Source organism: Ascaphus truei, chromosome 2 (genome assembly GCF_040206685.1).
Source record: "Ascaphus truei isolate aAscTru1 chromosome 2, aAscTru1.hap1, whole genome shotgun sequence".
Lineage (NCBI taxonomy): Eukaryota > Metazoa > Chordata > Amphibia > Anura > Ascaphidae > Ascaphus > Ascaphus truei.
In genome coordinates this window covers 222,665,728-222,737,816 of record NC_134484.1, presented here as the reverse complement: position 1 = coordinate 222,737,816, position 72,089 = coordinate 222,665,728, and positions in this window count along the sequence as shown.

Here is a 72,089-nt window from a genome sequence, read left to right as displayed (position 1 = left end):
CCAGAGGAGCCATCTTATTAGCCAGCAGTTCTCTATTGCCCACATCGTAGTTCTTCTCCGCAATGGAATTTTTTTTTGAGAAAAAAATGCAGGGGTGCAACTGGTCTTCCGGGGAAGATCTTTGAGAGAATACGGCTCCTGCACAGCAATCCGATGTATCAACCTCCAGGATAAATGGCAGGCTCGTGTCAGGATGTCGAAGAATGGGGGCGGAAACGAATGTACGTTTTAAAGTTTCGAAGGCTGAGGCTGCCTCAGGAGACCAAGATGATGGGTCGACCCCTTTCTTCGTGAGAGCGGTGATGGGTGCAATTATGGTGGAAAAATTCCGAATAAACCTTCGATAGTAGTTCGAAAAGCCTAAAAAACGTTGAATAGCCTTGAGGGAATTGGGTTGTGGCCAGTTGAGAATGGCTTTAAGTTTCTCGGGGTCCATAGAGAAACCTTTGTCCGAGATGATGTATCCAAGGAAGGGCATAGAGGACAGATGAAAGAGGCATTTTTATCCATTTTGGCGTACAAGTGATTGGAACGGAGGCAGGAATTACGAGCCTGGTGTGTCGAATATGAGCCTGGAGATTGTTGGAAAAGAAGAGAATATCGTCTAGGTATACGATAACAAAGGAATTGAGTACGTCTTGAAAAATTTCATTTATGAAGTCCTGAAAGACCGCTGGGGCGTTACAGAGCCCGAAAGGCATCACCAGGTACTCGTAGTGACCGCTACGTGTATTGAAGGCGGTCTTCCATTCGTCACCCTCCCGAATACGAATAAGGTTGTACGCCCCACGGAGGTCCAATTTTGTGAAGATCTTAGCCCTCTGGAGTCTATCAAACAGTTCGGATATGAGGGGGTACCGGTTTTTGACCGTGATCCAGTTGAGGCCCCGATAGCCGATGCAAGATCGAAGTAAGTTGTCCTTCTTTTTAATGAAAAAAAACCCGGCACCGGCGGGGGAGGATGAATGGCGTATGAAGCCCTTCTCGAGGTTTTCACAGATGTATTCGTCCATGGCCTTGGTCTCTGGAACGGAGAGAGGATAGGACTTGGATCTAGGAAGTGTAGCACCAGGAATCATGTCCATAGGACAGTTGTAAGACCTTTGGGGAGTCAAAACTTCAGCTCTAGTCTTGCAAAAGAAATCCAGGAAATCGGAGTAGGCCTCTGGTAGGTCGATCTTAGGAGTCGAAGGAACCGTAATCCCCACGTGTTGCATGGGAGGAATGGTGCTAGAGTTGAGTAACTCCTTCTGTCTTGACTCCAATTGTATGGGATTGCGCGCCCTCCAGTCAATATGGGGATTGTGCTGCATGAGCCAGGGTAGGCTAAGGGTTACCTGGGTCCCGGGGGAATGAATCACATCCAACATAAGTGTTTCAGTGTGACCATCGGTGGAAGATAAGGTGAGGGGAATCGTGTCAAGGGAAATGAAGGCCGGGTTCAAGGGTCGACCGTCGATCCCTTCTAGTCCGATGGGTACTCTCTTCCTAATGAGTGGAATATTATAAAGCTTTGTGAATTCCTGATCCACAAAGTTCCTACCTGCCCCGGAATCAACAAAGGCGGCTGCAGAGGCGCGGAATGAGGGGCCCGAAAGAGTGACCAGAATCAAAAACTTCCCAAGAAGAGCTCATCTTTGGAAAGGGGGCAAGGAGAAATGGCACCCAGGGAGAGCCCCTTTATACTCACTGGGTGGAGTCATTTCCCGGACGCAGGGGACAATTTCGAATAAGGTGTTCAGGAGATCCGCAATGGAAGCACAGCGCAAGGTCCCTTCGAAGTTGTTGTGTCGGTGGTTGGGTCTGTTGAGTACCCAGTTGCATGGGCTCTGGGGGTTCCAGGGCTGGGAACCGGGACGACTGACGTCTTGGAACCGAAAGAAACCTAGGAAAGGGGGTGACCAAAGGCACAAAACGAGGACGTTGGCATTCGGAGCGTCGCTTCTGGAGGCTCTGATCCATCCGAATAGCCTGAGCAATCAGTTCCTCCAACACTCCTGGCCTGGGATGAGCCTGGTTCCAACGGGTCTCAGCTGCTAGGGTCCGGAATTCCAGAGCATATCTGGCCATGGAACAGTGATCCTGTGACAAAAGAAGAAGGGAAGAAGAGGTCGTATCCCGGCATGCGGGAGTGTCAAACACCTGCTGAAACTCCTGACGAAAGAGAGCATAGTCTTGGGTTATCTCTGGTCGGAATTCCCAAATCAGAGAAGCCAATGCCAGGGCACCACCAGTCTAGAGGGATTATACATACGCCACTTTCTTATGTCCCGTGGTGAACTGAAAAGGCAGCATCTCGATTTGGACCTCACACTGGTTTAGGAATCCACGGCAGGCCTGCGGATCACCAGCGTAGGGTTTCGGCACGGGTATCTTGGTCTCTGATGCGGCTGCGCCAAGAGATCCGGGCTGAGATGGGTAGGAAATGCTAGGTGGTGCACCCTGGAGAAAAAGGTTGGTTAGCCGTTGAGCTAGGTCAGAGATCTGGGTAGACATGGTTTGGTTCTGTACCACCAGGGCCGAGAGAATTTGGTCTAAGGTAGGTTCATCAGAGATCGAGCCGAGATCAAAGAGTGGAGAGAGACTGCATAGTGAGGAGTAAGCCAGGGTCCAGAGCAAGAGGAAGAGTCGAAAGCCAAGCCGGGTCAAATCTGAAGTACACAAAGAACAAGAGCACACACGAATACTAGCCCAACTAGCAGAAGCTATGCAGAGCAATGATTCCCAGGGAGAACAGGGGTAATATACTTGGAAGGACCAATCAGGGAAGGAGGCAGAGCAGGAGCAGGGCTGCAGCTGTACACGGGGGGTGTGGCTAGAAGACTGGAGGAGTGAATTAATTACTGCCGGAGGCGCGCGCTGTGTAAGATCCTCCTGCGCGCGCCCTGACAAGATGGCGGCCGCAAGAGCCAGCGCTGGGGTAGATCGCCAAGTCCTATGCAGAGGACACACCAGCGGGGAGCGAGGGGCGGCAGTAATGACCTCCGAGGCAGGTAAGGAGGTGTTGCGTGAGCCCTGCTTCCTGACAGAAAACATAGAAGCATACTGTGTAAGGTTTTCTATAAAGCTCACAATTATTTTCTCCTAATCAATAAAAATTCACAATGTGCAAGCAACGTTTTAAAAAAGCGATATTAGAGGTCCATCGAAATTCCTCCTTTTGTCTTTTGCTGCTTCTGGGGGGAAAAAAAAGATGCTATGATTTACGGTATTTCGCATGCATCAATTCGCGTCATTGGGAATTAAAACAGCAGTTCAACCAATATCCTACTGTACATGTGTGTCTATACGATGAGAACAAACTTCTGATAGGCTCTGGCTCTTGAGCCCGGTCCTCTCCCTAGCTGTCCACCAATTGTACTGTATCTACTGTAGTAACTGCTAAGTCAATCATATTGCAGGACTACATTTTCAATAATTGTGCAATAATTTAATTAACTTAAAAACCCTGAGGAAAATGATTGAATACAGGAGAACAGACCTGTGGCAGGAGAGGGTTAACCAGACCAATAATAAAGGTATCATGCCTGGCTGGTTAATCCTAAACCATATTGAGAGTGAGGGGATTAAAATGTATTATCCCTATAATAACCTATTTTCCCCTACACTACCATTATTGTCCCTGTTTTGCAGCTCAGAAGATAGCTGCAGTTAAATGAATGAATGAAAATGTGCTGACACAAGGGGGAGCCTCCAGCACTGTGCCAAGCGCTAGATTGGAGAAGTTTGTCTACGAGTAAGTAGCTGTATTAAAGATAGGTATCAGTTTTCAGACCACAGACGGCGAAACCGCAAATTCAATTGAAAAAGTGGTCTCCGGTTTAGCTGAAGTACCTTCTTGCTACAATTTTTCCGGCTGTCTCGTTATCCACGTACTGTAAGCTGAATTGGTGGCACACGTCTTTGGTTACCGATCAAAGCCAGGGCGGGTACATTGTATGCCAAACCCAAACCAATTATAGGTCAAACCGCAACCCACATCACAGAGCCCATTCAATTAGGTGGATAACTTGCGCTAGGAAAGAGCTAGCACTCTAATTTTTGTAGTGCAGTTAGTTACACATGTACCATGAACATACACATGAATTTTATATTTGTTACATATGCAGAACATAAATGTATAAAGAAACTGTATTTCAATGGTGTTTTAAATGTGAAGGCAGCACTCTTTCCTGCCGGGCGGCAATGAAAACATTAACATGCCCATATGTTATGGGTGAATGAGCTGAAGGATTTTTCATCTCTGGACTTCAAAGGGAACCCTGCTAAGGTTGGTGCCCCAGTGTCTAGGAAAGTCCGGAGTTGAAAAGCCTCAGAGACCCTAGGTGTTAGGTGGCCGGGATATTTGTAAGTATCAGAAACCAGTGTGAAGTATGGTCACTTCACACTTGGTAGCCAAACCCCAGACTTATTGGTATCAGGTAAGAGGTTAGGCCTGGTATGTTAAGTAGCTCATGTGTGAGGTTAGCACATGCTCTGTGCAAACCGAAAAGCAACATCTGCCCTCTTTGTAAGGTGCTGGCAAGTCTGGGATAGGTTGGGAAAATTATCCCCATGAGAGGATTGGGTGTATATGTTGGGTATAGGACCCTTAACCCTATAAAAATGCCTGCAGCCCAGTCCCATTCAGATTCACGTGATTCATCTAAGATTCAACAAGAAATGTCCAAGATACAGCGTCAGTGGTTCCGGAGTGTGAGGAGTTAACTACAGCGTAACCAAGGATTGTACCCCTCTTCCAGAATTTGGTTGAGCGAAGGATTCCCGAACGAGTCCTGTAAGGACCTTACGAAATCTTTCCTTTTGGCGGAGATATAGGGCTGGCAAGTTGCGAAGCTGGCCAAGGACTGTTGCACGGCTTACACTGGCGGCCGCCCTGAGTCTAAAGCGTCCGCCACCGCGGGTAATTTAAAACCGCGTGCAGGCGCATTTTTTTCTCGATGCGTGCCGCGCGGCCGCGCATCACTGATGCCTCAATTGGTGAGCCGATCACGCGTATCACGGTTCCGCCGGCATCCCGAAGGCACTTGTGACGCGTTGGGTGCTGGGGATCACACCTGTATGTGTGGGGGATCAGGGGAATCAGAGGCAGAGCAGCCAGAGGGTCGCGACCGGAGGAAGGTAGGAAGGGAAGATGCGGCTGACGCACGGCCAAGTTCCGCACCAGCCGAAAAAAGCCCCGGAAAATTACGGGCATTTGTTAGATTAAAGCTGGCCGCAGCAGTACATCACGCACCCAGTTGCATGCATGCAGGGGTGACCAGAGACTATGTTTCATTCCGTGGATTTTGATTTTGTTTCCCCATCCCAGTAAGTGTTTTATTAACTGTAATTGTGAATATTGTGTATTTGTCTTAAAAGGAAATAAATTACAATTTATTTTGCCCATCTTGGGTGCTCAATCCAGAATCCTGGTATTAATGTGTTGGTAAGACCTGGTCTACCGTGACAGAACCAATCTGCAGCTTTCTGTAGCTAATCACTTGCCTGTGTGTATATTGTATTGATACACATATGGTTTTTTAATATATTTTTTTAAACACAGCAGCTTGAACTGTAGCTTTAAACTTAATACTGTACTGTATAGTGTATAGAATACTGTAGTACATTATATTTACCTTCATTATAAACTTTGCCAAACGGGTGGAGATGAGCCACTGTCACACCCGTAGTCTGCATTATAGTTGACACGTGACAGCTGGCTTGCTACACCTGTAGTTGACAGCTGATGAAGCTGGAAATCTTTTTGCTACATGAAAGCTTGCTGGTACCTGTAAGGGAAATTAGGCTCAGGCTTGAACTTTTGCAGGTATTTCGGCGGGGACAGGTAGCAAGGATTGCCATTCACCAGATTTTCATTGATGGTCGGACCGTTATTGTAAGCCAGAGCTGGTGCTGGTGCTGTTGCTGGCACATTGCTGGATTAGGATTGACAAATCATATACAGCTGCGACTGCCTTTATCCTGAGGCGACCGTAGCCAAGCCGCTTTGATAACCACGGCCAGACGCGGTCTGATTCTTTTTTTCTGGAGCGGTTTTCGATATGTTAGCGCTCGGATTTTTAGCACTGTCTGCACTCTACCAGCTCAGGGATGCCTTGTGGAAAAGCTACAAAGTAACTGGCACTACCAAAGATCTCAATCACTACAGATGCCTGCGGAACATGTGTACAAGGCAAACAAGGCACGCAAAAGCACAATATTACTCTGACAATCTCCACCAAAATACATCAAACCCAGCTAACTTCTGGAAGGTTATCAACAATATATTCCAGCCTCCTAACCATCAACAACCAATTAATATCACTAAGGGGGATATTACTTTGACAAACCCCACTGACATTGCAAAAGCATTCAATGATTACTTTGTGGGGTGTGCCACTAACTTATTAACGAAACGCAGCCCAAACCACAAACCTGAATCTCATCCTGGGAGTACTCACATAGCCCCACCCCCTCCCAACACTGCCCACAATTTTCAATTTGGCCCAGTATCTGAAGAGGAGATTACACAAGCGCTCCTCAAACTAAAACTAAGCAGCCAATGCGGACCTGACTTACTACAATCTAGGTTCCTACGACTTGGTGCCCCAGCCATTGCCAAACCAATTGCTTCCATAGTCAACCCTATCCTGTCTGCAGGCCATATCCCTAAGACGTGGAAAACTGCCAGAGTTGTCCCAATCTTCAAAAGTGGGGACAAAACACTGTCTCAAACTACAGGCCAATCTCACTTCTCTCAATTCTATCCAAAGTCATGGAAAAATGTGTCAACTCACTGGTGCAATATTCCTAGATTTTGCAAAGGCTTTTGATACTGTTGATCATGCTATCCTGCTTAACAAACTCCAGAGCTCTGGAATAGGGAAGCATGCTTTAAACTGGTTTCAGTCCTACCTATCAGGAAGATCCCAACATGTGTCCATCTCAGGCTCTAACTCCAACCCCCTGGATATCACCTGTGGTGTCCGCAAGGCTCTGTTCTGGGGCCCCTACTCTTCTCAGTGTTCATTAATGATCTTCCCACAGCTTGTAAGGAAGCCTCAATACACATGTATGCAGATGACACAATCCTATATGCACACAGCCATAGCCTCTCTGACCTTCAAAACATACTTCAGTCTGACTTTTTGAGACTCGAAAACTAGATCTCCCAAAACAAACTGTTTTTAAACACTGACAAGACTGTAACAATGGTATTTGGGACAAAGACTAAATTTTTAAAGCTTCCAGCGACTGAGCTCCTGATTAAAACCAACGCTAACACCACCCTAACCCCTGTCACTAGTTTTAAATACCTGGGCTTATGGTTTGACTCCCACTTAACATTCAGAATGCACATTGATACCCTGCCAACCAAGACCTATGCCAAACTAGGGGTACTTTACAGGAACAAATCCTCCCTAAGTCTCCTGGTCAGAAAGCGTATCGCACAGCAGATGCTAATGCCAATTATTGACTATGGAGACATAGTATATGGCTCAGCACCTCAAACCCACCTTAGCAAACTTGACACCCTCTACAATTCAATTTGTCGTTTTGTTCTCCAATGCAACTACAACACACATCACTACGAAATGCTCAAAAAACTAGATTGGTCATCACTAGAGTCTAGGTGCAAAATTCACCTTTCCTGTTTTGCCTTTAAATTCTTTATGGGCAAGCTACCCAGCTATCTGAACAAGCTCCTCACCCCTACCACATGCAGCACTCATCACCTGAGATCAGACTACAAAAGACTGTTCATGGTCCCAAGGCTCAACAAAGTATCCGGCCGTTCCTCCTTCTCTTACTGTGCACCCCAAAACTGGAACAACCTACCAGAGACTCTCACATCCAACACCAGTTTAAGTTCTTTCAAATCTAAGGCTGTCTCACATTTAAATCTGGTCTGTAACTGTTTCAAACGCCCAAAATATATATTTTCTTTAACTGTGCGTGCAATGTCTTGTACATAATATATACCCTGTTCTTTTATGTAACTGTATTTTTAACCATGTATTATTTGTCTTAACTCTATGCCCAGGACATACTTGAAAACGAGAGGTAACTCTCAATGTATTACTTCCTGGTAACATATTTTATAAATAAATAAATACTGCAATACCGTCTAAAAACTCAGGTGGGTGTTCGCGAGCTGTTGTCTTAAAAGTCTAATATCAATTCTACCTACAGTACAGCCGTACATTTTCTGCAAGTCTGTGTGTGCGCGTGCAGTAGTTGTAAATTTGAAGATTTATACAGTATTACAAAAATATAACGTCGCGTCTTCTTCGACTATAAAGTTATCACATTTTACAGTATGTATTATTTAGTAAGGAAAAGGTCCCAAAAGGGACAAAACAGGAGCACAACAAAACGGATTGATGGGCATGCAGGATACAAAAATAAGAAAGTTTATTAACTAAAAAACAATAACATGAATAGTCCTGGCAGGTACTCTGACGCGTTTCACGCGCAGGGCGCTTTGTCAAAGAGTAATTTGCCAGGAAAAGGACAATACAGATATAGGGGAAAAACAGCTGTTAAAAATCAATCAATCGAAATTAAATGAATGAATGCAGCACTGTGTAATCCAATGGACTCCTCAGATGGTTCTAACCAATCAATGTGCAGCACATACTGTATGAGAAACCCACATTGGATTAATACATGAGCTGCTATGTTAATTTATGTGAGTAAAAATAACCCTGAAATACAAACAAAAACATATAACATGCAAATTAAACTAAAGCAGAACTACTAAATATAATGAATAAAGTAATATCAAATAATCTATCAAATCATATAATACCTCATAACCGAAAAGCAACACTGTATAAGGAGAAAAAGTAGAGAACAGAATATCCATATCAATGAAATATAAAATCAGAAATGGGAAGGGAAATGAGGGGGGGAGGAGAAGGGGGGGAAGGGAAGGGGGAGAGGGAAAAGGGGGAAAGGGGAGAGGGGAGAGGGGAGGGATGAGGGGAGGGGGGGAAGGAAGGGGAAAGGGCAGGGGGGAAAAGGGGGGGTAATGATGAATGAAAGTTATAACGAATAAATATATAGAAAAGAGATGAATGGTGGTTACCCAATCAAAAAATGCTTGAGCTCCCACTCAACCTTCATCCCCCTCGGGTGAAGGGTATCTAAATTGAATACTCAGAACATCTCTCTTTGATTGAAAGTGTTCTCTCTATCACCTCGTCTTTTTGGCATAGGAATATGTTCTATTCCAAAAAATATATAATTCTCAATTGCCCCTTTGGGACAGGAGGCGTGTTACAGTATCACATTTCTGTGCATTAAACATTATGATGACATTTTGAAAATATTTCTTTGAACTGATAATCCATCATACAGCGCTCTCCCCCTCGCCCCCGCACACACACAAGGTATTTCAACTTCTTATCTACACTACACCTCTCCCAAACCATTCCTTGGAATGGATGGCTTTCTGGTTTAATCTACAGAACCTGTCATCACATTCCTGCACATGCGTGTATAACTTCCCATTCAATTAGAAGTTCAAGTCTGAAAAAAAAGGTTTTTTTTTGTTATTTTTTTTCTGTTTCTAGACATATGCTGTGCCTGCATAACAAATCTTGATATTCTGATCATCAATCAGTACTGTAGCTTTTTAATTCTACACTAGTCATGCACATGCTTTATGATGTGGGTGGCATACTGTGATTTTTATTTTGGCATGTAGGGATCAAAATACTGCACCGACACACTTTATTCGAGCAAATACCCGGTATGTACCTGGCAGATACCTGGAATGCGCCACTCCTAGCCTCTGACAAGCCCCGTTGCATTTGCCTTCCCAGCCTGGGTTCATGCCTGGCTGATGGGCGGCTGATCTGTTAAATGATAATGATTAGGATTTAATAGGCTGCAATGCATCGCGTGTTTACCAGATGGCATAAATTCATGAATTGTAATGCAGTTTATATATATATACTGTGCAGTATTGCAGCCAGCGGGAATAAAATGCTTCAATCCCTGCTTGGAAAATAACTCAATGTACTCGGGCAGAAAACAGTCACAAACCTCAATACACCCGGGTATACCCGAATTCGTGGGACTAGCCAAGCTCGAATAAAGTGTGTCGCCAGTGTATTATGATGACCTGTTGAAAATATTTCTTTGAACTACAGGTAATTCATCATATAGCTTTCCCCCTCTCCCTACCACACACCCAGGCTCAAGGATTTCAACATCTTATCGACAACTCTCACAAACCATGAGAATGACTCATCCATCCACCCCCCAAAAACCAAAGCCATTCTTTAAAATCTTTGAGACTTTGTTTACGGTAACGCATGCGGACGTGTGATAATCCTTTCTCGAATTTAATATGTTAATCTGATTAGTCCTTCTTGGCTTTCAACCCCTCCCCCCCACCACTTCCCACACAAGCCTTACAACGTGAATAGAAATGTTTATCCACACCCAAATTTAATATGTAAATCTGATATGGGGGGGGGGGGGTGTTTCAATGATTATGATTATCGTGAATGTAAAAAAATATTTGATTTATTTTATCAGGAATAAAAAATACAAATAATCATGAATAATACAAATTACAGTCTTTATCTTCTTTGTACACGTACGGTAGTTCTTCTGTCAGTTGAAAATGAAGGGCCGGTGGATAATCATGGAAGAATAAAAAATACAAATAATAATGAATAATGCAAAGTTATAATAATAAAAACAGTAATACAAATTTCCAGTCTTTCTCTTCTTCGTCATGGCCACATTGCATTCTGTAGTTCATTGAGAGAGGTTTTTTTGGGGTAAATCATGACTTTATATGCACTATACACACAGTTCACAAAATTTACACGATACCCCCCTCCCCCCGCCCGTCCTTTTTTAGTGCAGATCTCTCTGAAAAGGAAAGAAAAAATTAGTGCAGTTAAGTGCATATAATGGCATTGTGTACAGTATAACTACTCCATATTGGACTATGCAGTTACTACTATCAAACTACTGTATACTGGAACTCATTATACATTATAATTACTGCATAACTACTGTAAAATACTTTGTAACAATATTGGTAGTGTAGCTCACTCTGAAAATAAATAAATAAATAGTGCAGTTAAGTGCATACTGTATACTGTAAAACAATCTGTGTCATACTTACCTGTATCATACGGTACTTGGTGTCCCTGTACTTACCATACTACAGTACAGTACTGTACCATACTACCTTCTTGATGCATGCCCATTACGCTCTGTCACAATGGGCAACACAGTCGCAATTGGTCAATATATTTATTACATTGTTCGACGGTGAGTACATTGTTCCAAAAACTCAGTATGCCATTCGCCAACTCATCCTTTTTTGAGGGTTTCACCAGTTTTTGGATATGATCCTTCAGCTGATGCCAGACCATTTCAATAGTATTGAAGTCTGGCGATCTGTCATTGGAGGGGGAAAAAAGGAGAATTATTTAAAGAGATACACAGTAAACAGTGGGAAAAAATGAGACACGGTTACCGTACTTACTTCGCTGGTGTCTTCATTCAATTGATACCGCAGGCAAGAATATGCACAGTTGACGCGGTGTATTTGGGATTGTTGTCCTGGTAGAAACGGTGACCATCTGGGAATTCACGTGTGATGTATTCCACAATCTCAGGCACTATTTTCTCTTGAAAAAAATCTTTATTCATGATTCCTGTAATAAGAAAAGAAAAGTGCTCAAAATAATGCACACTACAGTAGTACAGTACAGTGCATAAGGCTACAGCATGTGACTTTGTGCATTATTTTACCATCAAAGATGACAATGCATCCCTGTCCATGCCTAAAGATGGCACCCCACACATGTATCTTCACTGGGTGTTTTGGACGCGGCTTCATAGATATGCATCCTTTTTTGTGGAATGCATATGTGGCAAATCACTCCAGTGATACAGTAGACTCGTCAGTAAAGATGCAATCCTGAAAAGTTTCGCCACTGTCGATCCATGCCTCTGTCGAGTGTGCCTGGACCACTCTCTTGATCTTGTTAAAATCCCTTATCATAGGGTACGCTCTGTTATGACAAGGAATAATTTTATAGGTACAGTACAGTTTCTTAAACCACACTTTTACCTCCTGTACTGTCAAGTACTAACCTCACACGTCCATTTTTCCATCCAATTCTGCTTCTCATCTTCTTGATGCTGGTCTCTGATACAGATATATTGTGAGTTTTCTTTAGAGTTTCTTTGACCCTTGTGGCACTCTTCTCATCATTCTCTTCACTTATTTGGTCAACCAGAATAGTTGTCTCCCTACAGTGTAAAGGAAAAACAACAATACGTTACAGTAGGCCACAAATAAGTACATCATTTATGCGCAGGCCTACAGAATGGCTAAATATATATAATAAATATACAGCTATAAAAATAATTATATATATATATGATATATATATAATATATATATATATATATATATATATATATACACAGTAATATATTTTTATATATTAAAATATATATACAGTATATAGACGGTAATATAGTTATATAAATATACAGTGAAATGAGTTTCTTGTCAGAATATTATGTTACATAAATCCAGGAGTTTGATCATCAGGCTACAGATATGACCACACGTTTTCTGCAAAGGGGATACAGCAAAGGGTCCATCAAAAAAGTCTACTAAAAGGCTAGAAAGGCGCCAAGAGAACAATTGTTAGTGACGGGTCAAAGAACTAATCATGATACTGACAAACACATTATCAGGTACATTGGTACATACAATAACCAATGGAGTAACATCAGGAACATCTTCTCCAAACATTGGCATGTTCTAATGGAGGACGGCGACCTCAAACAGGTACTTAAGGAAAATCCCACAATGACTTGTAGAAGAGCCCGCAATCTCCAAGACACTTTAGTGCATAGTCACTATCGTGGGGATCAACCAAGAACTTGGTTAGGGGACACGAAGCCCATCGGTTCCTTCCCATGTGGTAGATGCAAGGCGTGTACCTATATGCCCAGGACTAAGACCTTTTTGGACCCAAAATCCAAAACATATCACATCAGGGAGTACATAAATTGCCTCACCACGGGGGTGATTTATCTTATCTCATGCAAATGTGGAAAGAGATACGTGGGAAAAACCCACAGATAACTCAAAACACGGATCCTCGAGCATATAGGGTCCATTAGAAACAGTAAAGATCTACCTGTGGCAAAACATGTCAACGTAGCCCACGATGGTGATCTAACTGCCTTAACCTTTTGTGGTATTGAACATGTGAGACAGGGACCAAGGAAAGGTGACTGGGATCGCCATGTAATGCAAAGAGAGTGCAGGTGGATATACACACTGAAAACACTGTACCCAGATGGTCTCAACAAGGGTTTCATCTATACTCCATTTCTATGAACCCCTCTTGTAACTAGTCTGTTATGGGATCCGGGGATCTATTTTTAATCGAGTCATATACTCTTTTGGAACCATATTGACTTTTAGAGGTGGCTCCATGTAAGGGTTTACACTCCTACACTTTTACACCTATAAAATATATGGGGGTTCAATGCACAATTTGTTATGGGGGAGCCAGGGATATATTTTATATGTATGAGTCATATACTCTTTTGGAACCACATTGACTTTTAGAGGTGGTTCCATGTAGGGGCTCACACTCCTACACCTCATACACACATATTTCCTTATGTCCTATACCAGTACTGGGCTCACATCAACACTGACACGATTAGAACAGCCATGGTTTGTTAGCATATTTATTTCATGTAATTATGTGCTGGATAATTGGGGGTCTGTGGTAAATATGGGTCTTTCCCACATCATTCTTTGATAACAGTTCTTGCAGCGACCTGCAAGGTCCTCATAGCGCAGCATAACATTGTAGCTGGTTTAAACCTCTTTGTGATGAACACTTTAGACTAAGCATCCATAATAGGATGCTAATAAGGAGTTAACTATCAGGGGACCACCCACTTCGTGTTACAAAAACGGGAACTTAAGGAATTAGTGAAGTGAATCTCCTTACCACTTTAAGCCCTGACGAAGCATAGGTTCCTATGCGAAACGGCCCGTCGGTTTTAGATGACGTCATTCCTTTGACGTAGGTGGGGGCGACCAGGATGATGCCAGGAGCTTTGGTGTACCGAGTCACCTAACAATCACGCGGCGGAACGGGTAGTATTAGACCTTGTCTCTGACTTATGCATTTATTATGCCGGTTATACCGCCCTGTATGTAGTGATACAGCACTACACACTGCATTTGCGGGAGGCTATTAATACAAGCGGCTCCCTATCAAGGGGACTAACTGTGTACTTGTATGTGCCCTACTAATAGCAGTGTTACGGTTTGAATATAGATGCATGGGCACACACTAGTATTGCTCCCTTATGTCAATTTGGGACATTAGTAGCAATGATATACACCACTAGTGTTAGACTGGCCTCTATGTACTTTAGCTGATTGCAGCTGCCAGAGTATACACCCTGTTTGTTTCTCCTGGTTATTCAAGTCTCAAATAGTAAGTTCCCTAAGTATTATATATACTAGGAATCAACATACACCTTGAATATACCTGATATATGGGACCTTGTTCTGCCCTGGTCACCACCTACTGTATTTTTTAACGCACTTCTCTCCCCCCTTACCCCACACCCCCTGATGTTCCTCTCCTTTTGTATAGAAATAAAAAAAATTGTTTTGCGTTGCGTAGCACAGGGCTATTGGCCCGGGACACATTGTGTAGTCCCACTTACCTATTTCTCGTGAGTGCAGCCCTGGGTTTCTTGCTCCACCGGGGGCTTCACCCCCCCCCCCCTTTGGATTTATGTATTCATATCAGTTTTTACCCTATGCACCATGAGTTAATTAGACTTTATATTGAATAGTTGGAAAAGCGATAAGCATTTGTGTGTTTGTTAGAATATTATGTTTCCTGATAGCATTTCATATTCTGCCATGGCTATCTTTCTTTTTACCAAATTATTCAGTCGCTTGGTGCTGTGTGATATTAATTTCAGTGTTATTTTTATTTACCTGTTTTTGGGGTCTTCTTCTCTTGTGGGTTTGTCCTCTGTCTTTCCTTAACGGCGACCCAGAGTTTATTCTAACACATATAGTTGCAATGAAAACATTTAAACATTTAAACATTAAATAAAAAACAACATATAGAGAATAATCCAGGTGACTAACATAGCCTGGATTTGTTTGTTCACTTTTCATTAACCTTCATCCTTTACGGTCACACAGTAGCGCTAATCTCACAACCATATTTCTGAGTGTGTAAGGACCGTTTGGAAGTCTTAGGCGGCGTGTCACCTAAAAAATTTTTTTTTTAATTTTTAACATTTCTTGCATCTCTTTCTCAATGCAATATGTAAAGCACTGTGATCAACTCTAAATTGAACTAACGCAATTCAACAGACAAAATCCATACATTTAAAGTACATTAACTGAAATTCACCTTTTTTTAACTTTATGTAAGTTGACCTTATCTTCACCTTATTTATTGTTCTTTCTATGCCTGCTTCCATCTAACTTTTTTTTTCTGCTTACAAAACTCAGTTTTCCCTCTCCTTTTAACTACTCTAACGTTGCTCTCAAATATAGTGGTTATTCTAGTCTTCAAATTATTCGCTAGTCTAGGAGAATTCAAGCATAATACTACTTAACTTTATCTGGTTCTGTTATTATACTGTAGATTAGATTTTCCCCTGCTTGTAGCTGTTGCTGTAGCTATAGATTAGATTTTCCCCTGCTAAAGCTGCCCCCAAATATACTTGAAATTCTAACCTTCAGGTTACCAGCTAGTCTATGGGGATTTAGAAGTATAACATTGTTTATTCTTATCTAGTTCTGTGTTGAGCTGATGATCATCACCATTTGGGAAGACCATCTAGGCCTTGGCTTTTTGACATAGGTATTTACATCGAATTGTCTTTGTGTCTGCTGCAACAGGTTTTGCACAGACTTAGGAATTCTGGGTCTCTATTGGCTTTCCTCTATATGGTGTGGGTCGCCTGCCTAATGTCTTCCACATGGGTCTGGCGAGTTGCGGTCTGTTTTCTTCCGGGATCATGAATTCTGGTAGTTTCAATCCCAACTTTTCTAAGAAGTCCGCTCCCTCTTCTGGATCCCTCATGTGGGATTGCGTTCCATTCCTGGTGGCCATAAGACGGAATGGGAATCTCCACTTATAGCAAATTTCATTGTCTCTCAAGATTTTTGTAATATGTTTCAGGGCAAACCTTTTCATCTGTGTTGATGGTGCAAGGTCGTTGTACACGTCTGTCATTATGTCTCCCCATTTGAGTCCCTCTTTTTTCCATGCCAGGGCTAGAATCACTTCTTTAGATTTTAAAAATGATGCCTCAACACTACATCTCTTGCTCTCTCTTCGGATTGTGGTCTCGATCTAAGCGCTCTATGAGCTCTATCAAGGGTCAGTCCTGCTGGAGGCATCTCTGGTTAAAGGATGTGTAGCCATTCAGTCGTTGCTCTTTCTAGATCTGTGACCATCTTCAGTTTGTTTTTTAACCTGCGGTTATTTCTTCTTGCCCTATTTTCTCAATCCTCCTGTTTTTCCTCAGTCAGCCAATTTGGATCTGAGGGCCAAGATCTCTGTGTCCATAGTCGTCTGATAATTAATCACTTCATCCACTTTATGTTCCAGTCATGGGAGACCAGGTATTTACACTTTTTTCCGGGATCACATCACTGAGAAAAACCAAGAAGTAAAACAAATTGCAATTTATTTCTTAGAAACAGCCGTACATACAATGCATTTCAATATACAGGAGAAACCACACTTAATGGGGGTCAGGGCTTCAAAATTAAACTTTCTTAGTCGCAATAGTCCATAAAACAAAGTCTTTACTGTAGGTTGACCGAGACTCAGCCCGAAAAAGTAATGGAACTCAAATCAGCAGGAGTTTCCAGATGCCACCGCTGTATCTCTTCTGGAGATGCCAAAATCCCTTGACCGGGAGATAGTACCAAACGTCCTGGTACTCTTTTTGGCATGTAGTTCCAGCCACGACCGCTTTCTGGGATCTGGAAAGTGTGAGGATTTTTGTGGCAGGTTGTCCTGTCTGCGGCAAGACTAAGAAGCTTAGTAGTTATCCTATGGGCCTGTTACAGCCTCTTCCAATTCTGACCGACCATGGACCCACATATCGTTGGACTACTCTTATCCAATGGCATGACTTGGGGCCTCGTGGTGGTGGATCAGTCTTCAAAACATACTCACAACATCCATTTAATGGGCTTGTCAAACACCTCCACCTTGTCTGAGGTCTTCATCCGGGAGATCTTTCGACTTCATGGGGCACCACAGGTCATCATTTTGGATCAGGAGTCACAATTCATCTATAAGTTCTGGCAGGCCTTTTGCCAGCAACTCGGACTTTCGCTGCATTTATCATCCACCTATCACCTCTAGTCGAATGGACAGATAGAGTGGATGAACCAGTCCTTCGAACAATTCATCTGCTGTTTTGTGTCCGTGACTCAGGACGACTGGGCAGAACTATTGCCATGGTGGAGTTCTCCCTAAACAACCTATCGAGTTAGTCGTCGCAAGAATCACTGTTCTTTTCTTACTATGTGTTTCATCCCTCGGCACTTTCTTCGTCCGGGGTCTCAGCGGTGGATAACTGGATTCATCAGCTACAGGAGCTATGGGGGAGGATCCAGGAAAACCTTCTGAGAGGGGCAACCAGCCAGAAGAGGCAAGTGGACAAGCATTGTCATGCTTCTCTGTATCGATTAAAAATAACAAGTTTAAAGAACCTACCACAAAGCTGTCTCCAAAATTCATTTGCCCTTTCCCTATCATTGAGAGGGTCAATCTGGTGGCATACCGGCTATGTCTCCCAGCCTTAATGAAAATCCTGTTGGCCTTCCGTGTATCCCTCCTGAAACCCCACATAAGGTACCTACCTGTGAGGATCATGTGCAGACTCTGCCCCCGAGATGTCAGGATTAGGCGCAGGACCCTAAACAGCTGTTCCCTCATCAGAATCTGCTGTGCAGACTCTGCCCAGTGACAACCGAGTGGTCTGATCTGTAATCATCAATTTCAGCCATGCAGCCTGTCCTTGGATTGGCTATTCAATTTAAGACAATCATCACCTTCATTCTTGTGGCCTCTCATCCGAAAGGCAAAGCATCCATTAATTGCTCACCAATACCTTCTTCAAATCGGCTGAGCATAGTAGTTCTTCCCTAATGTGACGTGCTAATCTCGAATAAGGAAGGCGACCCACAAGGCTGAGGTAGGAATGCAGAATAACTGACCTGAGTCAAGGGACAGAGTCCTGTTACCGCAGTCGGTAAGCAGGCAGAGGTTAGGGCTGGCAGCATTGGTGCAGAGTCCAGGTGACAGGCAAAAGGTCAGGGCAGGCGGCAGAGGTGCAGATGAAATAGAAAGAACAGGGGGGCGCACAACAAATAAAACAAATAGAAGTGCAAAGTAAAAAAATAGCACTGACAGATAAACAATGATAAATACTAAAATGGATGTGATATATAATATAATGTATTATCGTACTCATATGGCTATGTGTGGTACTGAATCCAAAGAATGGTTTATTTTCTCTATGCTTCTCCTTCACTGCAGCAGTTAGCTAATACTCCCTTCCTGGTTCATCACAGGTATAGCCTTACAGGTTTTGACTTCAGTACTCATACCACATACATACAGTATGAGAGAAGACAACACCGCAAATACGAATATAAAATATATTTTTATTAAAATAAAAAGGTGAGCAACAATGAACTCACATGTAGGTGACCACCTCCGGTGAATGCAGCCAACTTCCGCACTTTGGTCCAGTGCTCTCCTGACAGTGGCAGAGATGGAGAGTCCAGGCAAAAGGTCAGGGCAGGTGGAAGGCAGGGTGGTCGGGTCACAGTCCAGGGTCAGCAACAGGGATTCCAAATAGGTGAAAGGGTAGTGTGTAACAGCGAAGATCAATCAGAGCTGCAGCAAACAGAACTGGGCTCGGTGACTCCCACTGGGAACTGCAGCTTAAAGTAGTAGGCTACAGTAATCAAAATGGCCGAACTGAGGAGAAAGGGCAGACAAGCTGGAAAACCAGGACTGAGCAAACCCCAGCACACATTGGGCAGAATCCTTACACTTAGTAAGGAAGTGCTGTCCACAAGCTTCTTCTTGCTGTGCCCTGCCTTGCTAGTCTTGCCTTGCTTTACATTGTCTTGCATTCTAGTTACCTCAACCACAGATCTCAACTCTACCTCCCAGACCTTTGTAACCCTTAACATCAGCTTGGATACCTACCACTCTACTTTCTACTACCCTCGACCTCAATTAACCTCCAGTCCCCTACCCTTGATCACGGTGAGTATATCTACTACCTTACCTTCTAACCTTGACCCAGCTACATGACAATAAACCTTCACACAGGACATGGCCTCTCAGATACAGGTTCGTGTTTACAAATCCCCACCTCTGTCTCACGGTCCCATCCTATTTGTGGCAAGCACCCATTACACAAGCTTCCTCTGCTCCCATGACTCCTCCAGAACCATTCATGGTGGATGGACAACAGGAATTTGAGGTCCAGACTGATTTGGACTCCAGAATATCCAGAGGGAAGCTGCAGTATCTGGTTAATTGGAGGGCTTTGGACCCGAAGAAAGGTCCTGGATTCCCCTTGGTCAACTCCATGCTCCCCATCTGGTCCTGGAATTCCACTGGAGATTTCCATTTAACCTGTCTCTAGAATGCCTGGAGGTGGCTCCTGAAGCGGCGGAAACTATGAGAACATGCGCAGCCTCCAGACCCATAAAGTTCTGGTCATCTTATTCTGGCTCCAGACTAATTCATGCCTGATGTGCAGCCCTGCACCTGATTGGATGACTCTGCTATTTAGGCTAAGCCCTTCCCCAAGAAATTGGCTGAGCATAATTACTTGTGACGTCGTACTGGTCAAAAGCACTCTGTCTTGCCTTGCCTTGCCTTGTTTTGTGCTCTGCCTTACCTTACCTTGTTCTGCCTGACTTTGCGGACTTATCCTACCCTCGACTCTGATTGTGACCCCTATGATCCGAACCTCACTAATCCTCGACCTCGGCTAAGTGACCCCTACGATCTGCACCTCTCCTACCCTGACCTGGATACCCACGACTACGAGCGCTTAAGACCTGCCCTTCGTTCTAGTAAATTATTCTCAAAAATAATGCTATGATAATCATGATCTTGATGTGAGTAACGGCAGGTATTAGTGTCACTTAATTATCGTAACGTCATTTCCATGCGCTAACATTAACCAAGGTTTGTGGATCTGTTAGGTTAAAGGCTCATTAGCATATGAGAAAGTCAGATGTCCATTAAAAGTTACTGATGCAATATTTTTGAGGTGAACACGAGGGCATCATAATGCTAATTACATATGTGTTATGACATCGTCACGTTAACCCATTTAACGTATCAATAAACATTTAATTGACATGAGAATGTACCCAATATTTGCTATTTTCCATAATATACGTTTTAATCTACTGTATGTATTTTATAGCACAGTTAAGGGAAAATTACATGTTTTAAAGCATATACTTCTATATATCAATTCTTAAATATGTGAATAACCAAACTGTTTCCCATTTTAACAGCACACAGAACATTAATTTAATAATTCAAATGTAATCATACATTAAATATCATGGAAAAACTAATTTTAGTTCACTCACGTGTATATATATATATATATATATAATATGTATATGTATATATTGTTGATATATGTTAAAATGTGACAACCTGTGTCCACTAGATTTTCATTTGTGCACGCTTTTAATAATCTCTTTTTCTAAAATCACAAATGTAATTTAATTTTTACGCTCTGTAGTTTTTTTCAGTACTATTTCAGGAAATGATCAACTGAACATTCTACAAAGCATGTAATTGAAAATGTTTTCTTCCCATTTTGCATTTTCTACAAATCCTCTTTTCTTGCTACAAACATGCTTAGTCAGATCATGCCCATTTTGTGTCATTTCATCGCTTCAACTCAGTGAAGATAAACTTAGTAGAGCTGTCTAAAATGCTGAACTTGCTTTTACTAAAAGTAGACCCAATTATATATCTGGCTGCTATAAGCACATAAAAGATGTCTTATGCTAGAGCAAGCCTCATATTATGGACACTAGCTTTTCTTGCTTGAAAACCTTCATCACCTGTGACAATATCATTTCTGGGTCACAAATGTGCCTTGTCATACAGAATATATAGAGGTTTGTACTCCTTTCTGACTTGCCTTAGAAATACATTTATACAGTAGATCTCTCTGGCATGTGAAGATTTTAGTGAATTTTTAACAACAATATAACACCAGGGACATTTGTAAACAGAAGAATATCACGATTAACATTACACAGCATTAGTTAAAGGTATTGTAACGGTAGGGGTAGCCAGCCTTCATAATAAAGGTGAAGCACGGCTTTCTGCCCATGAAAACCGTGTGTAATGGGGCATGTGTGTCAGCTCTTGAACCTTGTGTTTCACTGTACCTATGTTCCCCTTTAACTGTCCCCTGTAGGGTTATAAGCTAGAGATGCCATATGTGGTTAGGGTCCCTCATAGGAAATAGCTGCAGTACTGGGACTATGGGAACAGAAGTTTAAGGGTGGATGTTGGGGGGTGTAGGAGGACGTGCGCAGAGGTATGCAAGGGAGACTTGTTAAGGTGAAATTATATAAGGCTTTTATTGTGCCTGCCGCTTTAAACACAGCAAAAAGCAACCTAAGAGAAATATTGAGCCAAACAAAACCTGCTCCACTTTGGCATATACTGTTGCGGCCGCCTTTATTCTACTACTTACCCGGATAAATGCGGGGCTTTTCTCCATTTCTAGCAGAGTTTCCCGCGTGGCGGCCACATCATCAGATTATCATTGAAAGCGCCCACGGCGCGGGAAACCGTTAAAAAAAAAGCCGCGCGCACTCCGCATTTTAAAAATCCCGCGGTGGCGGCCGCAGGAGGTTAAAGGCGGCCGCCACTGTATGTATCCTTATATTCCAGCCCTTTTAACTGGGTGGCAACCCAAGCAATTCATCAGCCCAAATCATATAGATATATATAGACAACAGTCATTGGGAAATAAAGTCTTATCTGTTTGCTGGGTTGCTGCCTTTTCTCTGGATAATCAGCATCCAGGTTTAGAAGTCTTATTTGTCAGCTCCAGATATCTGTGTTCTCTCGGTCAGCTTCACCTGGGAGACTCAGGAACCTCTGCTCTGTTTCCTAGTTCAGCTCACATGTGAGCTAATGAGTCTCACTTCCTGTCTCAGAGGCAGGCTTTCTGAACAGGGTAAGTCCCCTGTTACAGGGGGCCAATAGGGTTAAAAACGGTTTAAGGGGTTGCTGACCATTTATACCGGGAGAACTGATATTTTACCCGCAAATAGTATAATGCAACCCTATGGGATATCTTTGCCCCGCCAGCAAGTTCTGCAATTTGTTTTACAACACAGTGGGGGAGCCTTTTTGAAAATCTAGTTGCAGAGTCCAAGTTTTAGGGTCCAAGTTCTAGGGATCATGTTTAAGGGACCAAGTTTTCGGGACCACATTCCCAATGAAATATGATAGGTAGTGTGACATAGTCCAAAGATGTTAGGCAGCTTTCTGCCCCGTTTTAGGTCAGAAAGTGCAGGAATAGTTAAAAATAATCCATGTCACAGCTTCACATTTACTCAGGCTGGTGGATGGAAAATCCAGACCACAGTTTACAATGTGTCTAGTTCTCCCTCACCTGCCCTCCTAATCACTAGCACAGGTATTTAGAGCAGAGAGGTTTGCTTTTCAGTCTCTCTTCTTGGAGCCTGGAGACTGGGGGTTTCGCTTCTCCCCTGCATCCAGTTCTGGGTGGACGGCACCTTCAAGTATCACAGTACCAGAGGATTTGCCTGGACACTTGGGACCAAGTTCCCACCACGAACAGATAAGACAAACACATGTGTATTGCCATATCTAAAAGACTGTATGCTTTATCTAGTGACCCTAAATGAGAGGGCATTGTTTTAAACTGGGGAAGCAGGTTAGTTGGCCCAGCAGAAGTTAGAGAGGCTGATTCTGCTGTGTAGTTAGATCCCTGAATGGGATAGGATTTTGTTTATTTGATTTGGTTTGGTTCTTAAAAGTGACACTGTGTGAAATGCTATAACACTGATATGAGTAAACCGCTGAAGGTTAATGTCTGAGTGCCTCCTGCCTACACATGTTAAAGCTGCAGTCCCTTATTTGGATGAAAATAAAGCAGGCATAAGCCTGAGTTAAGCAACGTAATACTTTGCATGACCCTGTTTGTTGTATAATTAACCCTAGAAGATTGTGTCGGGAAGAACCCAGACCGACGTCAGCGCTACAAAAGAGGGGCGTTTGTCACAGTAGCCATTGCTATACAGAAAGCCCGGTAATGTAATTAGCCGAGGGGTCTGCATGGCAATGTCGGATCAAAGGGATGGATGGGCAAGGTGTCAGAACAACTGACAGGTGGGGAAGGGCAGAGTAACTGGTCTGTGGATGGGCTCTCATCGAGTGAGACGCTTTGTTGTAGCCAGACACTGTGGAGTCTGCCAACAGGCTGCATAGGGCGGGCCAAGGAAATCTGTTTCCGGACAGAGCGCGTAGGTGCAATTTCGATTGGCCTGTTCATATTTCCCACTTTGCCAGCATCCTGACTCTAAGCACACCCCCTCCTTTGAGTGGGTAAATCTAGGCGAGACCTTGTATCGTGATTGGCTGTTAGGGACAAATCCCCTCTTTGATTGGTCACCAGTCCATCATCCATGTTAAACAAAGGACAGTGAGGGCTATGTAAGGAGACTGGCTGACCAGAGAACCAGAGCTTCCTTGGGCTTGAGCCAGTGAAGCGATGGTGGGCTTTTTGAAAGTCCTCTGCTCCGAATAGCAGAGCGCTCGACACGGAGTTCCTGGAGTAAAAGCCTGATGCCGAGCTGAGGCTAAGTCCCTGTCACGGGAGACCAGGCATTTACACCTTTTAAACCGGGATCATAACATTAAGCAAAACAAGGAGGTAAAATAAATTGTATTCATTTCTTGGAAACAGACGTACAAACAATGAATTACAATATAAAATGCAGAACACACTTTCTTGGGGATCTGGGCTAAAAAAAAACTAACTTTTCCTAGCTCAAATAGTCCATAAAACAAAGTATTTAGGAAACTGGGGTTAAGCCCGAAAAGTCCTGGAACTCCAATCAGCAGGTAGTCATAGCTCTTTCTAGATCTGTGACCATTTCCAGTATGTTTTTGAACCTAAGGAAATTTCTTCTTGCCCTATTTTCTTTATCCTCCTGTTTTTCCTCCAGGTCAGCCATTTTGGATCTTAGGGACAGTATCTCTGTGTTCATAGTCGTCTAATTATTAATGACTCCATCTACTTTATGTTCCAGTGTGTGTCACAGGTGACCAGGTATTTACACCTTTATACTGGAATCATATCACTTGGCAAACCAAGAAGTAAAACAAATTGTGATGTATTCCTTAGAAACAGACGTACACACAATGGATTACAATATACAGGAGAAAACACACTTACTGGCTGTCTGGGTTACAAAACAAAAATTTCCTAGTCAAAATAGTCCATAAAACAAAGTCTTTAGTTTGACCGGGACTCAGTCGGAAAAAGTCCTGGAACTCAAATTGGCATGAGTTTCCAGATGCCACCGCTGTATCTCTTCCGGTGATGCCAAAATCCCTTGACCTAGAGATAGTACCAAACAACCTGGTACTCTTTTCAGAGTGTAGTTTCAGCCACGACCACTGCGTTCTTTTTTCAGAACTTGGCCCCGAAAAGTGGGACTTGTCTTGTCTTGAATTTTCAGAAGCCGGCACGATTCTATTTCTCCAAGAGCATCTTTTGGTGATTTTGAATTTGCAGCTGTTGTCTTGGCGCTTAGAATCTGAGGTCGAGATTGGATGCTGGCTTTCTTATAGTATTTCAGTCCCATTAATGAAATACTCCAGCCAATCAGAGCGTGGGAGATATCAACCAGCCAATCAGAGACTTGCCAGTCTACTGAAGCCAGGCAAGTATGGATTCAAAATCTGACAGGGCATGCACCAACTGGGCACCTCTGCTGCCTGTGAGTCAGAAGCCACCCATAGAGTTAGGCATCTCAAGGTCTTGGCTGGGCGAATGGTAGTCCGATGACTTCCATTCATGCCAGGATGAGGGTACTTGAATCTAACTCCTCCGCCCAATGGCTTTAACACCATGGCAATCTCTGTGGCTTTCAGCTCCGGGACCCGAGCAGACTCAGTGGCGCCAGGCTTGGTAGCCACAGGGTCTCTTGGAACCACAGACTTGGAAATCCCCAGCTCACATGCAGTGCATAAATATATATCATTATACAAAATGTCAAAAATAAAAATATTTCACAATATTGTCTATGTCCTTCTTTTCTTAGCTTTGACTGAAAAGATGTGACCGTTGAGTTTCAGCGCTTATAGACCTTCCTATAAGAAAATGTGTAAAAAGTTGTACCAAGTAATGCTTAGGTTCAATCCCAGAGTTACTTTTCTAAACACATAGGAATTTGGACTTAGATATAAAATCAGCTTGCAACCTTACATTACAATCAATAGTTCAGAATCTAAGCCAAGCTAATCAGTTGAGAAGTACTGCTAGAGAACAACAATTCCACTTTACCCCATCTGAGGATGGATCTTTACATGGTGAAACTTTTTCTCCAGAGTCATCACTTCTTCATTCCCCAGTTCTGGATGATACCGGTACAGTAGCTGCAAGTTCTGTGCAGGACCCTGTCAACATCCAACCGCTTACATCTGGTCCAAATCAGCAACAGACACCTACAACTGAGACAGGAAAAATAAACTTAGGCAAACAATTATTAATAACCAGTTTTTGGAGCAAGTTTAAAAAACCTAAACAGGAAACGGCTCCACCATCAGTCGTGCAATGTGTATCAACTCCTTCACCACTGCCACAACCTACACCCAGTGGCCCTGAAGTGTCACAACCCACACCCAGTGGCCCTGAACTGTCACAGCCCACAACCAGTGGCCCTGAACTGTCACAGCCCACAACCAGTGGCCCTGAACTGTCACAGCCCACAACCAGTGGCCATGAACTCTCACAGCCAACAACCAGTGGCCCTGAACTGTCACAGGCGAGTAGAAGTCGTACAGTGAAGGGCAAAGTAGTTGTCAAATGGAAAAGGCTAACACAACAGCCAACAAGCAGGCCTGTGACTCGGTCTCAAAAGGAAAAATAATAATAAATAATTACATTCACTAAATCTGTAGTTGGCCTGGTGGTGTTAAAAGCAGAAAATTGAATGAATACTGTATGTATGATTAAGGGCCTCATGCAGTAAGCGTTGATAAGGGAAATATGGCCATGTTATAGCCAAAATTGGGTTTGAGATTCAGTAAGCGCCGATAAGTGCTTCATATCGCCAGGTTTCGGAGCCGATAATTTGGTTATGGCCAGTCGCCTGCCGATAAGCCTGTTTTCGACACTGATCGCCACTTTTTTAAATCGGCTGGATTCAACAAAAAAAAACAGCTTATCGGGGCTGATCGGCACTACGAAATTGAGATGTTATGGCCGATTTCTCTCGCCAACTAAAGTTGGCAGTTTGGACGGGAGAACGATCGCTAAGGCTGCCGGAACGGCACTTAGAAAAAAAACATCTTCTGTACATCAATGGAAGTCAATGGAGCGGGGACGTATAACAGTATAGTACTGTTTACGTTTCATTGCTCACAATACAAGGGGGATTTGCATTACAGTGTGGGGGCATTCCCTGCATTGTGTCACAGCTGATGTGTCTTATTTGCATAACATTCGACTTTTACATGTTTTCAGCATTTGCGGGTCACATTACTCATCATGTGATGATGTGGCAAGGGAAAATACTATACTACACTCTTAAAGGAGAACCTCACATCATATCACACATTTTACTCAACTCAGCGACAATTATTTACATGATGTCACACATGTCACACATGTCACTCATACACAGTATATTCATCTTCCTTTACATTACACAATGCTTGTAATGTGACACGCATCTTTAAACGTTCATGTACATCTGTCTTCTCATGTTTACATATACTTTTGGGTCCTCCCTATTTTCATGACGTCACTTATTGGACGCTCAATCACATTGCATGTTTACATTGTAACCGTTGCATTACAAGCACTTCAACCTAACTTATACACACATGTACAGTAATTCATCATTGGGACACCTTGTAAACTCATTCTATACCAACTATCCTCCTTACACAAATGCATGCATATGCACACGACTATTCATTGTTGCCAACATGTCACAATAACATGGATAATTACACATGTTACACAAAACTTTTCCCACGTCAATCTCAGCCTTTTTGTCTCATTACATGACTGACTCTTGCGTTCACAAGTGTTACATGCATTGCACATGCAACTATTTATTTGCAAGCAATCTTTGTACAAAGCTTCACGTCACATCATTGCCAAATATCATCATTCCCTGCAGAATACACACAACAAATACTTAGAACAACAAGTGCACACAGCTTGCCACAGAAGTACTTTATTATGTTAATGTAACACCTTGCATTTTACTATGTCACCTGACATCATCACATACCTATTTAAAGGACGCACATTACCTGCTCATTCACAGCTACTCATTTCAAAATGTTGCGAATGTTTAGGAGACGCAGGAACATTCTTTTCTATGACATGCTTGCTGATCAAGAGAATGATATAGGGCAAGGTAGGGACACACCGAGGGACAGTGACAGTGACGCGGATACGACAGGGACAGGGAGAGGGACAGGCCGAGGGACAGGTAGAGGGACAGGAGATCAGAGGAGAAGACAGAGGAGACAACTTGTGCCTCGTCCGCGTCTGTACAGGGAGAGAACCCTGTTAGATGGGATGAGTGAGGAGGAGATTGTAAGTCGCTATCGTTTGAGTTCAGCAGCAATCTTAGCTCTTTATGAGGAGATAAGGGGGGATTTAGATTTTTTCACAGCCAGAGGTCGTGCAGTCCCTGGGCTTGTTAAAATGCTGTGCTCATTACATTATCTTGCTTCCGCGTCATACCAGACAACTGTGGGCATAGTGGGCGGGGTCTCGCAATCTACATTCTCGCGGGCCTTGACCCAGTTTCTCTATGCACTCAATAGACGCGCTAGGAATTATATTCATTTTCCTACAGAGGCAACAGAGTGGCTGGAAGTCAGGACTGGCTTTTATAATATAGCAGGGATACCATCTGTGCTGGGTGCAATCGATTGCACACATGTTGCTTTGATTGCACCTAGTCAGAGTGAGCATGTGTACCGCAATCGGAAGCACTACCATTCACTCAATGTACAGGTGGTATGTGATGCCACGATGAGGATAATGCATGTGGTACCCAAGTTCCCTGGTTCCAGTCACGATTCCTCTATCCTGAGGAACTCTTCAGTCTTCCATGCGTTCGAAGAGGGACATTTTGAACCTGGTTGGCTGCTGGGTGAGTACATATTTACATGTTCTAACACAAAACACATGTTGATTTAGGAATGTTGGCATTGTACAATTTGATCACTAATGTCAGCTTATGTGTGCTCCATTCATTATAGGTGACTCAGGATACGGAATTAGGCCGTGGCTCTTGACTCCGGTGCTAAACCCTCAAACTGAAGCAGAGGACAGGTACAATGCAGCCCATATATCTACAAGATCTGTTATAGAGAGGACATTTGGCCTACTCAAGACCAGGTTTAGGTGTCTGGACAGAACTGGTGGGGCTCTTCTATACAAGCCTCAAAAAGTGTCTGATATTATCCTTGCCTGTTGCATTTTGCACAATGTTGCACTCAGGCACAATGTACAGTCAGACCTAGCTGAGGCTTTGGTAGACGAGCATCCCACCCATGTAGCTGCTGAAAATGAACAAACAGCCAGTGGTGGCCAGACACGACAGAATCTCATCAATTCATTTTTTTCTTGTAAGTACAAACTCATATGTTCCTAGTACTACTTTTATAGTTTAATTATGTTATATTAACAATAATGTTTCTTTATATAACCTTCTGTTAGGACACAGATGAATATGGGTTGCACACCTTTCTTTTCTCTGCTGTGTGCACAAAGGGATGTGGCACCGGTATGTTATTGTTGCACAGGTTATATAATCCCTCTTCAATTGTACTTTAGTTGTGTGTATGTGAATACAACTTGGGTAACAAAGCAATAATATTTTAGCATTGTGTTATTCCTTATGCTAAGACAAAACACATATTATGCCCATAATCATTCATGCTTCTAGTATGCTTACATACAATGTTATTGGTGCAGTGTAACATGTACATCCATATGATGTGTACACCAGGCTGATTTACATTTTGAATGTCATGAAATATACATGGTGTTGTACATTTAACACCAAATACACACTTTGCTGTGTTGTTTACGGTACTGAAGATGGCATGTCAATGTTTGCAATTTATATATTGTTCCTTTGCATTATAGGTATATCTCCAGTATGACTGATCATGGTATGTATATTTGCTGACATCTCTCATAAGATGTGGCTACCTCAATCTTCCTATAATTATTGGAACTAAAAACCCAACATATTGGTTTAAACACAAATGTTACATATATGTACTTTCTGTATCATGTATATGCATTTAGCTACTCTTGAGCTTTCATGTGCATTGTATTACAAAATGATTACTCACATTTCATCACATTTTATGTATGTTTCCTTATAATTTCCATTAATGTAATATAGAGGTGGTTGGAGAAAAGGGGATAACTGTACTTATTTGTTTACTTACGGGAGCACATTCATCACTAGCATTGACACACTTTTTAAGACAACTGTTTGTGTCTCTATCAATTGGTGTAGGATCCATGTATAACACCGACAAATGATAACACCAGCTTTATTATGGTAGCTTATATCATCATATTGACTATACTATGTATTTCTAAACGATTAATAAACACAGTAAACTATAGTTAGTTAGGTTAATGAAATATACACAGAAACGTACTTCATAACATGATGGTGATGTCATATTCAGAACATCATGCATTGGAGGGGACCATAACATCTGGCCAGTAACATTATTTGCTACAGTCCCAAACCATTTTATCTACATACCCATGTAACAAGAGATTTTAAAAATAAATGGCTACTTGGTTGTAAGTGTCCTTTACATTGGGAGAAGGAGTGGCTCAGTGAGTAAAGACACACACTGGCACTGATAGTTTGAAGCAGGGGAGTCTGGTTCAATTCCCGGTGTGGGCTCCTTGTGACCTTGGCCAAGTCACTTTATCTCCCTGTGCCTCATGCGGCAAAAAAACATTTGTACGTTCCACGGGCCAGGGACCTCAGGCTGAAACATGTGTCTGTAAATCGCTGCGTACAACTAGCAGCCCTATACATGAACATGCTCATATTATTATTATTATTGTTACATAGTTTCGACAGTCATACGTTCCATTACATATTAGAATACACAAATGTGTTAGCAGAGTGGGAATGGTTGTTATATATAAAACACACCATGTCATAAAATGTTAGTAGTCATTAAAGAACACTCAATAAAAATTCATGAGGCACTCTTTTGCAACATCATTATGTTAATTAAGTGCTTATGCAATATAGGCATAAGGGTATCACATTTTTAATTGTTTGTTAATAAGCGCTGCAAGCAATATAAAATTAGTTCCATACACTGGCGACACACTTTATCGCAGTGCGGCCAGATCCGCAAGCCGGGAGATTTCCCGGCTTGCTAGTGGCCGCCCCTCGGCGTGCCGCGCGTCATAGACGCGCGGTCACGCGTCTTCGGGAGCCTGCGCCCCCTGCACGCGCGTCCAGGGCTCCCCGAGGGAGCCCTGGTGTCCCGCGATCTGCGGGACGGCGGCAGGGGGTTCCGGGGGACCCGGCGGACCCCGGCAGCGGGAGGGAGAGCGCCCCGATCGGAGGGCGCTCTTCCGCTGCTTCGGCGCGCGCCCGTCACACTCGGGCGCGCGCCAGGCTACTGCTGCGGCACAGAACGGGCAAATGCTCGAATAAACTGTGCCGCAGCAGTATGTAGTATAGTAGTCGGTGGCTCCTCCTCACAATCATCTCATATAAAGGTAGACTCTTCTGAAATCATACATTGATCCGATTGTATCTTCCCCGACATCTCTGAAATACAGCAAACACATGATGGTCAAAGATGGCACCTTACTAGATATGCATCCGTGACAACGCGTTACGCAGCTCTATATGATTGTGTAGATACACACGTCAGTCACTTATATGTTAGAAGTAAAACTGTTCATCAGTATGTAATGTTTCTTTAAATTTGTAGCAGCCATAACTATGTATAAGAAGTGAACGTTGCCTGTATACTGAAAGATGTGCACGCACATCTTTGTGTGCGCACGCACTTCACGCTTGGCTCCACTAACTGTTAGCGCATGCGCAAAACAAAGCGTACGTTGTGCGTTCAATACATGTTGAAAATACCAGTAAACATAACATCTTTATTTCAAATACAATGAAGACGAAACTACATTCGTTCTAAATGAGTACATCTGTATTCTTTTTAAACAGACGTGTTTGAACAGAAAGCACGGCCGATAACACAATGCGCAAATGCAATACGTGTGACGTCATGTTAAGCCAGCGTGAAACGCACGCTAACACTCCTCCCACTCAATTAACATTCGGCTAACGCCCAGGGTACGCCTACAAACACTGAGCCGCACGCATCACACACTGCAGTTACCGTTACTATAACAAAACATGACAGCCAATAGGCTTTGAGGCGCGCACGTCGCTTGGGGGCGGGACTTACATCACTAATCCTTTTTAAGGACGCCTTGGCCCATGACAAGGGTCCCACGTCATACGTGGTGGACCCGGTTTTCAATGTTGTAGATGTTGCATGATAACAAAACAGGTATGTGTTAGAGTAATGGTAAAATGTTGCTAATATGTTTAAAGGGATAGGAAAGTACGTATATTTATTCCGTCAGCAATGTGTACTACTCTTTCAGGTCCTACTATATTGTATTAGGAAACAATTTGTTTGTGATCGCTACATGTTATGCAGTCTGCAATGTTACGCTGTATCCACGCATTGAAAGTGAAAATGGTGGTTACAAAAAAAAAAAAAATTTAAACGCAGAGTCAACGCATAACGATTGTTATATTTACCATTCTTCTAGAATTAACTCTTCGCCTGGCTGCAACTGGTCGCTCCAGAAATGCAAGCCATTTTCATCCACGCTTAACACAACCGCTGAATCCAGTATGGCACATATCTCCTCCAGGATGCGCTCATAGGAATCGCCACTGCTTTCTTCAAATAATTGGTCGGGAGGTAGGTTCATTTCTTCCGGTTCCCATTCCAATGCAATTTCAGCTGAAAGGCTTGGTACATAATCATAGTACTTTTGTTCTTGTACAATGTGGGTTTCAGGAATGGAGGCTGCAGATATTGCAGCACGTATCGATTCAAACGGATCAGTAGTAGCGGATACATTGCTATTGCCATTAGGAATAAATATGCCTTTCACGACAATATAAGTGCCGTCTTTCAGGATAAATTGTTTTTCCGGGGCAATCTTCCAGAAACCATAGGTGTGTTGTAGCTTATCCTGGTCACGTTCAAAAAAGTCATTACTTGATAAAGTGAATCTTATTGAGGAATTAAAATTCCGTGCATGCTTACGGTCTTGGTAATAAGGATATTTTGCTCGAATGAAATCATCGATTTGGCGTGTGCTTGCTTTCTGTCCGCGACTGTTCAAGATGGCTTCACAGATCATGTACTTATACCCTAAAAGGGGATTAATATTGTTAACGAATTCATCAGCCATGTCTGAGTAGCACAAAAGCTGTGTGCAGGTCTGTGTTATTTGCTCATCAAAATGAATGTGCTGAATGGCTAACAAACTCCTGTTTTTCCTTGTCAAGGTCAACAAAAGTAACTACTTTGACTCCTTATTTCAAACGCCAATTGGATTTGTTTGTCTAATTGGGTTAACAGTTGTGGTTCGTGATATGGGACTGTGGGAGAAACATTTCTCCTTCTTTTATCTCGTTTGTGAAAAACATCCCTAGACTGTGAATGCATTCACATAGTGTTTTTTTGAAAACTAACAAAGACCAGTGTGTGAAAATATTTCTTAGCCAGGCATATCAGTAAAAACACACCTGCAAAAAGAAATGTTTTTTCCCCGCTTACATTTCTGTGTGTATGTGAAAGTCTGGTTAACTCCCTGTCTGCATGAGTTTAAATACGTGTGTATATATATATATATATATATATATATATATATATATATATATATATATATATATAAATATATCTCTTATAAAAATATATATATATTTATATATAATATTTTATTTTTTTTTATATTGCAGGAGTACACACAACATTGATGGCATTAAGTATACCTTGTATGAAACCTATTTAAATGGTGAGAAACATGATTGAATGAAGTAATAAACATTTGTTTAAGCACAATACTGTTAGAGTCTCATACTTAGGATATTTCTCAAACATTAGGCCTGTATTATTAAAATAGTGTTTTCACAAGGAAGCATGAAGTGTATTAGTTTGTGTATACCAGTTTATATAGTACTATATATATATATATATATATATATATATATATATATATATATATATATATATATATATATATATATATATATATATATATATATACACATATATACATATATATATACACATATATACATATATATATACACATATATACATATATATATACACATATATACATATATATATACACATATATACATATATATATACACATATATACATATATATATACACATATACATATATATATATACACACTCACACACTCACACTCACACTCACTCAGTGTGTGTGTGTGTGTGTGTGTGTGTGTATATATATTATTATACATTCTGAGATGTTATAGAAACGAACACACAACTGATTAAAGGACAAAATTACAATGGCCAAGCAAGGCAAAGGTAAGTAATAATTTACACATAATCCTGCTGTACACGTACAAGAAAGATGTTTGCACTTACTTAGGTGTTTTAATAATTGCATGTGACTAATATGCATATGCAATTCTTACATCAATTAACACACCCAAATGCAATGTTTTGCTGCAAAGTCAATGGCAGCTTCTCTAAACTTAGCAACTGGCTCCTGGTGGACCATTACTGAACAGACGATTACAACATAAATATTTATAACACAATTAATTATGAGTGTTAACATTTCCAAAACTTCACGTGTACAAGAACATAGTTGAAAGTTTGGAAACAACACAGTCTTCAGCATACATACAATAGTAATTAGATAATCTGAAGTCAACAAAACAAGGCCAAAGACATATTTTCTGAATTATAACATTTATTTTTTTTGTTCCTTTTGCGAGCGAGTAACAGGCCTGCTTGTTGTCTCTTGAATTTTCCTTTTTCTTTTGCCACCAACTTTAGGCACAACAGAGCCACTTTGAGTGGCCTCTGGCACTTCACGGGCAGGGCTTGTGGCCAGTGACTGTTCACCTACGGGGCTTGTGGCCAGTGACTCACCTACAGGGCTTGTGGCCAGTGACTCACCTACAGGGCTTTTGGGCAGTGATTCACCTACAGGGCTTTTGGGCAGCGATTCACCTACAGGGCTTTTGGGCAGCGATTCACCTACAGGGCTTTTGGGCAGCGACTCACCTACAGGGCTTTTGGGCAGCGATTCACCTACAGGGCTTTTGGGCAGCGACTCACCTACAGGGCTTTTGGGTAGTGACTGTTCACGGACAGGGCTTGTGCCCAGTGACACATGTGAGCAAGTTGGTAGACACTGCACAAGTGATGGTTGGTCTGTTTCATGTGTGTCTTGTTTTGTTTTTGTCGCCTCCTTTGTAGGTGTCTGCTGCTGAATTTGTACAGATGGCAGCGGTAGGATGTCATCAGGAACCTGCACAGCAATGTCTGCTACTTGACCGGTAACATTTGGGCCTGGTGAATGAATATCAGATGAATGTGGTGAAAACTGACCTGCATGAACAGATCCTGGCTGGGAGGTGTTGAATTGTGGTACATTAGTCATTCTCCAGTAATTAGCTTGTGTTTGCTGAACAACTAATGCTTCGAATGAGGTGTTGATTTTTTGCAACTGTTTAGGCACTTCAATGAAGACTCTGTGGAGATGTGCCAATTGTGATACTGTTTCTTCCTGCAGTCCAATCATCCTTTCCAGCACTGTCATCATGTCTGAATGGCGACGATTTTCTGCGTCCACTATTTTTCCCTCTGAAGCTACAATTGCATCGTATGTGGAAGTTGATGGACGATTTGGCGGTACAACAGTTTCTATTGGCACCTCTTCATGGTCACATGATTGTATTTCAGTCTCTTCTGTGGCGTCATCCTCATCATACTCATCATCCTCATCACCATGATGTTCTAAAAAGAAATGTACACATTATTAAATGGCATGTTAATGTATGCTGTGTTACTATGTAATTGTACTGTGTCCTAAGTAACACCTAACATGTTAGCATACGTTTTATAACCTCATTAAAAACTACCTTGACTTACGAATAATGTTTGGACTCAGTATGAAATATGAATGAATGAAAAGTTGCTCTAAACTCAGAAGTCCTACATGATAATTAACATCACTAACACAATACATGTTGCCTTACACTTAATTTTCACTGACACTAAGTAATCCTATTTAAAGAAGATGTGCAAAACAAATAATGCACATGACAACATAACATATAGAAGAGCACATATTATATGGCCAGCAAATGATACACTCACCTTCTAGTAGTGTTGAGCTGGCTGACCCAGGTGAAGACACTTGTTCCATCTCAGGTGACACATGTCCTCCAGGGGCAACTATATATAACAATAACATAAGTTTTACATTTACATGTGTAAATATTGAACAAACACTTATTGTATGTTCTGTATTTATGATTAACTAACAACATCAGTTCCTTAACCGAAAATGTGTGTGAAAGTGAACATAAATAGTTGTAATAACACTGTACATGCCTGTGTACTTAGAATTTTTGAGTTCCCTAACATACAACATACTATGTTTCTGCAGTAATGCGTGAGGATAAATAGATTAAATGAGTACATAAAAATCATATGTTGTGTAGTGATATCAGTATCATAATGTACATAACTATCATGAGATGACCATTCACAATGGTTATCATGAAGGTGGTCATATTGCAAAAAGTGTTGTTTTTGGTAGAGGATATGTGTGGTACATTAATCGAAGATGTGGCACACCTGAATGTGGCTGTGACTCAACAAGACAACACATGCAGTGTGTGATAATGTGTCTTTCATAGTAGTTCAACTATAGATATGAGTGAACTAATGTGTGACGTACGCTTTGATAAGTAATGAGTTGTTGGGGCATTTAGTAGCTAGAGTTAAGCTTTCAAATGAGTGTGATTAACTTCAGTTGTGCTATTCAGGTTGTAAGAAAGGTATTCCCTTCCCCAAAAAGCCTAATCAGCCACACCTTTCAATGACTTGAAACAGGTGCAAATGGTGTGAACTAAGTTGACCGTGAAATGAGGCTGTAATTAGTGTGTGTGCTGAACCCCACCCCCTCTGTTGAAGTGTATGCTGTGATGAGATATTAATTGCAGCTGCTTTAACACAATGGTAGATGAGCTAAGTAGTCATCTGCAGTGTTTAAGTTATGAAAACAATGACATAACATATGATACGTGTGCCTCATTATGCTGTCTGTATATGACATAAAGCAAAAATGGACCTTTTCATAAGCAACTAGAGATGTGTTAGTGCCAGTGATGTTTGTAGGCCGTTACATGCAATTTCTTTGATGCATGCTTAAAATAGGCAGTAATGTCATGTTTGTCGGAGTAAAATCAATAAAATACACAATAATATGATACATATTTCTGTTCTGTACCTGTAGCTACTAATAATTTCTCATGAACATGTGTTACACATGTGTACTACCCTGTTGTTCCCCATCTTCGCCCACCATCAATTGCTTCCACTGCAGCTATGCATTTTGGGAATTCACATGTAAATGAGCACGCAATGGCACGTGCTATATTAGTTACTGCTTTTAGTAGGACTACTACATATATGTCTATTTTGAGATATATATATACAGAATCAGACATATACATATATAGATGCAGGTATGCTTATATTGTGAAGACAGTATAAAAAGCAGTGTAAATATGCAAAATAAGTGTAAGCAACGACACGCCTAGTACAGTAATATTTATCACCTGCTGGAAATTGTGACGGATAAATTCCAATGTCACGGTCACCAGCCAAGCCTTCCACGACGACGGTAAGTAATTTTGGCCGAAGCAGCTCCTCCAATGGAGTCAATATGAGACGTTGTGGTGTGGGCCCACCTCCAGTGCCAGTAGCATGCACGCGTTGGTCTTGTATTTTCTTTTTCAATTTGGACCTAATATCATCAAATCTTTTCCGACAATGATACTTGTCCCTGACACTATTCCCACAGGCATTGACACCAATGACTATTGTGTCCCACATTTCTTTTTTGCTTGCTGCACTTGTCCGCCCTTGAAAAACATATAAAAGATATGAGGTAAATGAATAATAATATAAGCACCAGTTTCCTACACTGCTAGCTGTTCCAAGAGATAGCAAACATGCTGTTTTATGTGTAATATGTGCAGCACATGAGCATTCACTACTAAACCTATACATGTAAGCAAGGTTGCATTCATATTGTATGCAGTTCTGGCAAATTGACCGCCTGTGTTTATTTGTCCTTGTAAGGCATGATAAAAAGCTGTGTTTCCACACTAATGAACATAGAAAGATATTGTGTACCCATATTTGCATATGAACAAAACTCAGATGACCTAGGATCACATGTATTTGAATAATAAATGTAAAGTTACACTTACCTACTAAATGTCCATAGAGACTGTCATAGTGCTCCAGAATGCCAGTGACAAGAGCCCTATTTTCCTGGTCATTGAAGCGAGGATTACGTGGCTTCTCCACACGTTTTTTCCGAGCAGGTTTAGGGTCAGAGCTTGGCTGGTGCTGACTGGACTCTCCTTCTTCCAATGGAAGAGCCTCCAAAAGCTGGCCACCAGCAAGCACGCCACCACCAGACACCCCATCAGCAACTGCGCCACCAGCAGCACTCCCAGCACCAGCACTCCCACTCCTAGCACCAGCACTCACACTCCTAGCACCAGCACTCACACTCCTAGCACCAGCACTCACACTCCTAGCACCAGCACTCCCACTCCCAGCAACAGCACTCCCACTCCCAGCAACAGCACTCCCACTCCCAGCAACAGCACTCCCACTCCCAGCAACAGCACTCCCACTCCCAGCAACACCACTCGGTGCACCAGCAACATCACTCCCCTGAACAGTACGTTCACTCCGACGCGTACTCCCACGAGTAGCACTCCCACTCCCACCAGCATCACTCTTCCCACGCTTTGCGGGCATACTTCCAGCACTCACAAAAAACAGACAAGAAATGTACAGGCAATCACACGACCCACTTCCACATATAAAACAAGACAAAGATGTAAACAAAACAACAAAGGACAAAGCTCACCCAATACACAACAAGTCTCTCAGTCAATATGCAAATCTTCAATCGTCCAGCTCTGTGCGTCTCTCTCTCTCTCTCACTCCCAACAACACAGAGAATGATTAGCAGTACACGTTGCCTTTAAATATGGCGCGCAATCAAAAACATGCTTGTTTCGCCTGATTCAGCAAGATTTGTGATTGTGCAACCTAACAGCACCCCGCCACGCACGCCGATACACCTGTGTGTGATCGGCTCATCATCGTGAGAGTGGGCGGATTTGTTTTCTGGTTGATTTTGAATGTATTCGGCACTTACTGCATACGGAGAGGGAAAAACGCCAATAACATGACTAATCGATAAGCTTGCCGATTTCACATAATCGTCGCTTACTGCATGAGGCCCACAGTCCTGATGTTTCAAAACATTCAAGTATGTCTTTGTATACATGAAGGTTTTGAAATGTTCAGTGTGTGAATTAATGCTTAATTTATTAAATATATTTATGTATAAATAATTTGATTTATGGTACAACATTACACAGTTGCCATGTTTCTAGAAGCTGACATTCACTTACCTGTTAAACATTTTATGTATGTGTGTTTGTTAGGTAATGTAGATAATCATTGCATGCTAATATTATTGGCATCCAAATTAAATTAACTATCTATATCACACCATACATTTTAAAGATGTTTTCAGGAGTATTCACTCTGTAACACATTACTTACCTTCACCTTCTTTCATACTTCATAATGTTGGCATGTCATCATGTATGAGTAGTGGTTAGAATAACATATCTGATAGTGTGTATTAATATTTCTGAAGTGTGTATGGATATATGTACACAAACACATTGTGTGTGAGATTATATATATACAGTATAACAGCTGTCTGTGGGTGGTTTTCTGGGTATGCACCTTAACCCTGGCTGTGCTCAAAGCTGTGACCATGCAGCAAGCTTAAGCCTATAAGGAACCATGTTAAAAATGGTTTTTGAAGCAAAAAGTGACACTGTGTGCTCATTTGCATGTCATTTCCCAGAATCCCTTGCTGCAGTGGAAGTGCTGTATGCTGGGTGATGATGGGGAAAGGCGGGGTTGCAGACCTGCCTAAGACATGCAGATGAGCATACAGTTGTATTTGCATATTTGCTTTCCTGTGGAGGGTTTTTGTCACTTTTTTTACTCACCATAACTTAACTCAGTATTATGGTATAGATATCCCATAGCCTCTCATGCATACCCAGTTAAAATCAACTCCACACTGATGAGACCCATCAAGGTCGAAACAGCTGTCTGTGGGTGGTTTTCTGGGTATGCACCTTAACCCTGGCTGTGCTCAAAGCTGTGACCATGCAGCAAGCTTAAGCCTATAGGGAACCATGTTAAAAATGGTTTTTGAGGCAAAAAGTGACACTGTGTGCTCATTTGCATGTCATTTCCCAGAATCCCTTGCTGCAGTGGAAGTGCTGTATGCTAGGTGATGATGGGGAAAGGCGGGGTTGCAGACCTGCCTAAGACATGCAGATGAGCATACAGTTGTATTTGCATATATATATATATATATATATATATATATATATATATATATATCAAAGTGTTGTCAGAAAACAGGCCTTGTGTTAATGACATATACGTGTTAGGACACTTGTTTAAATGATGTCAATAATATTATGAAGGCAATACTTCACTCACCTGTATGAAAGTTTCACATTGATATCAACAAGGCCTACTTACACACATCAGTGGATTTAGATTACCACTAAATTACATATATGTATGTGATTATTTAACACTACAGGACTTCATGGCTCTAAAGAGTCGTTGTTTGCAGTTAACTACTACTTATACACAGCTGACTCTAATAGGCACTCAAACATACTCACCCAGTAATGTTATAACCTTTCATGAATTATTAAGAAAATAACAAGGCCTGTTTGCATATAAGGCCTTAAATCTACTGCTGCGGCCAAGTTTATTCGAGCATTTGCCCGTTCTTGGCCGCAGCAGTAGCCTGGCGCGCGCCCGAGAGTGACAGGCGCGCGCCGAAGCAGCGGAAGAGCGCCCTCCGATCGGGGCGCTCTCCCTACCGCTGCCGGGTCCGCCGGGTCCCCCGGAACCCCCTGCCGCTGTCCCGCGATCGCGGGACACCAGGGCTCCCTCGGGGAGCCCCTGGACGCGCGTGCAGGGGGCGCACGCTCCCGAAGACGCGTGACCGCGCGTCTATGACGCGCGGCACGCCGAGGGGCGGCCACTAGCAAGCCGGGAAATCTCCCGGCTTGCGGTACCGGCCACACTTTAATAAAGTGTGTCGGTAGTGTATACATATATATATACATATATCCAGATATATATACATATATATATATATATATACACACACACACACAGTGGCTGACAAATCACCAAAAAATCTACTCGCCACACAAAAAAATCTACTCGCCACCTAGTACCAAACGTTTGCTGCTTGGGCCAATATTTACTCGCCCGGGGGTTAAATCCACTCGCCCGGGGCGAGCAAATGTATAGGTTTGTCGAACACTGTATATATATTCTGCGATAGTGCAGAATAAATGAGTTCTTCAGTATTAGGTGATACCTTTTTTATTGGACTAACAATTTATGTCATAGGACAAGCTTTCGAGAGTTCTCCTCTCTTCTTCAGGTCAAGCAATACTGATATACAAAGGATTCAATGACTAAAGCAGTGTAGAGAGAGGAAAAAAAAACAACAGATATTTACTGTAAATAAGATAGGGTGTTAAGTGTTTGAAGCCAAGGGACAGTGTCAAAGAAAGGTGGGGAGGGAAAGGGATGCTGGAGGGGGGAGAAAGTGTGGATAGGAATTGAGGCAAGCAGGATAATTACAAACAATTTTGATAGGGTGTGAGAAAACCCATGTCCGCATTAAGTCCTTTGGTTTTGGTGTCAAAGAGTCTTATCATTCTGAGTTCAAATGTTTTCCGTTCTTGGGTGCTTTTAAACATTCCATTGAGGATTTTGATTTTTAAATCATTTATGGAATGATCTGGTTGTGAGAAGTGATGTCCCACAGGTGAGCAGTATCTTCCTTCTTCGTGATGGAGTATAGAGTGTCTGTGCATATTCATTCTTCCTTGTAGTTTTTGGCTGGTTTCCCCAATGTAGCAGCCTTGGTCACATTTGTTGCACTGAATCATATACACTATATTTCTGGATGTGCAGCTGTATGATCCTTTAACATTGAATGTTCTATGGTTGTGACTGGCTGTGGGATCTTGGCAAATGTGTTTGCAGAGTTTGCAGCGTTTGTTGCTGCACGGTTTTGTGCCATTATTCATGTCTTTAAAATCGTTGTGAAGTTTTCTGCTGACTAATTTCTGTTTGAGGTTTGGTGGTTGCTGGAATGCAAGAATGGGAGGTTTGGGAAAGATTTCTTTTAATGTCGCATCCTCTGTCAGCATGGGTTGCAGATCTTTGATTATTTTTCGTATACCCTCTAGGGTAGGGTTGTATGTGGTCACTAGTGGTATGCGTGTGGTAGTTTTTTTCTGTCTGTATCTTAGCAGGTGTTCTTGTGGGGCTTTTAGTGCAGATTAAATAGTTTTGGCAATGGTCTTTGGTTTGTATCCCTTCTGTCTGAACGATTCGGTCAGGGTTTTGAGATGTCTGTTTCTGTCTTCAGTGTCAGAGCATATGCGGTGGTATCTTATAGCCTGGCTGTGTATGATACCTTGTTTGGTATGAGTGGGATGGAAGCTGGAGTTGTGGAGGTAACTGCATTTGTCAGTTGGTTGAGCTACACGATGGCAAACTACACACATCTGTATCTGTATACAAGAAACCAACAGACAGATGCAGTTACCTCCACAACTCCAGCTTCCATCCCACTCATACCAAACAAGGTATCATACACAGCTAGGCTATAAGATACCACCGCATATGCTCTGACACTGAAGACAGAAACAGGCATCTCACAACCCTGACCGAATCGTTCAGACAGAAGGGATACAAACCAAAGACCATTGCCAAAACTATTAAATCTACACTAAAAGCCACACGAGAACACCTGCTACAATACAGACAGAAAGAACCTACCACACGCATACCACTAGTGACCACATACAACCCTACCCTAGAGGGTATACGAAAAATAATCAAAGATCTGCAACCCATGCTGACAGAGGATGCAACATTAAAAGAAATCTTTCCCAAACCTCCCATTCTTGCATTCCGGCAACCACCAAACCTCAAACAGAAATTAGTCAGCAGAAAACTTCACAACGATTTTAAAGACATGATTAATGGCACAGAACCGTGCAGCAACAAACACTGCAAACTCTGCAAACACATTTGCCAAGATCCCACAGCCAGTCACAACCATAGAACATTCAATGTTAAAGGATCATACAGCTGCACATCCAGAAATATAGTGTATATGATTCAGTGCAACAAATGTGACCAAGGCTGCTACATTGGGGAAACCAGACAAAAACTACAAGGAAGAATGAATATGCACAGACACTCTATACTCCATCACGAAGAAGGAAGATACTGCTCACCTGTGGGACATCACTTCTCACAACCAGATCATTCCATAAATGATTTTAAAATCAAAATCCTTAATGGAATGTTTAAAAGCACCCAAGAATGGAAAACATTTGAACTCAGAATGATAAGACTCTTTGACACCAAAACCAAAGGACTTAATGCGGACATGGGTTTTCTAACACCCTATCAAAATTGTTTGTAATTATCCTGCTTGCCTCAATTCTTATCCACACTTTCTCCCCCCTCCAGCATCCCTTTCCCTCCCCACCTTTCTTTGACACTGTCCCCTGGCTTCAAACACTTAACACCCTACCTTATCTACAGTAAATATCTGTTGTTTTTTTTCCTCTCTCTACACTGCTTTAGTCATTGAATCCCTTGTATATCAGTATTGCTTGACCTGAAGAAGAGATGAGAACTCTCGAAAGCTTGTCCTATGACATAAATAGTTAGTCCAATAAAAAAGGTATCACCTAATACTGAAGAACTCATTTATTCTGCACTACACTGCCGACACAGTTTATCCGAGTGCGGCTCATTCCGCAAGCCGGGAAATGTCCCGGCTTGCGAGCCGCACTCCCTCAGCATGCCGCGCATCACCGATGCGCGGTCACGCATCATCGGGTGCCAGCGCCCCCTGCACGCGCGTCCAGGGCTCCCCGAGGGAGCCCTGGTGTCCCGCGATCGCGGGACGGAGGCAGGGGGTTCCGGGGGACCTGGCGGACCCGGCAGCGGTAGGGAGAGCGCCCCGATCGGAGGGCGCTCTTCCGCTGCTTCGGCGCGCGCCCGTCACCCTGCGGCGCGCGCCAGGATACTGCTGCGGCCAAGAACGGGCAAATGCTCGAATAAACTTGGCCGCAGCAGTATATATATATATATATATATATATATACACACACACACACTATAGTTAATTTTTAACACATACACATATACATATATATATATATATATATATATATATATATATATATATATACATATATATATATATATATATATATATATATATATATATAATATATATATATGTCTCAAGAGACAGTAACAGACAGTGTAAGAGAGAGACACAGATACCAGACACAGAAAAATAGAGAGAGAGATTTAAACATTTAGAAACAGAGAGAGAGAAAAAGAGACACAGGTGTGTATGTGGGTCATTATAGGTCAGTGTAAGCAGTAATCTGTTCATTCTATCACTGTAGAATCTTTCAGACACATTTTTATTTTAATTGCAATCGAAAACTTGTTTTGCACATGTTGATGAAGAGGAAAAACAAGTTTCGTTTACAGTGAAATGACTATCTTACACAAAGAATGTGTTTCAATTATTTTCACACTTTTTTAGTGGGGGGAAAAACAAGGCGTACAACATAGAGCTTGTATTTTAACCTTGGAAGAAACCACGAAGATAACATGTTACTATTTTCACATTCAGCAGACAAACGTATGCACTCAACTTACACACTCATCACTTCAACACAGCAGAAATGGCAGAAGCTTCCACATTGCACAGGCATTCACGAAAATCATATAAATTTATGATTTCACAAGCAATCGAATCAACTGAAGAAAAAAAAGCTACCGTGGCACACATCTATAACTTGATACAAAACAAATATCCATACTATAAAGAAGCGTGCCGAGAATCTAATTTTAAAACTTCTGTACGATTCACTTTATCAGCAAATGCATGTTTTGAGCGTGTGCATGATCACCTAGACCAACGATATGGATGTTGGCAGATTAACCCATCATTTAAAATTACCATGGAACATGGATCATCTCTTCTGTTAAATAGCATTTTTTTGCCTAATAACAGTTACAATGGAGCAGCAACAACTGACGTGTCAGTTGCTATACCTGCTGCAATACCTGCACACTCCATTCATGAAGACCAGATGCAAGATGCACATAACTATGATATGTCTCCAAACTTATATGCACAATACCTATGTGGATGGGAAAACAACCAAGAACTGTACGTACCTCCGGACATCTTGTTGAAGAAGACAGTGCAGATCCATATGAGTGCCTCATGGAGATGTGTGTGATTCAGGATTCAACGGTTGCCTCAAGCATGGATGAGACTGTTGTGGCTTTGTGGAGCGACCAGTTGCAGCCAAATCAGTTTTGAATTCTACAAGAATGGTAAATACAATAATCGTTATGCGTTTACTCATAGTGTAAATGTCTACATTTTTAAGGTCCACCATTTCATAGGCAAATGCGTGGATACAGCTTAACATTGCAGACAGCCTTACATGTAGCGAGCACAAAGACATTATTTCCTATAAGAATATACTACATGACGAAGCATTACTACACATTGTTGACGGACTCACAAAATCTACACTAATATCTCTTTTAAAGTATAATTTCAACATGTTACACTAACTGTAACACACACACCTCATTGTTTAGCATGCAACATATTAAAAACAAAATGGTCGGCCACATATGACGTAGGACTCTTGTCATGATCCAAGGCGTCCATAAAAAGGTTTACGGAAGCAAGCCCCGCCCCCAACCGACATGCACGCGTGAAAGCATATTGGCTATGACCGTTGCTTATTGTTATGGTCAGTGCACTGTGTCATGCGCGCACGTCAGTGTTTCGGTGCGTGCACAGCGCTGGAAGGCAATGTTAATTAAGTGGGAGGAGTGTTTGCGTGCATTTCACGGTGCCTTCACATGACGTCACACGTCTTTTGATCACTCATTGGCTGATCGGCCGTTATTTCCGTGTACACACGTCCGTAACAAAAAGTAATATCAGTACGTGTGTCTAAGTGAATTAGTTTCGCTACCATAGCATAACTTCCAACCATGATATGCTTACTGTTAGCAGCACCATGGAGGGACATGTATTCAACGCACAGCGTACACATTGTTTCGCGCATGCGCTAAGACTTAGTCCACACAATCATTAAGTGCGCGCGCAACTGAAGTTGAGCGCGCACATTATTATGTATACAGGCACCGGAAATATCATATCCGTAGTAATGCCAGCAAAGCCATTATCAAAATCACAGTTCTATATCTGTGGTTTGATCCTTGAACTTTCAACATATACGTTAGTTATGCGTGAATATCCACAATCATATAGAGTTGTGTTACGCGTTGACATGCACATACATATATAAATGTGCCATATTTGACCATTATGTGTTTGCTCTATTTCACAGATGTCGCGGATGAACACGTGTGATCAATGTATGATTTAAGAAGATATACTCGTTATATTAGATGATTCTGACGACGAACAAACAACTATTATAATACATATGTTACAATGCTTTCAATGCTTGTTGCGCAGATTAACTATGAAGACATAATTGTATCCGGTTAGGCCTATATTTAGTATGCACTTAATCAACATTATGATGTTTCTAAGCACTGAAGTTAGAAGTGTTATTATTTTGTTTATATCTTCTACTAACATTATATGTGTTGCTCTGTTAAATATGCAACCAACTTTCTCACTCCGCCAACACATTTGTGTACTATATTGTATAATGTCACGTGTGACTTGTGACATAATTTAAATGCTAAATAACAAGTACCAAACATTGTATATGAAACTACACAAAAACAATAGGGAGGTCATATAAACAGTGTTTTCATGTGACAATTTATTTTTCACATAAGTTGTAATGCTAACCTAACATACATGAGCTATTGATTATTAATTACACAACCTGAAAAAATTAACATTAGTGTGTATATTTTATATTTATTACTAACTATAGTTTAGTTTTTTTATTAAACGTTCAACACAGACAGAGCAAAGTGAGTCTGATGATACAATCAACATTAGTATGTGAATTGTTATAATTTCATGTTGGAAAACATGAATGACACAAAAAGTGCGACACACACACACACAGTGCTGCTCAAATGTGTGCGTATGCAAATGTCAACGTAATTGACGTTCTAATGTTGACGTTAGTTGTCAAGTATCAGGATAATAATGAGTACCTTACGTGAATGAAATAAAAATTATATTAACAACATTGTCATTGTGTCGAATGAAGTTAGAAAAGTATCAAATACAAATAATTAACATTTTACTTTGTATTCACTTATTCACACATGTGACATGTACTGTATGTCAAATCAACACACATGTGTGAGTTACACATACACATGTGACAATGTTATAATGAACATGAAGATGCATTGATAGAAGAACTAATCACATACATTGGTATGTAAATAATGTATGTAACGGGTATTCCCTATGAATACAACCGCTACTACCTGCTGTGCAACCTGTGTGGCTCTCAGGAGCCTAAGCCTCTGCTTGGGGAACCTGGGGTACATGCATGTGGTACATCTCGTGGTGCAACGCCTCCACCTGGGAGGGATCCCAACGAAGTGGAAGAAGGCCCTCACAGGAAACAATCACACAAAGCAAACAATATAAAACAGGACTGGCTTTACTGCATAGCAAAACATATATCATCACAACCTTCATGCGCCACGGCGGACGCTAACCACACTGCGCCACGGCGGACGCTAACCATACTAGACGTCACGGCGGACGCTAATCACACTAGGCGTCACGGCGGACGCTACCACCTCTGGCATCACAGTGGACGCTAACCTCCCACAGAGTGATCCCACCCCGTGTCCAGTTACCACCACCCAAATGTCTCGCACCCCCAAAGTCAAATACCACTGTGCATGTGTATGTGTGACTGCGCAGCCACTATGTCTGGTGATAGGCCTGGTTGGTGCACGTGAGTTGCAGGTTACCTGCCCGGGCTCCAGCCACGGGTACCGCGATATCACTGGAGATCCGCCCGATCCGACGTTTTCCTCCACACCGCGTTGGGTGAATTCCAGCGCGGATAATATCACCTTAGTCCCAGGGTCTTTGGTGGTGTTCTGAGCCCAGAACCCACCTCGCAGGGCCACACGGCTTCAGCACTGTGTCCCTGATTAAGCTACCAATAAATGGGGCAGTGTCCCTATCTAGGGCCTGTCCCTATACTCCACAAGCTACTAGGTGGCTCAGGACCTAACTGGGACCTTGGGGGCTGCTGGCCTAATGCAGAGGGTCACTGACCCCTGCATCCACCTCTTACCCCTAGCTGGTCCGGATCCTGACTGCCTGCGTGGCTGCAAACCCCGCGAAATGTATCCATCTGTTCCCAGGCAAATCCCTCAGCCCTATTGGCTCCCTGGCGTCAGGTGTCTCTGCCCCTATGCACCCTGGGGGCTGGCAGACTCATCTTGCGCATGCGCGAGCTATCTGGGGCCTCCCACGCTGTGCTCTGCCACTGCGCATGCGCAACAGCCCTAACATGGCGGCGTCCTGCTTCCCGAGCCGCCGGGCCGGTGGCAACGCGATCGCGGCCTTAGCGACGGCCCGATCGTGTCCCCGGCAACCGGCCCGCTCGCGTCCCTAGCTACCAGGGATTCCGCTGCCGCTCGCGTCCCTAGCTACCAGGGATTCCTCTGCTCGCGCGCCGGCCCCCCCTCACTCCCTCGCACACAGCGTCTTGCCAAAAGGGAGGAGAGGGTCAGCCACACTAAAGGGGGACCTGGCTACATCCTCCCCCTGGTGAAAACTCCAACGTCCTCGCTTGGACCACATAACTTCCCACCAATGTACAAAAATTATATAATAAAAATGCAGTAATATATATAACTTTGCAAAGGTAACTCTAAACGAGATTGCATAACTCGTTGAGCATCACAATCACAGACTGTATCTTACTACGAGAACACTGCTGAGCCTCATAATGGGGTGCCCCCATTTGATCGTAGGTAACCCGAGTTGGCGGGTACCTGACTCGTTGACTCTGTCGGAGTTGTTCTTCAGCAACTCCCTCGGGGGAGTAATACGCATAGTCCTGAGGCCTAGCCTCTTCCCTTGAGGGGAGAAATGTCTCTGAGGGTACAAAACACGGGCTCTGTGGATCCAAAGGCTGGCCTGTTGTTGCCACCTTAGTAGGCATTGGCCTACGGGGCCCTTTACCCGTAGCTCCTTCGGGAGATGCCCCTTCTGTGGGATGGTCCCTTTGAGAGGGTCCCTCCATAGGGTCTTCAGGAGTTTCAGAGTGAGTCTCGTTAGTTACAGTCTCTTGACCCACCTCTGATAGATCGAACTCACCGTTGAGCGGTGTGGCCTGTAGTTCCTCTTCTTCGTCTCCCACTTGGGGAATGGGGAGAAGGTGATTATGATGCCAAACCTTTACCCTGCCATCGGTGTCTCTGATGCGATAGACCGGGAGGCCGGGCATCTGTGACTCTACCTCATACACGCCATCTCTCCACCGGTCTGCCAGTTTATGTTTTCCGGGGATTCCCAAATTACGAAGTAACACTGCATCCCCAGGACGTAACTCTCGATACTTGACTTTATTGTCATATCGTCTCTTGTTACCAGCATTCAGTTTGGCTGTAGACTTCTCAGCCTGTTGATAAGCTTGTTGCAGACTGTCTTTTAGCCTTTGCACGTACTTAAAATGAGTGGTATTGAGTATCCCATCCGTTGATACTCGGAGACGCACATATACTGGAAGTCTGGCCTCCCGCCCAAACATGAGGAAGTACGGGGAGAACCCAGTGGACTCATGGCGAGTACAGTTGTACGCGTGTACCAAAGTTTCTACATGACGACTCCATTCTGTTTTCTGCATTCCCTTCAGGGTTCCAAGCATGTCTAACAGGGTCCTGTTGAATCGTTCAGGTAAAGCATCTCCTTCAGGGTGGTACGGAGTCGTCCGGGATTTGGCGATGTTCAGCATTTTAAGTAATTCTCGGATCAGAGTACTCTCAAAATCTCGCCCTTGGTCGGAGTGAAGTCGGTTTGGAAGACCGTAATGAACGAAGAACTTTTCCCATAGAACTTTCGCGACCGTGATAGCCTTCTGGTCTTTTGTGGGGAAGGCCTGTGCATAGCGGGTGTAATGGTCCGTGATGATCAGCACATTACCGATTCCTCGACTATCAGGTTCGATACACAGGAAGTCCATACACACCAGGTCCATTGGACAAGAACTCTTCAGATGGGCCATGGGAGCTGCTCGGGTAGGCAACGTCTTGCGTTGAACGCACCGGGAACAACGGCGGCAGTGTTGTTCCACCGCTTCCCACATCTTGGGCCAGAAAAAACGGTCTCGGACTAGCCCAAAAGTCTTCTCTACACCGAGATGCCCGTGTTCATCGTGTAGAGACTTCAACACCATATATCTCAAGTTTTGGGGTAGAACTAGTTGTCGCCTATCAGGGTGGTTATGATATTGGACTACCCTATAGAGCAAACAATTATCTATCTCGAACTTGTCCACCTCACGCATGAGTAACGCGACCAGATCTCGGGGAGCACTCTTCAATATAGCGGGGTTCTTTCGCTGAACGGCTTGTCGGATTATGCTGATCACTGGATCTCTTAATTGATAGTCCACTAAGTCTTTCCATCTTATGACTTTGTCCTGGGTTATGTTCATCCCTGCGTGGTCGCAGTAGGCAGCAGGGATCGCCTGCGACTGGCACCCTAACGAATCAGCAACTCTTAGTTCAGAGAAAGCGACCTGATCATTGATGACGGCCGCTATACTACACATTGCTCGCATCCCAGGTCCAGGGATCTCTTCCCATTCATCATCGTCAGGGGTAGCACTCAATCCTGGTCGTTGTGATAGAGCATCGGCCCCAATGTTCAGAGGCCCTGGCTTGTACTTCAGGGAGAATCAGTAGTTACATAGTGTCGCCAGCCATCGGTGTCCGGCTGCATCCAATTTGGCGGAAGTATTGATGTACGTGAGGGGATTGTTATCGGTCCTTACCTCAAACGTAACACCATAGAGGTAATCATGAAGTTTCTCCGTGATCGCCCATTTGAGAACCAGGAACTCTAACTTGTGCACCGGATATTTCTGCTCACTGGGTGTCAGACTGCGGCTGATGTAGGCTACAGGCCGAAGCCCCTCGGGGTGCTTCTGATGAAGGACAGCGCCCAGTCCATTGAGACTGGCATCCACATGCAGGACATATGGTTGCTCTGGGTCAGCATATGCAAGCACTGGTGCTTCTGTCAGGCTTTTCTTCAAGTTCAGGAAGGCCCGTTCACACTCAGGCGTCCACTTATCGCCAAACAGTTGACGGGCCGACGTGGCCTTTCTCCCAGTATCTTCAGGGTATATCTTCAGCAAATTGTTCAAGGGTTTAGCTCGACTAGAGTACCCTTCCACGAACCGACGGTAATACCCACAGAAACCGAGAAAGGATCGCAGTTCCGCGACATTATCGGGACGCGGCCAGTTCATCACCGCTTCTACTTTGGCCGGATCAGTAGCAATCCCCTGGGCAGACACGATGTGTCCCACGTAGGTCACTGAGGTGTGGCAAAACCTACACTTGTCGAGTGATAGCTTCAATCCTTCTTGGCCAAGACGATCTATCACCTTCAGCAGCCTCTCCTCGTGTTCTTCTAAGGTCTTCCCAAAGACAATGATATCGTCCAGGTAAACCAGACACTCCCGAGGGTTCATGTCCCCTATTGTCTTTTCCATCAACCGCTGGAAGGTAGCAGGGGCTCCGCATATACCTTGGGGCATACGCGTGAACTGGTAGAAGCCCAGAGGACAGACGAAGGCAGTCTTTTCCTGATCCTCTTCACTCATGGGTACCTGGTAGTACCCAGATCACAAATCTAGCACACTAAACCATTGGCTCCCATTCAGAGCATTCAGGATCTCTTCAATACGAGGGAGATTGTATTGGTCAGGTACCGTACGATTATTCAGAGTTCGATAATCGACGCACAATCTTAAAATCCATTCTTCTTCCTTTCTACCACTATGGGTGATGCATAAGGACTCCGCGACTCCGTCAGTATTCCAGCGGTCTTCATCTCCTCCAGGACATCCCTTACATCGTCCACATCCCTGGGGGCGATACGACAAGAGCGTTCACGGAACGGAGTGGCGTCACTCAGCCTAAGAGTGTGTTGGGCGCTGCGACTGCGGCCCACATCCATCTCGCTGGTAGAAAATACTGTTTTTCTTTCCTTCAGCTTGGCTGTCAGTCGATCCTTCCACTCTGTTGGCAGGGTCGAATCTCCAAAGTTGAAGTCCAGGTCGACTAACCGCTCACCTACTGCAGCGGCGTTCACCTGGGGCGCGGATTCTACCGGGCTGACGGGATATATACTGCCCAGACTTTGTCCTACATCGATGTCCATTGGGAATGGAGAGATGTTTTGGATGTACACATGGGTTCGGAGAGGAACTCGGGTCGTCCACTCTCTTACTTCAGGTATTACCCGATACCCTCTCTGGATCTCTTCCTCAGGGTCCCTCTCCAGAGAGAACAGATGATCGGTCTCCTCCCAATCCGGATAACAGCACCAGACGGCCAGGCGTTTCACTCCCCCTGGTGAAATGGTCGTCAGTCCGCGTTGACGATTGTAGAGGTCCCTGTGATGCTCTAGGGCATATACTCGGTTGCACTCCTCTCTCAGTACAGGATCCAGGCATGTATTGGCCATTGGCAATTCATTATTCTCCTTCAGGTAGGCTCTGATTACAGCTCGTACTATATCCGTATTTGTCCCCAGGATGACCGGGTACTGACACTGTCCTTGAGGCTTTGGGCACACCATTGCCTCCACATTCATGGGATGTTTCTTGCCGGTATTCAATTGAAGTATCTCCAGTTGAACGCTCACAATCCCATCGATAGGGTAATCCTCGTTGCTCAACCCCCTCACCTTCATATGTTCCGCCGACCGCAGGGGACAATGCTTCAGGTGCTGGTCGTAGAAGTGCCGTATATTATGGTCACTTGAGACCCGGTGTCCAATAGAGCAGCAGCATAGACTCCCTCTACTACCACACGTACAATGGCCGAAGGGCCCACCTGACAGTAACCATCTCCCCCTGGATTTCCTTCGCCTGGGCTCAGGTCAGGAGGGGCTTCGGAAGGCGTGGGGGTGGCCTCGGTGGTTTTGGCTTCTGAGGTCTGCCTCTGACAGATCATAGCCCTGGCCGAGATTCCTTTACGGGGCGTTTCCTTTTCTTGGGTGACTCCATTAGGGCACTCTCTAGAGAAATGGCCTTTCTGTCCACAGGTATAGCAGACGACGTCTTTGAGGTCCAGTCGTCTTGAGTAAGTGGGGGAGGATCTCCCCGAAGCCTGCCCTTTCGTTGAGGGCGACTTGGGTGGCGCATCTTCCTCTTTGACAGGTGTCTTGGTCCGGCGAGCGGAGGCTCCCGGGGTGTCACTGACCGGAGGATCTCTGACCTTGGTGCCTTTATGCAGCTTGGTATAGGCCTCATGCCCTTTTACGATCCCCAGAATGTCCATGAAGGTACTGGGAGGTCCCTCCTTTAGTGAGCACCTGATCATGATCACGATGTGATGAGTGGGGATGGCCCCTTGGAGGAACTGCTTGCGCCGATATTCGTCCATCTCTGAAGATAGGATGAGGCCGCAAGTTCGCAATTTCCACAGGACCAGCTGGATGCGTTGCAGGAAGTCGGACAGGTCTTCCTTCTCCTTCTGTCGGAGAGCGTAATATTTGAACCACAGCTCGCTCTCCTCTTCCTCTTTGCCATAGATCTGAACTAACAAGTCTACCATCTGGTGAGCAGAGAGATCAGGGTCTTGGTCACGCTGTGCACTGACCATGGTGGCTGCTGGGGGTCGTAGACTTTCCAGGATTCTCTGCCGTCTGACCGTTTCAGAGCAGGGCCATTCGTCGATCACCTTGAGGGTGTGCTCCTTCCAAGAATCGATACTTTCTTCGCCTGTGGGGACAGGAACCGTTCCTGAGAACGCCTTCAATTTCCTATAATTTTGGGCTTGAGCGGACGTAGTTATCGCTTCCACAAGCTGCGGGAATGTCACTCCTAGCAGAGAGCCATCATTGTCGGAGCCACTGGCTATCGCTGCTCGCTGCCTGTTAGGGGTTGGGGTAGAACTGTTCACGGACCTGTTAGTAACCGGTAATGTTGGCGGACAACCGGCCCAGCTGGTGGCCCCTTGCCTAGCATCTGAACAGAAGGTCACTCTGGGTAGGGATATATCTGATCGGATGGGTGTACTGGCGGCCATATCTCTGTCGTCCCAACCCTCATGTCTGGGGAGAGAAGTGACGTGACTGGAAACAGTTCCCAGGTAAATTAGAGGGCACCCTTGCGGCAAAGTCTCTTGTAGATACACTACTCGTGGGCCTCTATCAGGAAGTATAGCTTGTTCAGTGGCTAGCAATAGGGTGTTCTCTTGCCGGTCAATGTTATAGTGCTTGCTGATGAGGCGGGCGCCCGCCAGACCAGGTAATGTCCTTACTGCGCTGCAGACAGTAAACATGGAGACATCAGCAGGCACCCCGTCTACGGCGACCACGTGTCGCAGAAGCTCTCCTAGCTTTTCGGCCCAGTCGGCCACTTGTTTGGGCGTGAGCGCAGACATGCTGACTGACAGGGTAACGGTAACTACAAAGTGGGGCACCCCAGGACCCTCTCAGCAGCGCCTCCAAATGTAACGGGTATTCCCTATGAATACAACCGCTACTACCTGCTGTGCAACCTGTGTGGCTCTCGGGAGCCTAAGCCTCTGCTTGGGGAACCTGGGGTACATGCATGTGGTACATCTCGTGGTGCAACGCCTCCACCTGGGAGGGATCCCAACGAAGTGGAAGAAGGCCCTCACAGGAAACAATCACACAAAGCAAACAATATAAAACAGGACTGGCTATACTGCATAGCAAAACATATATCATCACAACCTTCATGCGCCACGGCGGACGCTAACCACACTGCGCCACGGCGGACGCTAACCATACTAGACGTCACGGCGGACGCTAATCACACTAGGCGTCACGGCGGACGCTACCACCTCTGGCGTCACGGCGGACGCTAACCTCCCACAAAGTGATCCCACCCCATGTCCAGTAACCACCACCCAAATGTCTCGCACCCCCAAAGTCAAATACCACTGTGCATGTGTATGTGTGACTGCGCAGCCACTATGTCTGGTGATAGGCCTGGTTGGTGCACGTGAGTTGCAGGTTACCTGCCCGGGCTCCAGCCACGGGTACCGCGATATCACTGGAGATCCGCCCGATCCGACGTTGTCCTCCACACCGCGTTGGGTGAATTCCAGCGCGGATAATATCACCTTAGTCCCAGGGTCTTTGGTGGTGTTCTGAGCCCAGAACCCACCTCGCAGGGCCGCACGGCTTCAGCACTGTGTCCCTGACTAAGCTACCAATAAATGGGGCAGTGTCCCTATCTAGGGCCTGTCCCTATACTCCACAAGCTACTAGGTGGCTCAGGACCTAACTGGGACCTTGGGGGCTGCTGGCCTAATGCAGAGGGTCACTGACCCCTGCATCCACCTCTTACCCATAGCTGGTCCGGATCCTGACTGTCTGCGTGGCTGCAAACCCCGCGAAATGTATCCATCTGTTCCCAGGCAAATCCCTCAGCCCTATTGGCTCCCTGGCGTCAGGTGTCTCTGCCCCTATGCACCCTGGGGGCTGGCAGACTCATCTCGCGCATGCCTTAGCGACGGCCCGATCGTGTCCCCGGCAACCGGCCTGCTCGCGTCCCTAGCTACCAGGGATTCCGCTGCCGCTCGCGTCCCTAGCTACCAGGGATTCCTCTGCTCGCGCGCCGGCCCCCCCTCACTCCCTCGCACACAGCGTCTTGCCAAAAGGGAGGAGGGGGTCAGCCACACTATAGGGGGACCTGGCTACATGTATAATACATTGGTGTGTTTACAGGCAAACATGCATTGAGTGTTAAGATCACTCATGTGCATCCGTGGATGTTATCCTCCATAATAAATATTTGAGCAGGGTTTATCCCCTTCTCTCCACCCACCCCTAAATTACAGGAATGGAATGAGTAAAGTTTGCTACATTAATTGTAATGTAATGTCCCTAAAGCTTTTCAACAAAAAATCACATTAACCACCAAGTGTAGAAAAACGCACTTACACTATACTGAAACGACATATTTCTATAGTCACATTTATTTATGTCCGTTGTGTTTACACATCCTGTAACTATACCTTTATAGAGCTTGGCACATCTTATGAGAGATGTGAGTTGAAATACATACCATGAATAGTCATTGACGGGATGTACCTTGAAAAAGAAAATATGAATGAATATAAAATATTGCCATGACATGTTCATGAAGGTAAGCAACACACCAAAGTGTCTATTTAGTGTTAGATATGAAACACCATGTAGATGTAGTTAAATATAATAGGAAAAACACAGTTGTGTACACATCATTGTGATGCATATGTCACACAGCAAAAATAACATTGTATGTAACCATACTGCACTAACTAATGAGTATGGACATAGTAGGTGTATTGTGTATGCATAAACAAAAAGAGCATGTACATAAAATATTACTTTTGTAAACATCATTTTTGCACATACTCACAAAAACTTTTAATTATAAGAAGGATAATAGAACGTGTGGATGAATGAAATACCGGTGCCACATGCATTTGTCCAGACAGCAGAGAAGATAAAGAAGTGCGACCCATATTCATCTGTTTCCTAAGTGAATGGTATTTGGACAAATGTATTTATCATAACAAAGAATGAATATATGTATGTAGTACTATGAACATATATGTATTTGCTTACATGAAAAAAATGTGTTTATGACATTGAGACGTGTCTTAACACCACTGGCTGTTTGCTCTGTGTCAGCTGGTAAATTGACGGGATGGTCCTCCTCAAAATCCTGACTTATGTCTGTTAGCACATTATTTCTGAGTGCCACATTGTGCAAAATGCAACAAGCAATGATAATATCAGACACTTTAGCAGGCTTATATATTGAAGTGCCCCACCAGTTCTATCGAGACACCTAAATCTTGTCTTGAGAAGGCCAAATGTCCTCTCTATAACGGATCGCGTCGATATATGGGCACCATTGTACCTCTCCTCTGCTTCACTTTGCGGGTTTGGCACCGGGGTCAACAGCCACGGCCTAATTCCGTATCCTGAGTCACCTATAATCCATGGTGCACACATATGAAACAATTAGTGCTAATATTATAACATACAACAATTCGTATAAAAACAAGAGTTTTGTGTTACCACATCATAATATGTACTCACCCACCATCTAACCAGGTCCAAAATAGCCTTCTTCAAAAGCATGGAAGACTGATGAGTTTCTCAGGATAGAGGAATCGTTACTGGAACCAGGGAATTTGGCTACCACATGCATAATCTTCATCGTGGCATCGCATACCACCTGTACATTCAGGGAATGGTAGTGCTTATGGTTGCGGTAAGCATGCTCACTCTGACTAGGCGGGATCAAAGCAACATGGGTGCAATCGATTGCACCCATCACACATGGTATCCCGGCTATGGCATAAAAGCCATATTTGACGTCCAGCCACTCTGTGTGCTCTGTAGGAAAATGAATATAATTCCTAGCGCATCTATTGAGTGCACATAGAAACTGGGTAAAGGCCCGCGAGAATGTAGATTGCGAGATCCCGCCCACTATGCCCACAGTTGTCTGGAATGACGCGGAAGCAAGATAATGTAATGAGCACTGCATTTTAACAAGCCCAGGGACTGCACGACCTCTGGCTGTCACAAAATCTAAATCTCCCCATATCTCTTCATAAAGTGCTAAGATTGCTGCTGAACTCAAACGATACCGACTTACTATCTCCTCCTCACTCATCCCATCTAACAGGGTTCTCTCCCTATACAAACGAGGACGAGCCACAACTTCTCTCCTCTCTCTTCTCCTCTCATCTACTTGACCTCTCCCTCTCCCTGTCCCTCTCCCTCTCCTGTCCGCGTGCCTGTCCCTGTCACTGTCCCTGCCACTGTCTCTGGCTCTGTCCCTGTCCCTTGGTTGGCCTATGACATCCTCTCCATCAGCATGGCTCTCGTGCAATAGAATGTTCCTCCGTCTCCTAAACAATCGCATCATTTTGAGGTCTGTAGCTGTGAATGAGCAGGTAATTGCCCTCCTTTAAATACCTATGTGATGATGTCAGGTGACATGCTAAAGTGCAAGGTTTTACATAAACATATCCAAGTAGTTGAGTCCCAACCTGTATCCATTTCATCTAACAAGTATTAATAATGTTTATTCAGCAGGCAATCATGATATTTCACAATGATGTAACGTTAAGCTTTGTTGAAGCATTTATTGGAAAGTATTTGTGGAATGAAGGAATGCATGTACCACTTCTGAACGCAACACTTAGTCATCAAATTAGGATACAAGCATGAGATTGACGTAGAAAAAGTTATTTGCAACATGTGTAATTTGCAATGTTATTGTCACATGTTCACATCAATTAATTATACTGTGCATATTCATAAATTTCAGGCATCAGGATAGTTGCTGTTGACTCAGTTTGAAACGTGTAAGAATGAGTAACTATTGTAAATGAGTGTATAAGTTAGCATGAAGTGCTTGTAATGCATGGTGTCCAATGTAAATATGCAATGTGATTGAGTGTCCAATTGCGGACGTCATCAAAAAAGGGAGGACACAAATGACATGTAAACATGAAAAGAAACAGCTACATTAACGTTTGATCATGCGTTACACATTGAAAGCATTGTGTCATGTATAGCAACATTACTATACGCTGCATGTGTTAGATGTGTGAAATGTGTAACATCATATAATAAATTGAAGCACACTTAAGTAACATGTTGGATATAATGTGACCTGTTCCTTTAAGAGTTGAGTATAGGATCTTCCCTATACACATCATAACATGATGAGTAATGTGACACACAAATGATGATAACATATTAAAGTACAATGTTATGCAAATAATAAACGTTAGGGGTGACACGATGAAATGAATGCCCTCCACACAGTAATGATAAGCACATTTGTATTCTGAGAAATAAAACGTAAACACTAGTATAATGTTATATGTCCCCGCTCCATTGACTCCATTGATGTAGAGCTGAGTTTTTTTTTCTAAGTGCCGTTCCGGCAACCTTGCCGATTGTTCTCCCCTCCAACTTGCCAACTTTAGTTGGCGGGACGAATTCCCAATGACATCTCCATTTTTGAGTGCCGATCAGCAACGATAAGCTGATCTGGGCTACTTGAATACAGCCGATTAAAAAAAGTGCCGATACATGCCGAAAAGAGGCTTATCGGCAGCCAAATGCCGATAAAAAAATTTCGCCCCCCAAAAATGCAGATTTTGAGCACTTATCGGCGCTTACTGAATCTGAAACCCAATTTTGGCGGATAAATGGCGATAAAAGCCTTATCGCCACTTACTGCATGAGGTCCATAGTGATTTGTTGTTGCATTTTGCACAACATTGCAATACGTTATAATCTTCCTGCCAACATTAGGCAAGATATAGTGGAGGATCCTCCCGTGCCTCCTGCAGGGGTTAGGGAGCATACAGCCAGTGGGGTGGAGACCCGCCGGACTGTCATCGACACTTATTTCACATATAAGATTCTTATTGACATGTAAGATTCTTATTTTCATGTAAGCCAATCTATCCTCATCTCGTGATGTGTGTCACATTTTATTGTGTGTATGTAATCATAGGATCCTGCTCTCTGAATGTGAAGGGCCTTTGTCACAAGAATTCACACAAGTTAATGTGACCACGGTATGTGAGTGTTTAACTTATTTTTCCATCTCAAATTCATGTCTCCCATCCTCTGTGTGCATCATGCAATGCAGAGTGTTGTGCTAGAAGTTAAGACATATAGCAGTGCAGATGAATATGCCTCTATTGTTTGATTTAGATTTGCCAAGTACTGAACATTGACATATTCAGTGTTTATCACCTTTGTCACTTAAAAATACACCAAAAAAAGTCACGTCAAATATGAGTTGTGTTTATAAATATGTTTCAACATTTTATTGTTCACATTATGAACTTCAATTGGCTAAATGACACTTAATTAAAAATTACAACATACATTATTTTTAGATGCCTACAGGAGTGTGAGCTACTTACATGTTCATATGTTGTATCTCTAAGGTCGTATGTGTCCCTAACAATAATGTCCTTATTTGGATGTTAATTTGACACACTGCAATAGTCATATTACATGTGAATGCTTGATACATTTACTCATGTTGATGTTTTATGAATACATTAAATATAGAGGATAACACATTGTGTAATTCTTCACACACTAGTTGAACATGATCTCGAACTCAAATGATGCACATAGACTATGTTCACAATGCAAAAATGTTGTGACAAGTTACCTAAGTAATTTGTATGTATTGTAATTTTTGTAAGTAACGTTCCTAGTTTCGTGAAACTAATTCTAATACACATGATATAAATTTTTGCCCGTGTTAAATAGTAAATTCTCGTACACAGTTAAGGGTGTCACTCATGCTATGAGACAAAGTAAATTCCAAAAAACACAAATGCATGTTTTCATAATGTTTGAAGGATGTCAAGGGTGTAACTTCTGGTGTGTTTGGATCCTTCCATTCACATTTTTCTATGGTTCTGGAATGGAGATGTGAACATCTGTCAAAGTAGATATGGAATGTTAATTATAAATGTACATGTTATAGAACAAGTTTTATTCTGCATCTAAACACACATCATACGTGTTAGTGTTTTGTAACAGTTGTGTTACGACACATTTTGATCTTACGCTAATTTTATAAGATCTTACAAATAAATCTTGTTAACCTTATGTCCCAAAAATTTGCAATTCAGCACAAATTTAAAATAACACTATGCCTGTACACAAATAAATTCTCTCACATATACTATCACTTCAATAGTTATCAAAACACAATGCAACACCACATTCATTTGCCGTGACAATGGTACATATTAGCAGTGATTCTGGCGCTTTAATGCTAATGTATTTAAATGACAGATTTAGAGAATCTAACATATCCTCATGTTTCCATACGCAAAGTACTCCAATCTTAATAATATCTACGGCATTTCTGCACATATGCCATTTCTTGAACTCTTTTTGCAAATCTCGTAACTTTTTTTCTTTACAACACAGGGGCGTACACCTTGTGTCATGACATTTAATGGATGCGCAGGACAACCTCGAATTGCACGCGACATTGCCCTGAACATGTAACTATCTGGCACGGATCTCGTTAACTGTATCTTACCTTCTTTCACAAAAATGTCCCGGCATCTGTTGCGCTTCACGACGCGATATCTGTAATAATAACACATAACGGAGAAGAGATAAAACGGAAATAGAAATGAAAAAAAAAACCAACTACACATTTAGCAATGGTACGCGCATGTGTTAGGGGTGGAACACATATGCGTGCCATTGTGAAACAAGAGAATCACTGATTGTTCAAAGTGAATCGTTTATAGTTACCTGCATTATATAGCATTCATATTCGGAGCTGCCATGCAAGTGGTGTTTTGGAGGTAGCTGGTGGTTTCAATCAATTGATTGTTCTGTGTGTTCATCTCATTGGTGTTCCAGCTTGATCCGTCAAAGTTTGGATATTGTGTCATGTACTGAGGCGGATACAGATAGTTACTTTGTGGCATTTCATCTGCTTCAGCAAGGTAGTTAGTATGCATGTTAGCGTCATAGCTAGATCCGGCATTGTTGTGGTATAGGTTGTACACCTCCGGTTGAAAATACGAAAGATTTTGCTGAACATTTAAGGCACTGCTGCGGGCACCTATATCATTGTAGTTGGGTCCACAATTTCGGTCTCTTCTTCTTAAATTGCCACTTGCAAACATACGCATACTTGATTCACCCACTGCCCAACAGCCACCCCTTTTTCCGCCAGTTGGTGGGCTCTATATAAAACAATCATTGGTTGATAAAGTTCGTCTGATAGAATTTCGCCAAACTTTCGGCTTTGGATGATTTTTATAAAAGGATAATTTGAAGAGACATGCTCAAATATGTCCGATACAGTAGCTCTTCTCTGTATTCGATATTGAATAGCGCAATAGATTAAATAAGCATAGCAGAACGAAGGTTTCTTTTGAGTAAACATTTCTAACAGCATGTTTTCTCATGGAATGGTGTAAAACAACGCAGTCTTACTTTCAAATAATGTTCTGTACAAAAGTATCAAATTGGTGGGAATGTGTTCAACACGGTTCAAGGTCGTTACACAAAGGAATAAGTGTCCATGATATCTTCTCCCACATACAGGTGTTCAGGCTACTGCCTAAATTTCTCTGCCACATTCTATGTTTTTTAAACAGAAACTCAGAGACATACATTTCTGCCTAATAATATTGTATTAGCAAATATGGAAAATGTTCATCCACAATTGTAATGTTTATCTGTGTGTTCAGAATAATGACATCTTTCACATGTCAACATAATTAGCGTCGACATGAGACTCGCTATCCTGTTTAGTTCACATATGTGTACTACTCACAGGACCCAATTCTCGGCCCCAGTATTCCTGAAAGACCAAGTGTAATCTTTACTAAAGCATGTAACCTCAAAAACAAACTAGCCCCTAGTGCACTCAGGGATATTAAATCAAAAGAAAATGGGTGGCTTAATAAGAAAGGCTTTTTTGGCTGCACCAACTGTAAGGCATGTCGGTTCAAATCACCAGATCAAACAAAATTTAGTTCTAGTGTCACAGGTGAGGTGTTCGACATTAACAGCACTATGACTTGCAGGACAGATCATGTTATCTACATGATAGAATGTTCCTGCAAGTTACAATATATAGGCAAAACAATCAGACCTGTAAGAACAAGAATCATTGAGCACCTCAGTGGCATTAAGAGGAAACTTATGAACCATAGTATTCCAAACCATTTTACTGAGTTTCATGGTGGTGAACCGACATGCCTAAAATATAAAGCCATCGAACATGTGCTACCCCATTGGAGGGGAGGGGATAGGGGTTTAGAACTATTGAAACGTGAAACCTTTTGGATTCACCGTCTCAAAACACTAGCCCCTAGAGGTTTGAATGCCGAGATAGACCTTACACCTTTTTTGAAATAAGTTCTCAATATGACTGTACAATATCGCTGTTCAGCCTTACTTGTGTTCCCTCGCCTTTCACCTGCTTCTCGTTTCAGATCAATATCCCGCAATGGCTACCTGTCTCTGATGTCTTATTACATCATCATGCCCATTAATATTGATATGTCTATTGTTATGTATGTTGATCACTTTGTATATATTCTCTAGTAGATTGTAAATGAAATGTCATTATAGCACGTTTTTTTCTATATCAGGTTAGCATCTAAATCTCACCTTTACCTCCATCCATGCCTACTTACATTTGTTAATTACAACATTCTTTGCACTATTCCCTGTGATTGTTCAGGGCCAACCTAATATCATACCCATAAGTAAGCTTGCAAATTTAATAATATTTAGAATGGTACGATTCTATCTTTCAGAAAGCCTTTAGTGTCCTAGTAGTAATCTATGCCCTACACATTTAATGAACCTCACAAGTCCCTTTTTGGTCATTTTTCCCACACAATGAATGTGTAAGGTAATAAGTTCATTTTTCCATTTGGATCAGATATTCTATTATGTTTAGTGACAAATCCACTCAAATTGCAACTATGCTAATCCCTAATGCAGTGAGTTCTCCTTAAGAAGCATCAATTACTCTCGAATCCCTTTCCCTCCCAATTACATCCATTAAGCATATCAGCTTGACATTGAATTATATTGTTTTAAACAAACGTAGGAATTAGACCATCAATTTGTGAAATAATTGGTTTAATGACATTTCATAATACCCATTAAGGGTTCAATTGTGATACATTTATACTACAGGCTGTAATGTATATTTTTAGTACTATGTTAGTTTTGTCCCCCCCCCGAGTTACATAGTTCAGTATCATAGAAGCTATGTCTATTTTTATGTATGTTAACTTCTACTCCCAGTGCGACTTATGTTGATTTAATTGATTGATTAAATAATTAAGCTAAATTAGCAGCATATATGGGTATAAATAGCCACTAGCACACAACCAATTATACTCCTGACGAAGCCGAGAACAGTTCCTGGTAGCTGGGCGAAACGCGTTGAGTAGACCAGTAGACCAATTTTGGGCCTGGAGGCGACCCGTAGCGAATCGACCCTGCAGCCGTGACGTCACCAGTTCAGACGGGCGCACAGAGGGAAGCTCCTTTCCAGGATACAGAGCCGTGGAAGCCAGCTAGAAGACCTAAGGGAGGCGGTGAGCTGTTTGGGATACCTCCGATTCACATTGTGTGATATATGCTTTTAACCTACTAGCACATTGTAAGTGCGCATTTTTTCCCCTGATTTTTTTATATAAAGTTTTCATACTGATCGCACTATGTAGTTTTCTCTCTCCTTATACATGTGTATTTTGCTGACGGGGTATCGTTAGGGGGTCCGGTGCACAGTTACCATCAAGGGTGGCAACGCAATTTGCCAACTGCATTTTTATACTCTTTAGTCCTGTGAGTAGTACAACTATACGAGCCAAGACACTGCATCAACATTTCATCAATTGCATTACGTCTGCACTTATATCTGTCTATTTTGTTCTCTTTTTCCTCCACATGCTCCCCCTGGATGTTTTGAGATATTCCTAAACCTTGGAAGCCGTGAAACAGGTCCCACCAGTGAGGTTTTGAGCTGGGAGTTTGGTTACCACATTCTTTTTCATCATTTTCATAGATTTTATTATTATTATTATTTTCACTTTTTATTAAGTTGTTTGCGCCTGATATTCACCTTTTTACACTATAGTTCACATATGTGCACATGAGATATGACATAATGTTAATTTAATTATTTGACATAAATTGTGTCTTTAGCATGATACAATTGTTAAGTAAGTGAATCTTAAATGTGTCAAATAGGGAGCATTGAACACTTCACTGTGTATACACTTCAAAGCTATCAGTCATACAAGAACTATCTAAAAAAAATGCACAACTCATATTTGAATATACAGTAGACCTAATCAGGGCATGCTGAAATCCGGACATTAATTACTCTTTGTTCTCATTACACATATCATACCATGCAGTCCCTTATAGGTATTTGTAATAAACTTTGCACTAAAAAGAATAGAGCTAATCATAGATATTTTTCATACGCTTAGTGAATAATTTAAGGTAAAAGCATTTTTAAATATTGTATGGTCACAAGGAATATGTAATGGGACATTGAATAAGATTTGATTGACTATTTTTTTGTTCAACTTTTTATTTGAACACCGTGTGCTACGCCTTGGTCTGGTGGCATTTTCAGGGGTAGGTGTGGAAGTTCTTTGTGTGTCACCGATTTCGGCTACACCTGTCATTTGTGGGGCCTCAACAGTTGTTTGGCTGGTTGGCGGTGCTTCAGCCTGTACATATGGCTGCTGTGGCATTGGCGGTGCTTCAGCGTGTACATATGGCTGCTGTGGCATTGACGCAGCTTCCGCTTGTACATATGGCTGCTGTGGCATTGGCGGTGCTTCAGCATGTACATATGGCTGCTGTGGCATTGGCGCTGCTTCCAAGTGTACATATGGCTGCTGTGGCATTGGCGGTGCTTCAGCGTGTACATATGGCTGCTGTGGCATTGGCGTTGCTTCAGCGTTTACATATGGCTGCTGTGGCATTGCCGCTGCTTCAGCGTGTACATATGGCTGCTGTGGCGTTCCCATTTCATGTAGATTTGGCACTTGCATTGGGTGTGCCAGTCCCAGGGCCTGTGCCAGGGCTTCGAACACTGCATGTGGCATTTGCATTGGCTGTGGCATTTGCATTGGCTGTGGCATTTGCATTGGCTGTGGCCTTTGCATTGGCTGTGGCATTTGCATTGGCTGTGGCATTTGCACTGGCTGTGGCATTTGCATTGGCTGGGGCATTTGCATTGGGGCTTTTGCAGTGCCATACATTGTGCTATAATAGTTAAACTATTAGAAATAGCCTTGAGAGTGTACAGTTGTTGGTTGAAAATGCCTCGCATGTTTAGCAGTTCTTCACAAATTGTATGATTTGTTTGCTGCTGGTTGGCTGCCACAGCCTGTTGATTTCTGAAAAAACGTTGCTCTGCAGATTTTAAGGATTCCAATTCAGCTGCACACATATTATCACCTTGACCTTGCTGTAGAGGCTCACTGTCCTCATCTTCAATATCAGGATCTGTTATATCCAGTTCCCGATTGTAACCCTCGCCAAACACTTGGGGTGTAATGTCATCGGGGTTAGGCACATCTAGTTCCCGGAGTGCTTCAGCATATTCATGTTGGGGTTCCTCCACACGCTGAAGTTGTTGGGGCTCCTCAAGCATTTCATCATTTTGCAATTCGCCCAGAATTTGTGTCGATACATCAGAGTCTGTTTCCTCATCAACAACTATAACATAAAAATATACTTTTTAATTCACATGATGAGCAAATAATTATATGCTAGCGTTGTTATTTCTGCAGCAAACATGATGCATTGTATCATCTACTCAACATTCCTGTAAATGTTTATTGTTATTTTGTATGTGCATATGCTATTCACCTGACCTAAGATGAATATGATATGAATGAAAAAAATGTTGCACATGTATCAATTTTGGAATAATAAACTTTCACATTCACATGTGAAACCTATGCTGCGGCCTCAGTGTGTTTTACAGCGCACGCAGAGACGTGCATACAAGTACCGTCCTTCAATGGTACTGTGCAGAGTCAGCAGGTTCGCGTGCACCCAAGCTGTACATCAATTGTGTTTATCTTGTGACGGAGTCGTGGCCACGTCCCCACCAGCGGTTCACACAGAGGCCGAACTATGCACGGGAACTCATGGCCACGCCCCCGCCAAACTCACGCGCCACACGTGCTACATTGCTGACTGACCCTAGCAAACACACATTTCTTGTGTTATTCAATTTGTTAAACACTAGTAGAAATTCATCAGGCATATTGACACTACATTAGTGTACACACATGTACTTGAATGCAGTTGGACATTTCTTGTTCAAGTTTTCAAACACTAAATAGAGATTAAAGAATGGCAATACGTTAATAAATAAACACACACACAACTTATTGTCCATGTATAAAAGGAATTAATTTTTACATGAGGTAATCAAATTTTAGTTGGACATACGATAGTTCATTAGAAAAGCACATGACTATACGCAACATCAGAAATGTACTGTGTGCAACCTTTTCAGCGCTTATGGGAAAGTTTTGTCATTACAGTGTGCATGTGAATATAAATTTCTTATAGCACCTGGAGCTGTTGCTACTCTGTAAATATACAACAGGAAAACATTGTTCGTTATGTGTGTATATGATTTAAATATACAATGTTTATTATTGTAAACATGTCAACAATGCTCCCTTTCATATGTGCAGCATTTTATGTATGGCTATTGTGCACATATTATGATGGCAAGTGCATTGTCACATCATATGAACGTGTACACAATATAACATCTTCGAGTAACACATATACACACACACATAAATATACATATATATATATATATATATATATATATATATATATATATATATATATATCATCACAGTCACATTGTTATATATTCTGTTAAAGCTGTAAAAATGTTACAACAAAAATCTCAGTTATCAAATGAATTTCTTTCAGAGTGCACACAGCGGAGACAGCTTCAAAACAAAAAGCTCTCTCCCAGATAACACGGTATGCCATATATTTATACCCTAAAAACGAAAGTTCCACCACTTTATGGGGGGGCTTGCGTGTCACTAAATATTACATCATTTTGTAATACATAACAATACTAAAGCTGATGTAATTTTGTAATGCATAATAATACTGAATAAATGTACGTAAGCTAAAAAATCATTATGGGGTTAAATGTGATGTTTCTGTTCTGCCACCTGGCATATGAGTATGATAAACAGTTTCACTGTAAGAATCTGAGCTTATCTTAGACTGCTAACAAAGCTTCTCATAATGTCTGGACTGTTTACACTTTCATTTGGAGCTGATTGGATGAGGAAATTCAATAAGCATCAGCTAGGAGCAACAACATTCCATTCTCTGTTTCACACGTTCGTTCACACAGATTTCTTCACATAGAAAGATGACATAAAAACTTACAAAGACAACACAAAATGGCGGACTAAAATAGTCAAACAAAATGGCTTCTTAGATCCTAATGCTGTTACGTCAGACCCCCTAATGTCTCAACGTTGTCAATTCTTTTGAAAAAGGGTCTCTTCCTTGAACCCTTTGGACAACGCGTCCTAAGCCTTTGAGACATGAAGTCAGACCATGCTCATAGGTCCTAGCACTACCATATAACACTTTTTCAAGAGAAACATTTTTGTACAATTTGTGGCATTGGCCTTTTGATATTTGTTTTATGCATCCGCAATACTCTGTAGCACTCCTATATGATATATTTTTATGTATATCTATATATATATTTGCAATTCACTATTTGGATGCTGGCTCAGGGCTTCAACAACAACTTTAAGGGGTTCTGTGTGTTTAACATACATACTACTGTTTCTTGTTTCAGATTGCATACATCACTTATATTATGCTAAATGTACAATGGTCCAACCATGACCATATACATACTTCATACTGCTGCGGCTCATCTGAGTCTAACACATCGCCGGTTTTTCCCTGGCTTTTTCCTGGAATGCGACGCACTTCACCTGGAGCATGCCGCATTCATTTTGCGTTCTCAGGCACAGGTCATGCTTGTTTGACGCGCGGTTGATGCATTTATTGAGAATGGTTCCGATTTAATAGGTTGCAATTCTTCGCGTGTCCGCCAGATGGCAGATATTCATGAATTGTAATGCGCATGCGCTTCAGTAATGTGTTGACTTGCAGGTGTTTCGTTTAAAAAAGATACCACAGTGTGCTATTGTAAATTGGCCTTGAGACTGAAGGAAGAGGTTGCAATAATGTATCAATTTAGGCTTTTCATATTAAAGAAAGACAAAGACCAGTTTCTGTTACAGTATTCTCCAGAGACCCGCCGCCCACCATGAGTGTTCAAGTGCAGCCCGTTTTCCAAAAACCCGACAGAAGTTACGCGTATTTGATATGGGCCGCGATTAATGCAACAGATGATAAGATGGCAAGTTGTTCAAATTTATCAGTATTTTATCGAAAACTATGACTTTTACAATTTTTTGCCAGCTCCTCATACGTGGAAGCGTGCAATAAGGAAAAGGTTATGTAGCAATCCCTGTTTTTATCTTATTGAGCCACAATTTGTTGGAGGGTATTGGCGTATATCCCCGGCTTTTTCCTGTATCTATGATCATGCAGACGGCAAAAGGAGAAGGGTCGTGTTAAAACCAACTAAGAAACGACAGTCGCTGCCAAGCAATGCACCGGCACCGGCTTCCAATAGCAGTCCCACCATCAGTGACAACCCTTGCTGTCTATCCAGAACGCCTGAGCCGGATTTCGCGTGCAGTTTCGATCAAGCTTGCATGTACCTAAGCAATTTCCAGCCACATCAGCTGACTACAGGTGGACTAGTCCCACTGCAAACTATCGGCGTGGATGATCAAGAACACTAGACTGGCAGTGGACCGGCGCCGGCGCCAGCTGAAATGGAAATTCTATTGTTGCCGTATTATTTTCTGTGTTTTATTTATTTTGACAATACAGTATCAAAATCGGTGCGATTCAAAAGTCAAGCGATTCTCCTGTAAGCAATATCATTGGCTGAGCGGCTTCTACAGTACTGTACTGCAGATACTGAACAATTGGTGGAACGCTAGGTGCATGCGCTTTGGAACCTTCTTGAAATGCATATGCGTGTCATTACATCAACGGTAGGCGCATGCGCATGTGAACAGGAGACGCCCCCCGAGAAAATTATTGGTAGGACTGGCTGGGAACTTCTTTAGGGGGCTGACCATTACAGTAAAACTTTTCTTTTTGTTTTTCCTCAGAAAAGAAAACGGCTAATGGAGGGATTTCGATGGATAATATCGCTTTGTGTAACAATGCCTGCACATTGCTGAATCGGATTGAAAAACCCATGTACCGGAGTTTACAGTTTAGTGGCCGTTTTTATTGATTAGGATAGAATACGGTACCTGAAATAGTATGCTGATGTTTTCCGACCGTACAGTATACAATACTTTTTTATATACAGTTTACTGTGTAATAAACCCGAAAAAATAAAAACTATTCATTTATTCTACATGTATTACAGTACTGTACAGTACATGCAGTATTTGTCTTCTATACAGTGCCAGTACATACAGTACAGTACAGTACTGTATGTGTCTTCTTATTTTTTTTAATACTCTTGTACTGAGCATGCCTACAAGTATACAGTACAGTGTGCCTGGACAGTAGTGTACATTCTAGAAACACTGTATTTTGTTAGAGTAGCAAAGGAGCCAATGGAACAATGTAAAACAAATCAACATGTTCTTTTATTGGTGGAGTCAGTACAAAAATATTTATTTACAAATACTGTACAATGTAGAGACATTTTAAGTGCACAGCAATTCAAAACATCAACAGGTGTATGGTTTACTGCTACAGTTGTGAAAACATTTATGTCAGTCAGTATGGTTTACAGTTACAGTAGATGTTTTAAAAACAAATTCTTTATTCATAAAATATACAAAACGCAACATCTCCTTTATTAAAGAACGGCAAGTCAAAACATATACAGTGGGATGGTGTGCAAAACAGTCTGCACCAGTACAGTCCTCGAGGGCAGCAAACAGACCCGGTTTTCAGGGTAACCTTTGAAAACCGTGCCTGTTTGCGGCCCTCAGGGACTGGAATTGTGCCGGTCCTGTGGGTGTGTACAGCAAGTTAAAACATTCCTGTATAAATACAAGTTAAAAAACACACAACAAAATCTCCTTTATTTAAGTACAGCAGGTCAAAACATGTACATTACAGTTCAGCACAACAGTATGGTCTTACCTGTGATTAAAAAAAATCTTTATTCATAAAATACAGTATACAAAACGAAACATCTCCTTTATTAAAGAAACATATACAGTACAGTGGGATGGTGTGCAAAACTGTCAGTCAGACCTGCACCACTACAGTCCTGGAGGGCAGCAAACAGGCCCGGTTTTCAGGACAACCTTGAAAACCGTGCCTGTTTGCGGCCCTCAGGGAATGGAATTGTGCAGCTCCTGTGTGTGTGTACAGCAAGTTAAAACAGTAAGTTAAATACAGTACAGCAGGTCAAAACATCTACTTTAGTATAAGTTCAGCAGGTCAAAACATGTACAATACAGTTCAGCACAACAGTATGGTCTTACAGTTCCCGTGATTAAACCAGAAAGTCCACCACATTGTCCATCCATGGCCGATTCCTTGCGTGGCGCAAAACGCCATTAATGCAGTCTCGAACGCCTTTTATTACAGGATCTGTAATTGGATAAAAGCTCCGCATTTCATCCAGAATGTTCTTTCTTAAATTGGCAGGAAACGCATGTATTACGTGATTTCCTTTGTAGTTCACTCTGAAGGCCCAGTCGCAATACAACGAGTAGGGAATATGGTGCTTAAAAATTAACAAGGCATACTTGTGGGTGCACCAGCACTCATCACCCTATACTTCTCCCTGAGTGCCGGTGGCGGATCGCACAGGGTGATGTCGGGCACCGTATCGATGCGAGTGAATGTAGGTCTTCTGTGAGCGGGTGTGCTTGAGGCGACGGGTGATGGTAGGTTTTCTGGGAGGAAGTTTTCCTCCGGTCTTGGTCGCCGTGTTGTCTCCTGGCGTTGTCTTGATGGGGTTGTCATGTCCTCCTCAACGGCATACATGTACACTAAATCTTCTGGTTGAGGGGGTGCGCTTGGTGATGGAAGGATGTTGATGCTCCCATTCATCACATCCATGCCACCCCCCTGCTCCGGCGTCGGGGAAACAGGGGTATTAACACCGAGCAAATTATGTATACCCGTTATGTCTGACTCTATCTTCTCCATCCGTCGATCCATCCGTTGATCCATATGTATCATCCATTGATCCATATGTAGCATCCTTTGCTCCACATT